Here is a 55306-nt window from a genome sequence, read left to right as displayed (position 1 = left end):
TCTGCTGAACTATTATCTGTCTTTGTCCAAAGGTATTTGAGAACCTTTGTCCATTTTTTACCACAATCAGGGATGACTGTGATGCACTACTTCTGGGGAATGCCTTAGCATACTCTTGTCCATTTGACATTACATTTAGATTGAAGTGTAACCTATTAGGGGTGTTAATTGGACTGGATTTGGTCCAATCCAATCCAGTCCAATGTGAGTCCATTTTAAATGGACAAGGTCCAATCTAATCCATTGAAAATTTTGGATCGGTTCAATTCAATGTCTGGATTATCCAATCTGTTTAAATTCATTTTAATTAGATTGGTTTCAATCCAAGTTTAGTTCATTGACACCTATATTCTTATCTTATATCAATGGACCAGATATTGACTTAATCCAATCCGATCTAACATAAATTTATTACGAACGAACCAAATCCAATCCAATCTAATAAATAATTTGAACTGAATTAATCCAATCTTAATCCATCCAATCCGTCTAAATTAATTTTGGACTGGATGGGGTCCAATCAAAAACCGGTCCAGTGACACCCTAATAGCCTATCACTTTTAAAGAATGCTATAACATAAACACAAAAGGCATTTAACATTGGGTTGTTGATCCTTTATATAAACGACAAGTGGCATGATATTGCCATCACACATCTTATTATGGTTGTTCTTGGAAAGGATGACCATTCTAATAGACTTCAGCCTGCTATATGACGTATATTAATACATAATTCTAACCTACCTATCTAGGCACACTTGAATATGTTATAGTTTATGACTTTATTCGAACACAATCTTAAAGTTTTATTCATTTGAAATTTGGGCTCAGTTTGGAAGGAGTGCAAATACAAATATGTAGAGTATAAAACTTTATTTTGTATGTATTTATACTGTATTCCTTTCAAACTGAGCCTTATGCCACGAATAAGGATTGGAGGAGAAACATGAGGAGCCCTTTTGGGATTAAAAAAACTTGCCACGTGGAAGAATATTTGGGCTTGTTCAATAAAATAACAAAACTAGCAGACCCAACAACTATCCGCTATGTTTTCCGCGTGTGCATAAGGCATTATGTAATTATTTCAAATTAGTTGTTTTATCAAAAAATATTACAAATATTAAATAATTAAGTATAAGATATTTTGTTTAAGTATTTTTTGTAATATAATGGGGAAACAATTCAAATGGCTGCTGCATAAACAAAAAATTGCTGGTCTTTGGGCCCTGGAAGCCGGGCTGAAGCTGGGCCTTGGCCCCAATCAGAACCCATTATTACTTAATTATGCAGAGCTTAGATCTTATTCTTATGTCATCTTGACTTGAATGGCGATTTGCGAATTAGAGGACTCCTGATCAGCTGCCCACACCTACTCACAAGACATTGCAGCCGTGCATCGATAACATTTTTGCGTTTTAAATCATGGGGAGATGTTTCCGATGTGTGGCTGCAATGTATTGTGGGTAGGTGTGGTTAGCAGATCTGAGCACTAATTAAAGTGTTTTTGTTTGTTCTAAACCCAACTCAATTGATTATGATGATGTATCTCAAGCCAAAACCAATTCAACCAGATTCATCCCAGCTCAATCTGATTTGTGTTGGGTTAACGAATTAGTAGCTTGAATTGCTGGTGTTGGGTTAAGATTAGATTGAGTTGACCCTAATGTCATGCACCGATGATCTTTCTTATCTTGGGCAAGTAATGAAACTAGTGGGGTTTGGATGCATCGAATTTGAGATGAGCTCAGACTCCAGACTCAAGATTTACTGAAAATGCTATGGCTTTGTTTATTTGCAGTGAAAATCTGAATTGGATACAAATTTTATATTTGGTTTAGTTTAATTTGCATCTATTTGCTTATTACAATGACTTGTGTTCTATAAAGGGCAGCCTAGTGTACGAGGCTCTGTCACGCAGACTTATTTCTGCACATATAGAGAAGCTAATTTCAAAATTTAAACCCTGATCACCTAGGTCACACTGGAACAATCCAACTATTGCACCAAAGCCCACCCTCATTTGCACTCCTATCTGATGCAAAATTTGCATTTTTTGTCTCATCTGCACTCATTAGTAGGGAAAATTGCATTCAATAAATTGATGAAAAGTTTGCACCCCTCTTATCTTGATTCCCTCCCATATAGGTGAGTACCACATAATTTTACTCTGCAATAAATAACATTTCTGCTAATAAAGTTGAGATCAAACCGGTTTACTTGCTATTTTTACTTCTGTCTGCGTTCCCTTGCATTTACACTAATGCAAATGAAAATTGCATTGTATACAAACTAATCATATTAGACAATGCAGGGTTGTTCCTGGCATATCTATCTTTAGTCAAACCTTCCCTTCCTGTCTGTCCTGACACCTCAGAGAATAAAAAACTGAACTGACTAGCAACCATTTGAGTTCATTAATTTTTTCAGCCTCTCCAAGGCTTCCTTTTTACCTTTAGCCTTCAACCTTTTACTTCATTTTTTCAGACAAGTGGTTACCTATCTTATTCTTAAGAATTTATCTAGAAAGTGCTTCTTTCTACTTTTAAACAAAAGCCTTCTAGACACATGTTTACAGTTTATAGGTCTTTTCACAAAGATGAACTTTTCTAATTGAATTTTACTAAAATACAAATATTTACAAATAAAACCTAATTTAATCTCTTGAATCAAATAAAACTAAGGTTTCCATATAAATAACAGGTATTAAGCAGAACATCAGAATTGTGGCCCCTTATTAGATTTGGGGTGGTCACTGTCTAGTTTGACTAATTAACAAAACACAAATTCAAGGGGATTGGTATATATTCTCTTCCCACCACAATCTCCTTATGTGACAAGAACAATCTTCAAAGGCTAAAACATGTAATTGTATACCTACTTTGCCATTTTGGGATAATCATTGATGCAAGTAGTAGCTAATATTTCTTTTTTTCAGTTTGGTTGTGAAGGGTGGTTTGAGGAAAAGTGCTTTATATATTATGAATATCACAACCCACTGTCTAATCAAACCTTTCAATGGGTATATATATCCATTAATTAATACATCAATACCTAAATTAGCTTAAAAGTTTAGAGGAGCGAGTGGAGCACATGATTCTAAATTTCTAATGGAAAATTCATCTTTTTCCCTTTTTTTTTTATTAACCAGGATTTGAGGAATGTGGTTTATTCTCTGATTTCCCTCTTCTGCATGTCTTTATCCCATTGATAAGTCACCATGGTCACAATCATTTATACTTAATGGAATGGAATGTGTTTTGTTAACTGAAAGACTTTTAGAAGGTTCAAATTAAATTTTAGGAAAGTGTCTTTAACCCTTATTATATGTGATCAGCCTATCATGTTTGAATTAAAAAGATGCCTATGTTCTATAGGGGAGTGATTACATTCAACTTGGTTGTGGGCGAGTTTAAATAACATCATGTTTGATTTTTTAATGTTTTATGAATTCAAAAGAAACCAGAAAATTGTAGGGGGGTTGAAAGCAATATGAAGAGATGTACAGAGTAAGCTGACATGGAGAAGTGCATTGCATTTTAAGTATATAGAATATACGCCATGCGTTAGAAATGGTAACTTATGAAAGCTATATATAATTGGAAATAAAATGGGTATAAAGAAGTTCAACTTGTAAATCAATAAATAAGAGAATTGGTGTTTTATATAAGAGCACTATAAATTGCTTTTCTTTGGAAAGATCTCCCACGCATGAGTTCCATTATATTTTTAAGTGGCAATTAGTTATTCTAGGATCCTTTGATGTATATCTGATCTCTATTCAAGCTCCACTTATTATTCTTGAGAGAGAGAGAGAGAGATATGATTATATGCTAATTAGGATTGTTTATCAGCACTTGGCAAATTACTTCATCAGATGGGTTAAAAAACTGCAATATTTTCAATAAGCTACATAGGGAATATGAGTGAGCATATTCTTCATTTTATTTTATTTATTTATGTTTGTTTTCTTTTTGGAGTGTTAAATTATTGTAATGGGGTTTAATATATTTCATTTTCCTGCTGGGGTTTAATATTTTAAAACTATATCTTAATCCACATTAAATCCTTTGCTTCTCTTTCAATCCGATTAATAATGTCTCCATTAGGCGCCCCAGAAAACCTGGTCTGCGTTGCTAATAATGCACACTTTATTTACAGCCTATAGGCTTTGCTTTCGCCACTTTTATTGAATCTTATTGTATGAATGGAGGCCAATTTGAAGAACACATCTGCCTTTTGGCTGCCAATAAGCCATTAGCAGTTGATTGATGGTTTTTCAAATAAAAATAATATGAAGAATGACAAGAATGTGATGGAACAGACCTAAATTTAAACCTCTACAGAATTTGCCAAAGACCCATTTCATATCTCCAATTGATCAAAATCTGCTAGAAGCAGTGATTAATATCTATTCTATTCTTGCATTTGACTCCATTGATAATTCTTGGTGGCCTTTACCTTAATTTGTGAATGTCTTATAAAGAAAAAGGTGGTCTATTCCTTTATTGGAGACTTAGGTTGCAGATCGATAGTCCTCCATTATTTCATCAGGGTTGGGGTTGCCACACTTACTTTGCATTCCGTGTAGCAAATGGTTAATTAAATACAAGATATCACGCCTGCTTTGTCTGAACAACAATTTTGGGTCCACTCCATCACCTTCCTTACAATAAAAATTAGTGGGATTTGTACAGGAAAGATAGATATTTTATGAATTCTAATCAACAAGTTAATATTTAAAATATCCCCCTTACTTCAAAGTCTGTATAAATACTTTAGACAAAGAATATGAAGAGAAGAGATATACATTACTCAAAATTTGGTATTATTTATTTGAAGTATTCACCAATCCACTCGTAGTCGAGTTGGCCGTAAGACATCCCTCATATTACGGAAGTATATATATATATATATAGGTTCAAACTTCAAACCTCGGAGGAAAGGTAAGATCTCTATGTTGTGTGCTAATGGTTCTTGTGTTCACACAGTCACTAACCCACTGATTAGGTCTAGCTTATAGAACTTGGCCCTTTTTAGGGTTAAAGTCGTGTCACTAATATTAAATAATAATAATAATAATAATAATAATAATAATAAAATACTCATAAATATACTTTTTTCTTTTTTAGATGGGATCAGACTAAGATATCATCTTTCTTATTATCACACTAAGGCTGTATTTGGAAACGATGCAAATAAGTGTGAATGCAAATATGTAGAGTGTAAAATAGTTCGTGTAAATTGCAAAGTTGGGTTAGTTTTGCACTAACAATTTTACTTTCTTACCAAATAGACTTTTAGTTGTAATGAATGCAAACATGAATTTCAATAAAGCATATGCCCTTTTTTTTTAATCAAAAGTCCATTTGAATTCAAATTACTTCTTTTTTATTGATGTACTTTTACATCTTATTATCAATGTAAATATGCATTGGAAAATGTATTTTTTCATTTGTCAATGCATAAATGTTGCCAAACATAAGCAAAAGTGAAGTAGAGTGCAAATTTATCCTGAACCGGGATTTACACTCCATTTGCATCATTTCCAAATGCAGCCTAAAATATTTCATCCTTTAGTGCCCAACATTTGTTAATTACTTCCCAAGAAAGGGTTCTCTACTTTCTCCTTTCTTCGTGTCTCGTTTCAATTAATTGGCTAGATGTTGTTGTTGTTGTTATACCTATTTGGTTGAAATTATGTGCCAAAAAAGGCACTGGATTTCCTGCCCACATGACTCTACACACGCTACCCATGACACCGATGAAATGTGTAGCTACAGTTTGTTGTTGATAGAGTTCAGTAGGAAATCCAGACTTGCCAAAAATTGCTATTTGAAGAATGAGTTCTAAGCCAAAAGATCATTCTTTTTTGAAGCTAAAATTTTAGGCTGTGTTTGATTGCAATGTAAATAAGTTTGTACTGATGCAAAGCTATGAGAGTGCAAATTTTGATTTATTTTTGTTTTAAAATTTATCTTGTTTTATTTGATTGCAGTACAAATGAAATAAAATAAGACCTAAACAGAATGAAATAAAACCCAACCAAAAATTAATTAAACCAGAATTTGCACTCCTATGCATTGTACTAGTGCAAATAAGATTGCACTACAACCAAACACAACCTTCAAACTCAAAGAGTCAAATTCAAAAGTGATTCTTAGAATACAAACTTCGTTAGAAGTAATTCTATGAAAGCATGCCAAATGCAGCTTAAATATCAACCAACTCATTAGTAAATTAATTTATTTTCCTCACAAGCATCTGATACAATTTTTCCCCAAAAATAATTATCATATTAATCTGGGCAATTTCTGCGATTTGTTTATCAAAGAAGAAATGCCGTGGTTCTGTGTTAATCTTGATGAGTAAGTATGAATTTGATGGAAAAAATTAGGTTCAGTATCATTAATTAGTTTGGAAAATATACAACAAACACTTCACCATATCTTTTGTGGGAACTCCAATTCCGAGTTAGTTTGCAGAGAATCAAAGGAAATTAATTTTGATTCAACAAGGTACTAGCCTGCCCACTGTTGGGGTTTAAGCTTTTCAACAAACAAATTCACTGTAATCCTCTTAACACATTAACACCCAGAAACTATCTTATATTGGCAATAATTCTCAAAGGCAACCAATCTGAGTATTGAAAAGCAGCAGCACTAATGCATGTTGGAACCTTATCCAGGTGGGTTAATGCAGCTTTCCATGTATAAATAGGAAACAAAAAGGAGCTAGAAACTTGCTCATAAACTTGTAATATGCCTGGAGGAGAATGAACACTGAATGAATTAAAACATTTTGAGATTAATTTCATCTTAATTCATAATATAGAGGTTCTACTACTGAAACCTCTCTGGGTCTACAAGTGAAATCAATTACATATGGATGCATTGCACCCTTAACGTGGGTATTTGGCATTTCGTAAATTGTGGTAGTTGCAGAAGCAAGGAACCCATTTGAGAGAGAGAGAGAGAGAGAGTACTGATTTAAGTACAATAAAAAAAAAAAAACACTTAAGGTGGGGATGGACGGTTAGGGTTTGATCTTTTAGAAAAGGAGAAGATGAAACAATCCAAATCCGTATTTGTATTGTATTGCTTTTCAGTGAACTGCAAAGCATTGCATGAGCGTTGAAAGCAGGTGCTGTGCGGAGGTCCCACACCCCTGGGCCTGACAGCGTCCCAATGGCTAAGAAAGGTGAGGCTTTGATTTAGGCTTTTTCTTCTTCCTTCTCTTCTTTTCTTTTCTTTTCTTCTGCTCAGTAGGTGTAAGTTGATTTAGGCTTTATTAAGACTTCCCTTTCATGGGCCCCGACCCAAGTTATGAACTTGTCTCCCCTCCTCTACTGGGAGGGACAGCCCTAGAAAATCTGCTTCTAAGTTCAGAAACTGCTGTTTTTAATCTCATTTATCAGTGTTTCATGCAGAATTCAAAGTACAAACTCCAAACTCCCATCTTGGAGGCTCACCATCTTCTGATCTATCCCAACTGGTTCACCTTTTCCCTTTTTCAGCCTCAGTTCCAAACTTCCAAAACTTTAAAGTTAGGGTCCATTTCAATATTGTCACTTATTGTTTGTCAAAGCGATTCCTCAGTACAGAAAGATGTTTGGTGTGGTACTGGTACCACAAAAGCATTTTAGATTACAAATCTTGTACATTTGATGCAAATCTCACACCCCAAGACCATTGTACACTTTGGCTGTAAATCTTGATGCATGGACAACATTTACAATCAATGTATATATAAAAAGAAGAATTACTTCTTCATAATTCAGTGTTCAACTTTATTGCTGCAGTGGTTGATTAATTCAGTCTTAATTCAAAAGTAATTAAGAAAGAAAATGTTGACAAAATTAATGGCTATTGAATTCAAGTTCAGGTGGTTTATGGGGAAAGGGCTACCCCTAGCTGTTACTCCTTCATACCAGATTTGATCTTTGAAGAATGGGATCAACAACCCCTCTTCCCCCTCTACATTAAAAATGGAGGAAAAAATGCCTAAGCACTTGAGTGCTTTTCCTCTTCTATTTTTGGTGCAACTTCTGGGAGGTAGATTGGGCCACTCCATGATCCATCGGAATTGCTTCCGAGACTTCATGGCTACTTACTCTTAGGTTGAAACATTCCATATTGAGACATCCAATGAGATCAAGGGTCTTATATCACATCAAATTCCAATGCATCAAATGCATTATAGAGATTTCACAAAACATATAAAGTATTTTCTCCCCCTACCCTATGATTCATCCTTAGGCTCAGTTTGGAAAGAGTATAAACACAAAAATATATAATACAAGGTTTCACACTCTACATATTTATATTTATACTCTTTCTAAATTGAGCCTTAGGGGCATGGTTCAAAGTATCGATACGATACGCCCTTGTATCGGGCGTATCGTATCATAACTTTTGAAAACAATACGGTCCAAAATGCCTGTTTTCAGGTGTATCGGACCCCCAATTTTTTTTAATAATAAAAAGCATGCTAAAAGCTCCCCAGAAAACCAAAATTAAAAAAAAAAACTAAAAAAAATAGAGTTTTGACCGTTTCTAAGTGCCAATACGATACGACCGAAATTTGAACCTTGCTTAGGGGGTAGGGGTAACACATTAGTGTCATTAGCCTATAAGGCTATAGCAGTTCCTTTCATCATTGAGAAATGTCTAGGCGCGCCTCTCTCATTCACTAAGGCGGTGTTTGGCATCGATGTCGTTGCCCTAGAAAATGGCGCCACATCAGTGCTACATCAGAAAAAGTAGTGCCCCAAAAAATGGCCTAATGTTTGGTTCTGTTTTTCCAGAAAAAAAAACGTTGCCCCAAACTATGCCTTAGAAATCGGGAAAAGCATGATTTGAAGACACATCAAATTCAACATTTTCAACGTTTTCTTAGGTTTCAGACCATTGCTGCCAATCGTACAATGTTGTAGCACCAATGTGGCATCATCTGAAGCATTGGATAATGTAAACTAATGCTCAAAAAGGTTATATAGCACTGGTACCAAATAAAACTAGTGTTATTTCCCATAAAACATCCTATGTGGCATCACCAATGCTAAACAAAAAAATGAGTTGTTTTCTGATAAAACAATGCAACAGACCCCATCCATACAACACCATTTTCTCAGAAAATGGCTCTAAAGAAACGACATCGATTCCAAACACCTACTAAATAGCCCAAGCTTTAGACACAGCTAATCCAAACCTGATCCTGTCTGGCCAGATAAAGAAGGGTATCAACCCAACCAGCTGGCCTGGCCCATATATGATATACCTAGACTTAATCAAGCCTCTGTATAAATACATAAATATTTCAATGTTGCGATATCAATGAGTAAGGTCCACTATGGGTTCACCTCAACTCAAACCCAAAACTCAATTATTTACCACTTAACCCAATCCATTGACATCCCTTAAACCAATGCTTAATCTATAGTTATTCATTAGAGTTACTTAGAAGTTTTTTTTTCCCTTTTTGAAGTGCTTAAACAGTACAAATTCATTCATTCAGTTCGATTTAGTACATCAACCAGAACAATACATGAAAGAACAAACCTAGGAATTCGATGAGCAGCTTCATTTGCTGCTCTCCTAGAATCAATAATAACATTGTTAATGCACCAAGGTGGATCAACAGTCTCCACCCACAGACTTAAGGAATAAGCAGGAGCGACGAAAGAAGAAAACATTTAAAATCTCTTTCATGCACGAGGTGGGTTGAAATTATTTGGAGGATTGGAGCCTTCGGAAAGGACAGATACTTTGATCGAAGGAATCAGGGATATTCTGTTAGTTATGTTTGATTTAGTTTTTTTTTTCCTAAAGAAAATCAGTGAAAAGAAAAGGTGATCTCTCGAGATTCGTGGCTTGGTGGGGAGTCACTTGGTCACTTAACATCATGCCCCAAGTGCCCTATCCAAGGACAACATAGTGGCAGGGAATGACAAGATAGGACTTTGCACTTCGAACTACCAAATTGTTCGTCATTAATGAGCAAATGGATCTCATCATCTCCATCAATTCTTATTATTAGATACCTGTAGCTCGGATTATGTCTCCCTGCCATTACCATTCATTTCTGAGTTCTAACCATGAGCTTAATAATTAATTTATGTTTTGTCTCAATGTGCAGAAATTTAATTAGTTGCAATTTTTTTCTCGGAAGCCATTAGGCTATTCCATTCATTCAATATTTTTATCATAAAGAAACCAAAAAGGTTTATATATAGTAATTTCCATTTCAACAGTCGATAAAATATTGTTTAACTAGACTCAAAGAGTCTTATATTAATTCTTTGCATTAGTGTTTGGTGGGTCCAAAAGCCTCCATATTTTCATGGGGTCTTAATTAAATTAAGAAAAGAAACCCTTGAAAGGACCTTCATGCCTTTCTTTTTAGACGAGACTGATTGGCTTTCTCTCCTGTCATTGAAGGATCAAAAGATGTTATTGAGTGGGTGAAGAGAAGGATCAGAAGCTGTTGTTTGGCTAATTGTAATTGTAGTTATTATTATATAGCCATGTCCCACTTGCATTGCTTACTAATGCCCACTTGGCCTTCCATATAAGATTGACTTCAATTCAATGCTCTCTCTCTCTCTCTCTCGTTGTCTCTTGGGTTGAGTTAATTAGTCCCCTAGCACCCTCCTCTTAGTTTTCTCCTCCAACAAAACAAATAGTACTACATTGAAAACCTACCCTTTCAAAGTGGTAAGACTCCTTATACCCAACTTATCAATTTGAAATCATCACTTGCCATGGTTCTCAATTTAGTCCTCCCTTAGAATCTTAGATAAGAGAGTAATATATCATTCAATCCAGACTGATCTCATTTTTAGAAACTCAGGGAATTCATGAGTTGTATTCCGTCTCAGCCAATTGTATATATGGCCTGTTTTGTTGCAGTACGTCCAACTACTAGGTTACAGAGGAAGCAAGTGAAGACAGTTTTATAACTGCTTAATTTTGTTTGTTTCATTTCATATATACTCCTCATGGATTTCATCAGAGAAATAGAAGGCAAGAGAGTTCATGATCACTTGGGCGAGAAGATGAATAAAGGTGCAAGGTGCGTCTGGGTGCCAGGTCCAGTCATTGTCGGTGCCGGCCCCTCCGGCCTTGCCGCAGCGGCGTGCCTCAAGGAAAGCGGAGTTCCCAGTTTGATCCTTGAGAGAGCTAACTGCGTAGCTTCTCTGTGGCAGCTCAAAACTTACGACCGTCTTTGCCTCCATCTCCCCAAGCAATTCTGCGAGCTGCCGCTGATGCCATTTCCCACCAGTTTTCCTACTTATCCCACTAAACAGCAATTTGTGAGCTACGTGGAGTCTTACGCTAGCCAGTTTGATTTACACCCAGTGTTCAACAAAACAGTAGAGAGCGCCGAGTATGAACCCAACCATGGGCTCTGGCGGGTGAGGACTGTGGGATTGAAGAAGGACGACAGGACTGAGTACGTGTCTCGGTGGTTGGTGGTGGCTACCGGGGAGAATGCGGAGGCCATTGTTCCGGAATTTGAAGGACTGAGCGAGTTTTCAGGGCCTATTGTTCACACCAGCTCCTACAAGAGCGGAGACGCTTTCCACGGCAAGAGAGTGTTGGTGGTTGGATGTGGAAATTCAGGAATGGAGGTCTGTCTGGACCTCTGCAACCATAACGCTACCCCATCTCTTGTGGTCAGAGATTCAGTAAGTATTTAAGCCAAACCCATTAAAAAGATTTTTCCTTCTTTCCTTTCGTCATGTTCTTCTGTATCCAAATTAATAACTAAAACACCTATCCAATTAAGAAATCTCCCGATTAAGATTTTTCACTTTTTAAAGCCCTTGTTCTTGTTCTTTCACTTTCTCGATCGGGTTGCTACTGCACGCCATCATCTCATCATCCCATATCTTTTGGTCACTGTCGTTAGTTTCTTTTCTGAGCTTTTGGGGGTTCCTTTATCTCGGGCTGCAGGTGCACGTCCTACCACGGGAGATGCTGGGGAGATCAACTTTTGGGCTGTCCATGTGGTTGCTCAAGTGGCTGCCCATACGCCTCGTCGATCGTTTCTTGCTGCTGGTGTCGCGTCTCATGCTCGGCGACACATCCCGTCTCGGCCTCCACCGCCCACACCTCGGTCCCCTTGAGCTCAAGAACTCGTCTGGCAAGACACCAGTACTGGATGCAGGGACACTTGCCAAGATAAAATCTGGAGAGATCAAGGTCTGCTGCTGCTCGCTGGGTGGCCTAGCTATTATATTCCATATGATATTACAAGCTTTTTGGTGTCTCGATCTCTGCTCCGTATGTCAAATCATTTTTGAGTTTGTTGCAGGTTCGCCGGGGCATAAAGCGACTAACAAAAGACGCAGTGGAGTTCGTTGATGGGTGCATCGAGGAGTTCGATGCCATCATCTTGGCAACTGGTTACAAAAGCAACGTACCTTCTTGGTTAAAGGTATCTCTTATTCTTATGCCCCATGTTTTTAAAACAGACCCGGATCCGGAACCGCTTTAATAACCCGTTTCTAGTCAAACTGCTCATCCGGTTCGAATGGATGGTCCGTTATAATTTAAAAAATAAAAACAGCCCAAAAAACATTATTCTGATCGAATGAGTCAATGGTTGGATCATCTAGATTGATAAATCGCTGATCGAGTCAACGGTTTTTTTTTTTACAAAAGAGAGATGAAATGGAACTAGTTGCTGTCTCCATTTTTTTAACATAATCTTTACCGATTAAACATCTCAGGGCCCCAATTACAAGGTCTAACTCTATCAAAATTTCTAATAGATTATTGTCTCAAGATTTCTATTAGAATGCGGATTAAATAGAACTGATTGAATCAAATTGAAATTGTTTTCAGGAAGGAGATTTGTTTTCCAAGCAAGATGGGTTGCCAAGGAGGCCATTCCCAAATGGGTGGAAAGGGGAGTTTGGGCTATACGCTGTGGGGTTCACCAAACGCGGCCTACTGGGTGCATCGATGGATGCCAGAAGGGTAGCACAAGATATCGAGCAGTGCTGGAAAGCTGAGGCCAGGCGTCATTTCCCTGCATTCAGTTGTTCACCACCAACATTGCCAAAACCACACTAAGCCAATCTCTTTACCAGCTCTATTTCAGAATTGAAACATCTACAGTCTACAGATCAATGACCAACGACATTAATGGGTATTAGAGGTTTTTGAAGTTTTAGAAGTGTAATGGTTCTTTCAGACCAGATGTTCCTCCATTTCAAGAAAACAGAAGAAAATGAAGAATTTGTGGTTGGATCTGATGTTCCAATAATACTCAAAACGGCAATGAAGTCTTGCTAAGGAGGAACCGCGACTGAATGAACTGTTTATTGTAGCCTCTTGGTGGGTGCACCCCCCCCCCCTCTACCATCTTTGTACGTCCTGTACATTGTCATTCTCTAATTAGGGTTAGGGATGACTTTTTTAGTATGAGACATAGAGACAGACAGACAAAAACGAGGGAGAAAGGTTGTCTGGGTTTTGGCGTTTATTTCAAAGATGGTAGCATTAGTGATTACTGTGCTTAACCTTTACAATCTCCAAAGGATTTGGGGATGAAATTTAGAATATTTCAGTGTTTTGCTTACCACAAACCCTGTACTCATTAATTCTCCATTTTAAATTAAGTTGTGTTACTTGAATGGATCAACCAGTTAAGTAGTTAATTAAGTAGTCCAATCAGTAGAAAAACAGTCAAATCAAATCACACTCATAGAGGTGCCCCAAACCCTAAAAAGTCTGGATTAGTGGGTGCATGCCCACTAACACTTTATACTTGACTATGCTAGAGACTATCACACAAGATGTAATTACTAGAAGCAAGAAGAGAAAGAAAAGGAAATATACAAGAATCCTTCTCTCATGGTAAGCCATATAGAGAGCCAAGCTAGAGAGTTCCTTTCAAGGGTCACTGGTATTATTATTGATGTGGCTATAGAAATATCACTAGATAGCCATTCGCATTCACTATCCCCTTTGCTATATGACTTGTGTTTATCATCCTCATCTCCAAAGGTCAAGTTGGTATCATCAGAATGAAGCACGGACCACAGCTACCATATTTCGAAAGTCGATATGATTTCTACAGCAAATTGAAAGATTGTAAAAACAGAACCATATTAGCCATCAGTTCCTGAATCAAATAGCTCAATCATCCGATCCAATCCTGGGTCGAATTACTTCGGGCCCTCCATTATATATATGATGTGATATTTACAATAAGATAGATGCATGAATGTATTACACACAAGGTTTATATGAGCATAGGAGGGCTTAGCTAGGGTTTTAATATGCGTAGGTGGTGGGATTTATTCCAACCGAATAGGGTTGATGAGTACATCAAATATGGAATCCTTGGCTTGAGAATAAGGACACTAGCTCGATTCATAGATAAATAGACAGAGAGAGAAGGATTAATTTAGTAGATAAGACTGTCAACATCAAAGAGGGTTTTTTTTCTTATGAATCCTATTTAGGGCAAGCAAGGTGGGGCTACAAATTATTATTAGGTCCCTTAGCATTTACTACCATCAACTGCTGGCTTTTCTCTTCTTTGCTTTGGCAATTAATTAGTATATAAAAATTAAGTTACAGGGAAAATTATGATTTTTTTTTTTTTGCGAAGGAGAAAAGTTAAGTTTGTTTACACTTTTAATTAACTTAGGAATATTTACAAAGTACTTTTCATGCATAGTTATTTTACAAAGTACTTTCCATGAATCACTGAGAGGATGACTTCTCAAAGGTCCAAGCTGATGATAGCCATTGGGTCATTATACACGTTATCACCTCACATGAATTGGTGCACTCTCCACATGCTTAAAGATGAATTTGGGACTCTTGACCAATTCAGTGATGGGTCTTACTGCTTTTATTGTATGTGGTCCAAAATTAATGATTCTAACCGTTTGATTAGTATACTTTAATTTTTCTTGGACCATTTTCAAAGGTTTAATTGATTGGTAAAGGTCAGCATGTCATCAAATGGTGAGGGGCACTCAGTCCAAATTAAATTATTTATCAATGATTTTGCCACAGCCAAGGACAGTCCAAACCATCGCCTTCTTTAAGTATGTAATGTCTTCTGTTGTGATCTCTTTTCTAAGATTTAGACACATTTGTGTAAATGCTATTTCAGACAAGTTGGTTTTGTGATTTTCTGTTCTGTTGTTTGGATCATGGAAATGGATTACGAGGGAATTGGGGACCAACTGTGCAATTCTGTAGTTGAGTGAATTTGCCTAGGAGAAAATTAACCATATATTTTGTTCTTGTGGGGATATTGAGCTAAAGTATGCCACATAAGCAGAGGTCATGTACAGAAGATGTGAAATCTTCTACACCATTCTGCTACGTGTAAGACACCCCGGCCATTCAAACACCATTATTGATGCAAAAACCAGTCCCCATATCATTAATGGGTCTGCCATATCTATATACAACTTTGGATGTACTTGGTACTGTGGTGTGTTCTTTGTTATTGGGCCTCATTGTGTTAATTGGACTGGATTTGGTGCAATCCGATCCAGTCCAATGTGAGTTTATTATAAATGGATCAGGTCTAATTTAATCCAATCCCATGAATATTTTGGACTATTATATATGGACCAATCCAATTTAATGTCTGGACCATCCAATCTGTTCAAATTTATTTTCATTTAAATTGGTTTTTACCTAAACTAGGTCCATTGACACCTACATTCTTATCTTCTATCAATGGACCAGATACTGTCTCAATCCAACCTAATTCAATAAATACTTTGGACCATTATGTCTGGACTGGTCCAATTCAATATGTCTTGTTGGTCCATTCAAATTGATTTTGGTTTGGATGGAGTCCAATCCAAAACCGGTCCACTAACACCCCTATTTGAAGTTGTAAGTTTTGAAACACACTACACCCCTTGTGATGTTATATACGGCACATGGTGGTGTAGTGTGTTCGGATTTAAAAATTAGTTTTTATTACTAAATAAGTGTTTTACCAAAGTACGCCACGGTCACCAAGAACATGTGGCCTCAATAAGAAATCAGATTTACTCCTCACAGAACACGCCTCACACCATCCTCACAGCATATCGCAGCCCTGCATTGAAAACATCTTCCCATGATAAAATCAAGCACAGGAGATGTTCTCAATGCATGAATGGAAGCACTGTGAGATTGATGTGAGGCGGCGCTCGGTGAGAAGCAAATTTGAACTCCCTAAGTAATACATTTTGAAACTAGCTGGAATGAGCTTTAAAGAACCAAACACACTTAGGCTGACTTTGGCATTCCTTATATTAAGGACTTATCTACTTTTTGAAATTAAAAAAATTTAGTATTAATTAAAACATTTTAACTGCAAAAAAAGATAAGTCCTTAAAATAAGAAATGCTAAGCCTAAATGTAGATTTCCAGGAACCAAGAATCGTAATGAGTAGATGAAGTATGGATTATGGAGAGCTTTGAACAAATACAAAGTAAAGTATATATGGGTCTGAAATAGACTCCAATCTATCAAAGGAAAAAATCACATACTCAATATATTGGAGGTTTGTGATGGAACCCAAAAGTTCCAAAGTAAACTAGTAAGAAATCAAAATGGTGGAGCATGCTCTCCCAATATATCAAATTTTCGGGCTTAGAGGGGAACAATTAAGTGAGGTTCCAGAGAACACTCTTATCACAATATTTCCACATGAACCTACAATAAAATTGGTCCTAGTACTCAACAGTTGAGATTTCCCAAATTGATACAAACGATATCTTTTCTTCCTAGACTGACAACCCTGAGTGCATCTTTCAGTTTGGCTTCTCCTCATCAGGCTTATCAACTCTCAAAGCCTAGACTTCTACTACTGATTGTGAGATTTGATTCAGACGCAGGTCCCCGCTCCCACTAAGCTGCTGCTTTCCTCACCAGCACAACAATCCCCACATCCCCTCTTGAGCTATCTCTGTTATCTAGATGAAAAGGGCAACACATACAGAGAGAGAGAGAGAGAGTATACAATCCAATCCATCAGAAGCTTAATTTGGAGGTCAATAGAGAGTCTGAAGACGGAATGTGTAGATGGGCAACTCCATCATCAACTCTCCCTCTGTTAGGGACCACCACTCACGACTCACCACCTTTCTTTGATCATTCGTCCTTCATTCAATCATTCCACATGGTATAAGGCTTTAAAGCAGCCAAGTTGCGTTTTCTCCTCTGGTGAAAACAAGGGAAAAGGGTCTTTTTTCTCTCCCTTTCCCTTTATTAGTTACACCCAAATCGTCTAGTGTATGAACATCAAGCTAGCTTATCGATTAATGACCAGCTGCCAGTTTCCACTTTCTCCTGTTTAGTCTTGAAACATGAGAGAAACATATCAAACATCTTTTCTTCTCTCTCTCTCTTTATGCTTATACCGATGCACAGTATATAATTATCTTAACACATTAATTTATTGCAATCAACCCACAATATTCCCTCACAATAATTTCAGTGTCTGACCATTCTTGTTCATCATGGAATTTGAATGCAGAAACACCCACATCTTGATTTGAATGCTATCTCTTTATGGTTCTGATTCCTTTTTTTTTCTCTTCTTTTCTTCCCAATCCAGCAGTTTTAGAATATTTTCATCTAAGCATGTCTTTATTGAATTACTTCCTTTGAGAGAGACAGCAGACAAAGACAGCTTTTTATCTCTTTATCTTTTTTTACCTTCACAAGAGAACACATGTATAGACAAAAGACTATATGCTTCTTAAAGGAGAGCACCGACCCACTTGATCACTTTTTTAAGGGGGGCTTTGTTGCCTTCTTTCTCTAGAGATTTCAGGGATTACCAGTATGGAATCCTCAATATCTGGGATGACAATTTAGCACAAAAGCTTACAGATAAGACCCTATTTTGGAGCTTGCATTGGAAAGGGAAAGCCTCAACACATTAGCTTGAGGCATCTCCTCGATTCCCTTTTATATTTCTTTCTCAATGACTGATGAACGCTATGTGAGAAACATGACAGTTAAACATGTAGTGATCACCAGTTTATGGATTACTTGGCGTTTGTTTGGCATTGATGCCGTTGCTCTAGAAAACGGTGATATATAAGCGTCGCGTTGGAAAAAATGGTGCTCCAGGAAATGTCAATATGTTTGAAACCATTTTTTCATAAAAATGGTACTCCAAGCCATGCCTTGAAAATCAAGAAGGCATGGTTTGGAGCAATGCCGAATTTGACGTTTTCTCATATTAGAGCTTGTTGCTACCAACGAGGACATAATGTGGTAGTAACGTGAACTTCCTATAATGGGTACCAGTGCTGAAAATAGATATGAAACACAAGTACCAAACATAAGGTATTGTTGTTGCTCCAAGAAATGTCCTATCTCACAGCAATATTTCCAAACACAAAAAAAAAGACATCAATGCCAAATATATACTTGAGGTGTGTTCTCCAATATCAACATTTGTTTTAGCTTGTTGCTAAAACAAATTACTTTTTGTTAATTTTTATTTTTTTTTATAGACTTCTATCTATCTATCTATCTAATTGGGTCCGAACCTATAATTGCCTATTACAATAACAACATTATTTGTTATATGAATAAAAATGACAGTAAAATGGTAAAACTGTTTATATGTTGAAGGTGCCAGCTAGCCTGGGGTCTAGGGTTTTGAGGGAGGGATACCCCTGTTGTGTAGCCCATCCTCAAAATAAAACCAAAAAGAAAAAAGAAAACAAATACTGTTTATACGTTGATAAAGCAAGTTTTTTTAATAAAATAATCTTACATACTATTTATGACATTTATCCATTTGCATATAAATTATGACAAAATTTATAAGAAAATGAAATTATCTTTATGTATTATTAACTATATAATTGGTTTGGATTCGAATTATTTCATAACAGCAATAATCCATTCTACAATTATTAATCAAAGACAAAACCACGGAACCATCAACATAATCCATTCAGTAGATTTGGCTCTATCGGATAGACCCAACCCATTAACAAGCTTATGTATATATGTCGGTGTGCATAAAGAAATTATTATTATTATTATTATTATTATTATTATTATTATTATTATTATTGTTATCCTTTTTCTTTCTTTGATTCATGGGGGTAGCCCATTCTCATGGTGCCTTCCTCTAGTTAAAACTGCACATGGTGGGGAGTAAAAAGTAAAATTGGAAAGTGACTTCTCTCCTCCATGGTGGGGAAATAGTTCATGATGATCACAGCAAACAGTAGCCTTAATTACTAGGACAACCTCCAGTACCTATTGACCACCAAATTTTATTCTTGAGCGTGTCGCATCCTGACTGACCCACAGATCGCAACGTCCCAACCACCTTGCATGGCACTAGAGGTAATGGACCAGTTTTGGATTGGATACTCTCTACAATGAAATTAATAAGGATTAATAAGACATTGCATTGGACAAGTTCAGACTTAATGCTCCAAAGTATTTATTAGAATGAATTAAATATGGTTTATCTGTATTGGATTGGGTCATATTAACTGATATCCAATCTATTGATAGAAGATAAGAATACAAGTATCAATAGATTAGGTTTGAATTGAAACTAATTTAAATTAAAACCAATTTAAGCAGATTGGGATGATTTAAACATTAAATTGGACCAGAAAATGGTCAAAATATTTACTGGATTGGATTGGACCCGATCCATTTAATAAATTCATATTGAATTGTATTGGATTGGATCAAATCCTGACGCTCCTACATGGCATGAAATGAGTCCATGGCAAAGCCACGCATCCAGGAGATACTGAACACAGCCCCTACTCCTTCTATACTGGACGCATCCCCTCTTGGGCTCAAGTTGGCTATCACCTATCACTCTATCGGCCCAAAAATGTGGCCATTACTCCACTTAGGGCTTACTTCCTTGTTAGAATGGCTTAAGGCAAATTAATCAATGGATCAATCGGGTCAATCTTTCTTTATCTTTGATTACTTCACCTTCTTCGGAGACTAAAACATGGCTGGCCCAATTAATCTCTTTCTTGTGACTGGACAACTTGAGTATTTCATCCATACTCTATGGATCGATAATTGTAAAGAGCATGAAAGAAAGCCAAGTGTATTTGATGTACAAACTACGGCCAAAAAGTAGAGGTAAGGTGGATTGTTGATTGGACCAGATTTGATCCAATCCAATCCGGATCAATATGAATCCATTACAGATGGATCAGATCCAATCTAATCCAATAAATGCTTTGAACCATTTTTTATTGTACCAATTCAATGTCTGGACCGTATTCAGTCAGTTCGAATTGGTTTTAATTTAGATTGTTTCCAACTCAGACCTAATTCGTTGACATCTGTATTCTTATCTTCTATCAACCAAATATCAGTTCAATCAGATTGAATCCAATATAAATCCATTAAGGATGGATCAGGTCCAATCCAATCAAATAAATAATACTTTAAACCATTAAGTCTGGACTGGCCCATTCAATATTTCTTATTAATCCGTCTATTCCATCCAAAATAATTTTGATTTAGACAGTCCAAAACTTGTCCATTGACAACCCTAGAGGTAAGGACGAACAAGTGACACGTTTTTTTTTTTTTAATTGTATTAATTGTTAGAAAAACATGGTAATGCTTATTTACTGGCCATCATTAAACTAGAATCCAAATGAACAAAAGTGAAATTAGAAATTTTCTATTGAGGAACGCTTAATAGGGTTTTCTCGTATGATTTGATTTTTCAAAACAAAAAGAATTGCCACATCAGCAAAATACTCCTTGAATAAGTAATAATTAATAGCCATTAATTACAGGCGGCAAATTTACGAATTGGGTCGAGCACATAATATTAATTCTTAGGCTAGGGCCCAGCCCAGCACAGTTTATGGGCTGCAAACATTCGCCGGGCTAAACCAAATTTTGGTGGTTCAACCAAAGCAGTTAGCTCAGTGTAATGGTAACCATTAAAATCTTGAAACCTTTTTTTGCTTGAAATCATGTCCTCCCAGAGTCCCAGGTGCAAACATTCGCCGGGGTAAACCAAATTTTGGTGGTTCAACCAAGAACAGTTAGCCTAGTGCAATGTTAATGTAAAAGCAGCACAATATTTATATCTATGGACGTGATTTCAAGCAAAGAGAGGGGGGGAATAAGGGGATTTTGATGTTAAATAACCTGTTCTTAAATAATAATCTATTGTTAAATAATCCATTAGTTATTTAAATTATTAAAGAATTCTGAAAAATATTCTACCAAAAATTATGAAATAACTATTTCAGAAATAATCAATTATTTAAAAAATATTAAATAATTTAATTATCTACCAAAAATTAATAAATAATCCATTATTTAATACTTTTTGTTGTTAATAAATGTTTAAAATTTCAACATTTAGTGTAACTTACATTAATCATTGTAATTTAATAAATTTTCATTAAATTTTTACAATAATAATTTATTAATAAAAAATAATACTAATTAGCGTAACTTACTAATTTCTATAAAATCAATAATTATAGTTAACAATTATCAAATAATTTAGGCAAACTCTTTAACTAATAATTCATAATTATTTTTTAAATAAGTAATTAAAACTAAGAAATTAATCTATGAAAAAAATAGTCTCCAAAACTATTTAAATAATCATCCATTTATTATTGTTCAACTAAATAATTATTAAAAAATTAGGAAAATTAAATTAATAAATTAATCTCAGAAATTGTCTCATAATTATTAAATAATTTAGGAAAATTATTAAATATATCAACACCGATCTAGACCACTTGTTGAGTTTGATCATACCTGGTTTTACATTAATTAACAGCAAATGGTTTACTTTTAATTAAAAATAATGTAATTTATCATAATTACATTAATTTATTGTTATTATAAATAATTAATTTATTATACATTACTACTAATCAATAGCAATTTCAATAACTTTTAGAAATTATCATAAAGTATTGTTATTTATTATTATTTATTTTACCGTAAGTTAATTAGTTATAAAAACTTATTATAATTGTAGGGATGGTGATTTTCCCTATAAAACTAGGGCCCTACCCTGTCCCGCCCCAATTAGGGCTTGTTTTCTCCAATCTTAAATGGAGACGAAACTGAGACGGGGTGGGGATTACCCACAAATTCTTCCAACATCCCTGCCCACACAACATTACAGGATCACATTGGAAATATTCTCTTTACCATTCATGGGGGATGTTGCCAATTCACGATAGTAGTGTCATTTGGGTGGGGATGTAGGAAGAATTTGTGGGTAGGACATTCAGAGTGACATTTAACATCCGGAATCCAGCTTCAACGTCCAAGGTGGAGTGTGGGCAAGTTTGCAAAGCCCAACATGGTTACCAAAGCCTATAACGTTCCCATGCGAAGCCCAGTATTAACCCACTACATGTGCAAAGGTCTTAAGACTCTTAGGCCCTATTTGGTTTGTGGGAATAGAGGTTTGGAATTGGAATCAGAATGGATTATTCCAATTTCAATTATTTCGTTGAGCGGAATCAAAGTTTTATTCTCATTCTTGCTGGAATGGCCATTCCCTACTCTTTCTCCCTTAGGAATAAAATCTTATTCCTGCTGATCTCAATTCCCATTTCCATTTCTGTCTAAATCAAATAGACTATGAAAATAGACCATTCTAATTCCAATTTTGACTTTATAAACCAAACGGACCCTTAGTCGTAACCGATGAACCCAGTATATGCTTTGGGCCTTGGGTAGATATATCTTCTGGGCCAAAATTGGGCCTAAATAGATTAAAAGCATCTCAACTTTATAACTAGGAATCAGGATGGGCCAGGTATGAGGGACGCAAGGGCGGCTCAACCCGGGTATAGCGAAGCCTTGATGACGTGGATGGTACGGTATAACGAACTTTCTGTTAGAGAGGGTATTTACGTCATTTAATTGAGATTTCTCCCGCCCTCCTGAGCTTGCTTAAATGCACTCACTCTATCGTCGATTTACGATTATCAGGCCAGCAGCGTTCCCCCTGCAACTCAATCGAGAAAGAAGCAAGAAACAGGAGAGTAGAGAGGAGAGGAGAGAGAAAAATGTGGGAGTTAGCGAAGAATTTGAGCGTCTTCTTGCTCGCAGTGTCTGTTTTGCTCTCGCTTGGCTACCAGATTGGTGAACCCAAGAATGGTCTCACATCCAGTTCAGTGACTTCGACGCCGATGTCACACTCCTCTTTGCACGCATTCTGGTATCACCCTCGAGTCTTTAATCCCAAGGAATTTCCCTTCATCGATCAACCTTTCCTCGAATATGATTTCTACCGGAATAGCTGCCCACAGGCGGAGTATATCATCCGATCCACCGTTCACCAGCTGTACAAAACCCGATCCGATGTTGCACCCGCTCTGTTACGTCTCGTCTTTCACGATTGTTTCGTTCAAGTAAAACATTCTTGTTCTTTCTTTCAACCTGCATTCTGGATTTCATTCTTTGTACTGGTTTTGATTTGTTTTTCTTTTATTCTCGCGGACTTTTTCAGGGATGCGATGCCTCCATTCTTTTAGACGCCAGCAATGGAGTTGAGTCCGAGAAAGACGCTCCTCCCAATGAAACACTGAAGGGTTTTGATCTCATCGACGTTATCAAGTCCAAGCTTGAAGAAGAATGCCCGGCAACAGTGTCTTGCGCAGATATTCTCGTTTTGGCTGCAAGAGATGGCGTTGCTCTGGTCTCTCTCTCTCTCTATCTATATATATATATATATATATATTGTTTCATCATCTGACATTTCGCCGGATTTTGGACTTAAGGCCGGCGGTCCTTTCTATCCACTGCGTACGGGAAGGAGAGACAGCATATTATCTTTCCGTCAGATTGCTGCCTCCGAGCTTCCTTCACCCCATGACGAACTCGCCCAAACCCTTACGACCTTCGCAACAAGGGGATTCGACGAAAGAGAGACCGTCACTCTTTTAGGTAATCGTTTACGTGTTTTTTGTTCTTGTGAAGAAATCTCTGCCGTCGATCTTAGACTCTTGATATTTTTAACCGTTCTTGAGTTCTCGTTGAAACAAGAATATCCAATTACATACTTAGATCTAAATGGTTACTATCTGTATTCTGCATATAAATGAATTTAAACAGTTCTCCGATTCTGTTCTTGCTCAGTTCTTGTCTCTGATTAATTCTTTTCCACGGCAAGCAGGTGCTCATAGCATTGGTATGATCCACTGCAAGTTCTTCAGAAACCGTCTGTTCAGCTACAAAGGCACCAACGGCCCTGACCCAACTCTGGAACCGGAATTCCTCAACCTCATGAGGTCGAGATGCAACAGGACCGGCAGCTCAGAACCGCCTTCTTCCACCACGTCATCAGAAGAGGAACCAGGCATGGATATGGACTACGAAGGAACGGGACAAGGATTCGGAACAATATACTACAAGAGCCTGGTGCAGAGGAGGGGGATCCTTCACGCCGACCAGCAACTGATGACCGGTGATGGAACCAGATGGTGGGTCCATGCCTACGCGGCCGATAGCGCCTTGTTCCGCCGGGATTTCGCCATGGCGATGATGAAGCTCTCCAGCCTTCAGGTTCTCACAGCCCCATTTGGGCAGGTCCGACTCAACTGTTCGAAGATCGTATAAGAGAAAAGGGTGGAAAACGATGTGATACTGAAGTTGATATTTTGATCTGTTGAGTTTCTGTTATTGTTTTTGGATTTTTGGTTCATAGATGCTTGGTGATGGTGCTCTTCCAGCAATAAGATTGATTCATATCCATCGATTTTAAGTTTTTAACCGTAGTTCGTTGTTCATTTCTTTACACCTGTGACCTGTCTACTGCTACTTTCGTCCCTCCGTTGGTGTGTCGTTTAGACACCTCATATTTGTTTGGACGGGGCTATCCTTGCGTAGTTATATATTCACTTGTATTACATGCCTCCAAATCAAGCCCAAGCCCAGGCCTAATCAACATCTCTCATTTACCAATTTTTTTGGGTAAATTGCTGAAAATCTCCCCTCAAGTTTTGGATCATTGCAAAAACCTTTCTTGAAGTTTGATAATTGCAATCAACTTTTCTAAATTGTCTGATGCAATTGCAAGTCTCGGTTAGAATCCTCTACAAAGAGGCATAAAAATGTCTAAAATAAATATCCATACAGTTACTATTGAGGCTGGTTAGTGGTTTCTCCAGAAAAAGCAATACAAATTTTATGAAAATAAATAAATAAAAAAAAGGAGAGAGATAATTTAAAGTTGCAACTTTAAGGGAAAATTTGGAAAAGGAAGCAATTTCAGAAAAGAAATTAGAAGGATTTGGGGTAGTGATTTTATATGTAGAGAAAACTTAGAAAATATACATTTTGGTCAAAGTAATTGCACCAGTATTTTGGATATTTTGGCACCTCTTTTTAAAAGATTCTAATAGAGTGAGTCCACTTGCAACTATGTCAAAAAGCTTAGAGAAGATGATTGTAATTACCAAACTTTAAGGAAGAATTTTGCAATGGTCCAAACTTTAGGGGAGGTTTCAACAATTTACCCCTTTTTTTGAGAGCAAATATTTTAAAAGTAATTCTAAATATCCCGAATATCATAAATTGTCAAAAGTACTTTGTGTTGCTGATTTTTCTCGAGACTACACACCGTCTGTTGAGCTTAAGACAGGATTAGCTGATTTATTCTATTTGTCTTAACACAAACTTCCAAAGGACTAATACCCATCCGTGCATCCAGTGTTTTTTTTTCACCAGTTTTTCTTGTGGGTTGTCGCTTCTCAACATTTATGTGGTTTCAAATAGTATGCAGGTTGCAAACCTGAGATACCAAGTACGTACGGTGTATTCAGTGAGCTGTCTAAGCTACAATTCAACTCTAAACTCTAAACGGCCATGGACTTAAGTATAGATATATTGGGGTAAATTATGGATGGATGAATAAGATGGATAGACATAGACCCCACGCCCGGGCAGTCGGGCGCAACAACCGGGGGGCTGGTGGACTTTGTATTTCAGTCCTTATGACTTGGAGAAAATAATGGTGAACCAGATCCTTCCTTTTTTTTATATTCATTCTACAGAGTTGGGTCTTAACTCTTTAAGGGCCCCACGTCCCTATACCATTAATAAGTCACATCGGATTGACCATGCCTGTTTACAATTTTGGGTTGCTCAAAGGCAAACCAGAGCCCACATACTACTACCCTTTATATAGAGGACCACCCCAACACAGGGAACCCACAAAATTTACAAAGTCCCCTTTCTTCAATACTACTGTAGAAATTTATGGGAGTAATTTAATGCATTCATCCATGAATAGTAGAACAAATGGTTGATATTACGTACCTAAGCCTATCAGATTTGGCATCCAACACAACAGAGATCATAACTATGATCAGGGATGTTTGGTTCAATGCATGCTAGGATTTTACAATGCCTTGAAAGTCACCACGACACCATCAATATAGGGTCTCCTATTAAGAACAGAATCTGTTTTTTTTTTATTTATTTAAACAAAAAGAAAGGAAAGAAGAAAAAAGAAAAACAAAGACAAAAGAGAAAGAGAAAAAGAAGCTTGTACACAACAAAAGTAGAAGAATGGTGCAAAGAACAAATAACTGGAGGGAAGCCTTCCTTCCAATTTATATCCATTTTGCTCTGCTCTCCAGGAATTGAACCCTACTCTTGCATCCACATCTGAAAACAAATTAAGATCTCCACAGACTTGCATTTTCTCCCTTTCAGAGTAAAATGCAGTAATCAATTATATTATGTATTAATTCTAAAATGAGATCTAGACAAGTAAGCCCAGATTGATTCACGATCCGAGTAATAAACTAACAAATGAATTTCAGAAAGTTCACCAACCGAAGACCACAACACAAGCGATATGTAGAAATTAAACAGAGAGCAGATTTGAAATCACAAGTAAAAGGGAAGAAATTAAAACAGATGGAAAGAATCTACCAATTAACTCGGTCTCACTCATCGGATTCTTGATCGCAATTCATTGCCGGAGAAGGTCTGCGGTGTGAGAATTTCCGAGTACATATCCATGAAGAACTTGTCTACAATGTCGAGGTAGGCCGGGCATGTAAGACGGGAGTAGTAATGGATTACCTCTTCCATGTCCAACACATGATCTACATTGTTTCTGTCCATCATCTCTAACTCCCTCAGCTTCTGCGCCACCAAATAACTCCTACCCTTCCCCAGAGTAGCAGTACATGGCTTCGTCCCTTGCTTCTGTCCTTCCTGGGCTCTTCTGAATTTCGTCTGCTCTTCTCTCCTCTCCTCTTTCTTGCTTTTATCCGGACTTAGATTCGCCAATTTCATGAAGCTTCGTCCACTGCAGACATCTTCTTCCTTCACGGCGGGCTCATTTGTTGTCGCCATCGTTTCCTTGCTGCTTTTCTTCATTGTTCCCTTCTCTTGTCCGGAGTCCGCCCATTGGTAATGGTTGGTGAGGTCTGCGTAGAATTTATCAAAGTCTCTAGAGCTTTGATGGAGTAATCTGGAGTCGATACTACTATTGCAGGAGAAGGGGTTGAAAGGAGGCGTCTTGGACAGCCTTTGGTATTGATAGCCTCCAGACAGGAAGGACTTAAAGCTTTTGATGGTATTCCGAAAGAACTTCTTTGTCTTGGAAATGGGATTCCCTGGTAGCACCATCTGTGGCTCAAGTGGAGTGGGGTTTAAGAGACAGGCCTTTTCTTTATCTGTTCTCCCTTTACCAGTCTTATCTACCTGTCTAGCTATCGTCTCTTCTCTCTGCACAAATGGGTATGGATCTCGTTGTCTCTTCGGTCTCTCCACCACCTTTTGGCTTTTGGGCTGCTTTGAATGCACAGAGAAGAGATGTGAATTGAAGATTATTTTGCGACAAAAGGGACCAATCCATAGGCGAAGGACGATGAGTTTTCGCTTTATTTGTTTCTACAAATTAATTTGCTTTTGCATGGTCCCCTCTTCTCTCTCTCTCTCTCTCTCCACAGCATGTCATATATAGAAGATGCCAGAAGGGAAGCCTCAGAAGCGTTACAATTTACAAGGAGCATTATTAGAGTTTCTTTTAATCATCAGAAGCTTTAGTTACTTTGTCTTTTACTCTCAATGGTGTAGTTTCTCTCTCTCTCTCTATACCAGGGAAAATTAATTAATTGCCTGCTTCAGGAATTGTCATCCTCTCTGTGAGAAAGCAGTAACAGTTATATTCCTATAAGCTACATTATTTCATGCATGAAAAGAAAAAATTAAAGAAAGAATTAAAAGCTCTTAATCCACTAGAATATGAGCATTTGGTCTCAGCCCTTTCAATATATAACCAGACTATTAATTAAAGTGTTTGCATTATAATTTTCAAGGGAGGAAAACCAGAAATCCCTTGCTTAATTATTTAAAAAAAAAATCCTAGAAATTTGTTAATTTGGGTTGTTCTATATGGCAATTTTCCTCTCATAAATTAATGCAAAGCCCATGAAATTCTTGATTGAATATTATTATTCATCAAATTGGGTTATAAAAAATAATTTCACACTCATCAAGAGACTAAGGAATCCTATGTTATTGTGTAGTAAATTTATTTCAGACCTTAATTATATATGAAAACAAAAGTAGCAAGTAGTAGTAATTAATCCAAGTATCCAAAGCTAAAATGACCACCACCCCAAGTGTGATGGTTAGCAGCTGGGATTTATGTAATTAAAAGCCAAAGTACATCGCAGATGATGGAATGGACCACCAGTCCCGTTTCCTTTTCTGTGAAGTGACAGAACGCTGATTCAATGGACCCCTCACACGAGTTGTGACTTTAAGCGTGTCACGGGTATGAGACATGGGATGGTTCCATTGTGCTAGGCTACAGATCCAACTGGTCCAAAATTAGAAGCATTGAAACCACAGAAATTAAAATCCTACATCTGTAATTAGCTAGCGCTCTCTCTTGGATGTATGAAGTGATTCGTCAATGATAAAAGGGGAATAATGGAGGTGGTGTGATGAATAATACAGTTTTGAGTTGAGACTTGGAGACGCATCCATATATTAATTTGGTTGGAATGAGTTGAAATCAGCCCCCCCACAAGATATATAGTTTCCCACAGTATATCCTCACAAGATATTATTGGTAGTTGTTTCCAATACCCGGCGGGGATGTGCTGTGGGATGTTGTGGGAAATTATCTTGTAGGGGTTGATTTGAACTTGGTTGAAATTAGTCTCCAATGTGACAAGAAGCAAAGATGTTTCACGTTTGGCATCATGGCGTTTCATTTCATAAGTGTTTGGTTTAAGGCCAGGTTTAACATGGATTCATTCAACCCAAACCCGATTAAGACCAACTCGACCCCCAATAAGGTTAAGTCACTTAACCTGGCCCATTGACCCCGCCAGAGTTCTCTCCATTGCAGAAGCGCCCTCTGCTGTTAATTACTCTCGTCCTCTCTGTGTTCAATTCAGAGCATTTGGTGCAATCGAGTACAAGGGTTTGTTGAGTTCATGTATCCATTATCCATTTCTTATGGTATACCAGATCCTATTTGGGTCACAGTTGCCATGTTGAAAATCAGGCAAGGCTCCATCTCCAATTTCATAGAGGTTGTTTAGGTTTCATTGTCTTTTTGTGCCTTTCTTTCAAACAACTGAATCATATTTGACTTTACTTCATAAATGTACAAGTCTTGGTTTTAGCAATATTATACTAGTAAGTGCCCAATGTAACTTTTAGGTCTAATTGCGACCGTTTGGCTCACCATATTTTGTGGGTGCCAATAGGGCATTGATTAAAAAAAAAAGATAAATCAACAACAATCCATATCAATTTGATGAAATCGTATTGACTCTTCACAGAGGGCCTCTTAAAGCACATACCAATCATACAATGAGAACATTTCTCCATCGTCATGATAAGTATAGGAGATATTCCCAATACATACTGAGATGTACTGTAGAGCATGTGTGGAGTGTATTTAGGAATGATAATGGGGCGGGTTTGGGGCGGGCCACCCCCTCCTTATCCCTACCATGTCCCCAGTGGCGGGGTGGAGCATCCACTCCCTGTCGGAAATGGGTAATCCCGAATTTTCTCTGTTTCAAGACAATTTCTTAAAAATTATTTATTTTGTGGACAATTTGCATATATAATATAGGAACTTGGGGGTATTTTAGGAACTGAATTGTAATACTTTGGGAGTACTTCAAAAATAGAATTATGGGATTCTAGGATTTTAAGAATTTAAGAAAAACTTAGAGATATTTTAAATATCAATATTAAACCTAGAGATATTTTATTAATTTTACCTTTGAATTCGGGGCGGGTTCGGGAAATTATATACAAAACCCATCCCCACCCCGTCCCCGGTTCGGGGAAAAAATATTTTCCCCATCTCCGTTTAGGGTTGGGGAAAACCAGCCCCATTTGGGATGGGGCGGGACCCTGGTTCTATAAGAAAAATTGCCATTCCTAGATGTATTCTATGGGGAGCCAATCCGAGCTCCAATTACCAACTGGTTGGTGGCCCAGATGATAGGATTGTTGTTTCGTTGTGGCGGATACCTGAGATCAAATCCCGTTGCCACCTGGGTTAGCCCTTTCAACAAGAAAAAAAAAATCCAAACTTCAATTGCACCAAGCAGAAAATTATCATATTTTAAACAAATTAACAACAACTACTAATAATAATTATTAATTCTAATCCTTCTTACCACATGTATTTTGTTCTTGTTCTTAAGGCTGTATTTATTTGGTTGCAGTGTAATTTTATGCAGTAGTACGAATGAATGGGAGTGTAAAATAAAAAAAAAAATGTAAATTCTGGTTTAATTTTGTATTGAGATTTACTTTATTTTGCTTCAGATCTATTTTACTTCATTTGTAATTTTGTACTGCAGTCAAACAAAATTTAAAAGAAAAAGTAGCTTAGAATTTACATCCAAATCATTTCCACTACCATAGTTTTGCATCAGCATGTTGAAAAATTTTTTATCAAAAAGAAATATATTAATAGGAAAATAATGAACCGAGGTTAGCATAGGGTAATAGGGGTTTTGGGGCTGAAATATAGGCCCAAGCTCAGAACTAAGCAGAGCTAGGCTGGGCCATTACAGTAGGCCTATAAGACTTAGGGGTGTTCATTTTTTGGATTTTTAGAGATGAGAAAGTTGGTTAATGAAAAAATTATTTTTAGATTTATGTGGGGTTTATAGAAAATTTATTTTCTTTGGATAAGTGCATTTACCTAGATAAATAACTTCCCGAAAAGAAAATATGGCCTTAAAAGTATATATTTCTATCACAAGTATATAAATTAGTAGGAGACCTCAGACCCAAGATTCAAAGTATCAATACGTATCGACTCGTATCGCGCCGGGAGCTTCCTGATACACCCCTACAGGGATTGTATCGGGTCAGACCATAGTTCATAGGGTAGCCGGGACTTAAATCAATTCCTCTGAACCGGTTTTGAAAAAAAAAAGTACCAACACGTATCGGCCTCTGTCGATACCTTGAACCTTGAACCTTGCTCAGACCTATGCGCATTGGCATGAGTGAAAAATAAGAGAAAAAAAAATGTGATAGGTTCAACCACTGGGATTTGGGTGAACATAAAAGAAAGAAAACAAATTATGGGAAAAAATTGGCTCCATTGACAACCTCTACAGTGCCCACATGGTTCTCCTGCCTAACATGTTTATTTATAGAAAAAATCTATAATGTCGAAAAGACATAATATTAGAAAAATTGTGATCAATCAAAAACCCACACGTTTATGATACCAATTGATTGGTCATAACTTTTCCCTAAACTATATGAGCTTGATATAACAGTAGGGGGTGCAACACAGATTGACCTGAGTCGCATTTGACACTACTTCGGACTCGAGCCCTCAGGTTGGGCCCAATAACAGTGCTGAAGGTAGGTATTACTCTATAGACTAACGTGTTACATGAAGAGAGCCCTGTAGAAGACAGAGACTGTCAATGTGGAAAGCTAATGTTTTCTCGGCCAAGGAATTTGGAGTAGGTTAGGAGAGATTTGTAGCATGGAAATAGGTCGTTTTGGTTGAAAAATTTAAAGAAAATGAAAATAACAAGAAAAAAAGACAGAAGCATAAGCCTTGTTTCACATTTAAATTAAATTTTATGAAATTTTGATAAAAGTTTAACAAAAAGAAAGTTTTAAGAAATAAAAAAAAAAAAGAGAGAATAAAACAGAATTGTCTCTCCCCTAGCTTATAGAGTATGATGATGTGTTGAATTTTTTCCTAAGCAGATATAAACAAATTCAGTTTTTGTCTGTTTTGTTGATAAGCCAACTTATTTTTTACTAAAGTTTTTTTCCCCTTCGTTTACTTGCCTTTGCATTTAAAGGGTTGTCGTGTCAGTATTTTTTAAAGAAAAGACAAAAATTATGTTTGTTTGTACATTCTTTTCTTTGGGGGGGCAAAAGCACTAAGACTATGTTCATGAAATTCCTGGTTTATGTTTCTTTATTATCTTGTTTCAAACCAACACAGTCTAATGAAATCTCATACTCCAGAATTTTGGAGGGCCAATTATAATAATGTGTTATTTGAGTAATGAAACTAAGGCTGTGTTTTTACATAAATTTGCACTGATGCAAAATCATGACAGTGCAAATGATTTAAGTGTAAATTCTAGTCTATTTTTATTTTAAATTTTATCTTATTTTGTTTGATTATAACACAAATGAAGTAAATTAAGATACAAAATAGAATAAAGTAAAATCCAAAACAAAATTAAATGAGAATTTGCATTTTTTTTTTCATTTGCACTCCCATATGTATGTACTAGTGCAAATAAAATTGTGCCGAAATAGTTATACTAAGAAGTGAATTAAATAGTTATTAGTAATTTCCATCTCATTTAAGTATGATCTGTGAGCCTAAAAAAGTTTAGGAAAAATTCTTAATCAGTACCTTTAACTTAGGGGGTTGTGTCTAGTTAGTCCCCAAATTTTCAAACGTGTCTATGCAGTACTCCGAACTTTTAGAATGTGTCTAATAGGTCATTGTCGTTAGCAGTCCATCAGTTATCACGTAACGACATGTGCCACTTGAAATTTTTAAAATATCAAAACTACCCTTCGAAAGAGATACTATTCATTGTCTTCTACCTTGAGACTGAATCGGTTATTGCTATGATGATGGTGATGATACTCTCCCACTACACAGTATCATGCATTCGCCATCACCCAATGAATCACTAAGTGCGCCAACAGCATACAATACAAAATTACAAATTGTCTGTCACGTTCGGAGGGTCTGCACGTATCATATACATTGGGTCTATGTACTTACCCCTGCGTGATCTCTTACCCACCATCACTTCAGTTTCTGATTTGAACCACCCCCAACATCCAACAACATTGTGTTGCTAGATTCATCCTTCCCCTCTTTTTGTGCGTCACTTTTGGTATCAAATCCTGCCTCGCCCCCTCCGCAACCACAACCATGGCATGCCCATTTTCCAAATCGTCTTTTGGTTTATACTTATTGATCTATTGTTCGACTGAGACGGAAAAGATCCTCTTTTTTCCTTTTTTTTTCCTTTCAATCTAAGAAACGATAATTCAAACGGACCAGACCAGTCCCTCACTTGCCCACCACACTAAAAAACCTACATCCATCCAAACTTGACAATCTTAGCCGCCACCCATCAGTCATCAGATAGTTGAAGTCATGTGCCTTATTGCCTGCAGGAACTAGACGATACCGGGCTTAATTAGCCTAATCCCAGTCTTAGGAGTAGAACTAGAGTGGATTCTAATTTTAATTGGGACTGCAGATATGATGCAGAACATGAGAAGGCCAATAAGTTCTATACAAGTTGGGACCATTCCAAGATACATAAGAAACAGAAATGACACTGCCGGCCCCTCTTAGTAAATATTTACTGATATAGCATCACCACAAGAATTCTATCTTAGTATGTTTTTACCAAGTTGGTGCCATCTCAGAGTTTCCATCTTAGTTTGTTTTTACCAATATAGCATTATTTCGAATTTATATTCAAATAGGACTTTCCTTTTGAAGGATTTTAGTAGGATTCTATTTTGGAGTGTTTTCTTAGATTAGGTTTTTAAAGAGTTTTAATAGGATTTTATTATGGAGTGTTTTCAGATTAGGATTAGGAGACACAAGGGTGTATGCCAATATAAAGAATAGATAGGGGAATGCTAAGGCAATTCTCTTGTTATCAATTTTCTCTTAATTGTTTAGTGAAAAATTATTCTTCCTAAAATTCGACTTCTACTCTTTTCTTTGAAGCTTTTCTCACGTGTTTCATTTCCATTCTGCGTCAGTTGGTATCAAAGTTCAAGTTGATCCTTCTTCAGATTATGGCTCCTAAGAAGAAACCAGTAACTCATATCATGGAGCAGCAACTCAACAACAAAACACAAGAGGAAATGGCGGAGTTGAGAAGACGAGTCGAGGCACTTGTTGAGGAGGTGAAGTCACTACGTTCTCGGTCAGAAACAAGGGACAACAACTCCGGCGTGAGTATCTCCACGTGTTCCCTTTCATCATCAAGGCAAGCAACCAAATCGGTTGTAGTTGCGGGTGGTGATAAGAGAAGGTGGGAAGCAGGTCTCAAGGTTGAGATCTCGGAATTCCAAGGAGGCATGACTCCAGAAGAAATCATGGATTGACTCTTCGTAGTAAAAGAAATCCTTGAATTCAAGGAAGTTCTGGAAAATAAGATTGTGTCCTTAATAACCACTCGGTTTAGAGGATGAGCAACAACATGGTGGCATCAATTGAAGTCATGTGACATAGAAGAGGCAAAGAAAAGATTAAGACATGGGAGAAACTCAAGGCAAAAATGAGGTCAGAATTTCTACCCCATAATTATATTCGTTTACTTTATCAAAAATTGCAAAATCTAAAGCAAGGAACTGATACAATAGATGAATATACAAAAAAGTTTCATCTATTAGTGGCCTGTAATGAATTAGCTGAAATTGAAGACCAATTGGTGGCTATGTATATAGGTGGGTTGAGACCAAATATTCGGGATATATTAGACCTATTTGATTGCTATGATATTTCTATGGCACATCAACATGCTCTAACCATAGAAAAACAAAGCAACCAACCTAACCAATTGGGTTGAACCCAAACTAATGTGGCAAAACCACCCCATGTAATAATCCTAATGCGCCTTCAAATTAGCTGTAGTCCCATGGGCTGAACCAAAACCAAGGATGTGGACCTAATCCAAGCAAGGTGGGTCCACCTAGACTAAAGTGTTTTAAGTGTGGTGAATCAGGCCATAAATTTGTTGAATGTGTGAGGGGTGATAAAAGAAAAGGGGCGATGTTTGTAGAAGATGAGATTAAAACCCAATTAGAAGCATTTAACTATTCAACCCCTCCTGTGTTTGACTCCTATAATGATGAAACCTTAGAAGGAGAAATGGTGTATGAGGATGTGGGAGAGGCCTTAATGATGCAGCGGTCATTCCTAACTCCTAGAGATGAATCATCGGATTGGCTAAGAAATAATATTTTTCACACCACGTGTACTATGGGTGGGAAAGTTGCAAGCCTTGTAATTGATAGCGGGAGTTGTGAGAATGTTATAGCGGAAGTAGTCGTCCGCAAGCTGAACCTAAAAACTCAACAACACCCTCAGTCCTATAAGCTTGCATGGCTAAAAAGAAAGAATAAGATTTCAGTTACACAATGGAAACGGTGTCTAATGAGCTTTTCTATTGGCAACAATTATAGTGATCGTGTGGTGTGATGTTGTATGCGTGGATGCCTGCCATTTGCTACTTGGGCGCCCGTAGCAATTTGACCGCTATGTAGTCCATGACGGATGAAAGAACACCTATTCTCTTGAGTTTAAAGGGAAAATGCTGACCTTATGTCCATCACGGGAGACTAAACCGAAACCCGGGGAGGGTTCTACCCTTTTTGCCATGACTGAATTCATTAGTACCCTAAAAGAAATCGATGTTGTGTATGCTTCAATTAACAAAGGGTTTGACCTGAAAGGTGTGGAGGCTCCAAAGGAGGTGAGGCCTTTGCTTGATAAATTTAGTGATGTGTTTCCTAAGGACTTACCAACAGGATTACCACTAGTAAGGGATACCCAACAGTGCATAGATTTAACGTCGGGTGCTAGTCTCCCCAACAAAACCCATTACAAAATGAGTCCTACTGAACATGAGGAGTTGCAAAGGAAAGTAGATGAACTAATTGCTGAAGGATTCATACGAGACAGTATGATTCCATGCGCGGTTCTCGCTTTATTAGTAACAAAAAAAGATGATACTTGGAGGATGAGTGCTGATAGCCAAGTAATTAATAAGATAACCATCAAATATCGATCTCCCATTCCACGTTTGGGTGACATGTTGGATCAGCTTTTTGGGGCCAAGGTGCTCACTAAGTTGGACTTGAAGTCAGGTTACCATCAAATTAGAATTTGTCTTGGTGATGAATGGAAGGCAGCATTCAAGATGCGGGATGGTTTGTATGAATGGTTAGTGATGCCATTCAGTTTGTCCAATGCACTAAGCACATTCATGAGGGTCATGAACCAGGTTCTCAAGCCTTTTATTGGTCAGTGTGTTGTGGTATACTTTGATGATATTCTCATATATAGCACTGATATGAATTCTCATTTGTTGCAACTTCGAGATATACTTATAACTTTGCACAAGAAGCAACTTTATGCAACAATGAAGAAGTGTATTATTGCCACAGATCGGGTTTTATTCCTTGGGTATACCATCTCAAGAGAAGGAGTTTCTATAGACCTAGAGAAGGTTCATGCCATTGTTGAGTGGCCCATCCCCAAAACACTTACTCAAACACGAAATTTTCATAGTCTTGCAAGCTTCTATCGACGATTCATTAGCAACTTCAGCACTGTTATGGCACCATATGCAGATTGTATGAAGGTTACAACCAATTTTGTGTTCACCACTAAAGCAAAGAGAGCCTTCATTGAGATCAAGGCACGGTTGATAGCTGCACCCGTGCTAGCCCTTCCCAACTTCAAGCAACCCTTTGAGGTTGATTGTGATGCCTCTAAGGTTGGAATCGGTGTTGTTCTCAGCCAAGGTAGTCGGCTTATAGCCTACTATAGTGAAAAATTGAATGGATCACACCTCAACTACTCAACTTATGATGTAAAATTCTATGCTATGGTACAAAAGCTTAAGAATCTCCAAGGAAAAGTTCACAACCAGCTAGAAGTAGCCAATGCTAAGTACAAACAATATGTTGATGGAAAAAGGAGGAAAATAGTATTTGATACGGGAGACTATGTTTGGGAAATTTTAACAGAGGACCACCTATCGGTTGGGCAACGAGAAAAGTTGCGCCAAGGAAGGTTGGACCATGCGAGATCGTCGAAGTCATCAATGAAAATGCTCACAGAGTAAAACTACCCAACCATTTACATACCCATGATGTTTTCAATGTCAAACACTTGATACCTTATGTTGGCGATCAGTTAGATGATGATTTGAATCCGATGACGGATTCTCCCCAACCCGAGGAAGATGATGCAGTACACGAGAAGGCCAATAAGTTCTATGCAAGTTAGGACCATTCCAAAACACATAAGAAGCAGATATGTCGCCACCGATCCATCTTAGTAAATATTTACCGATATAACATCATCACAGGAATTCTATCTTAGTACGTTTTTACCAAGTTGGCGCCATTTCAGAGTTTCCATCTTATTCTGTTTTTACCAAAATAGTATTATTTCGAATTTATATTCAATTAGGACTTTCCTTTTGAAGGATTTTAGTAGGATTCTATTTTTGAGTGTTTTCTTAGATTATGATTTTATTTTTGAATGAGTTTTAATAGGATTTTATTATGAAGTGTTTTCATATTAGGATTAGGAGATATAAGGGTGCCTATATAAAGAATAACTAGGGGAAGGCTAAGACAGTTCTCTTATTATCAATTTTCTCTTAATTATTTAGTGAAGAATTCTTATTCCTAAAATTCGACTTTTGCTATTTTCTTTATAGCTTTTCTCACGTGTTTCGTTTCCGTTCTGCATTAAGATAAGTCAATCTTACAATAAACTACTCTACTGGTCTGAAACTGGTAAATCAGCCCTAGTGGAATGATAGAATTAATATTCAGTTTCACCAAATTGCATAGAGATGATAGACATCAAACCAAGAAAATAGTGAGAAGAGAGAAAGAAAGAGAAGACTGACTGACCTTGTGACCAAGAGGAAATTCTCCTTGGACAGGCCAAAGCTCCAAACGGACATAGCTATCAGCCGGCAGCCAAGATCCTTCTAAGGACATCGAGCAACAGCCCAACAGCATAATCGATGACGTCCACCGAGAATGTACTCCCGGCATTGGCGACGGCTATACCCCTTCGATGGCATTCCCCCAAGCTTGAGAAGTTCAATCCGAGTCTCTTGGGAGTGCCTAATTGATTGACTGAATAGGGGATTCGTTGCCTGTCATGTTTAATTGATATTGTTTATATGCAGTTTGGGTTAGAAAGACATTTTTTTTCTCAGTCTCATGGTAGAAGATGATGAACAATTTTTCTATCAAAGGGTAATTTTGACATTTTGTAAATTAACTGATGAACTGTCGACGGCAGGGACTGTTAGATATATTCTAAAAGTTCGGGGTACCGCATACACACGATTGAAAGTTGGGGGACTAACTACTTTCTGCATTGACTCAACCGCTTCTGAGCTTTACCGGAAAGTCGATTTTTCGGCTCATGCAAAGCTTATTTTCAGCTTTCCAGTTACACGACCTTAGAGACACACAGCGACGCGAGTGCATCATGAGCGGGAGGCACAACTACGTGAGCCGCGGGCTTTGCTTCATCAATCTCTTTTCTAAAACCCCCAGGTGAAAGCTAAACCCCTCGCATTGCATACTCGCGGTTGCTCATTTTCTCCTCTCTTCCATGACTCCTAATTCTCTTTTCTCTTCCATGGCTCCTAATTCAAGGCGGCTTATTGGCCTGTTTTCTCCTCTCTCCTCTTGCTGTCGAGGAGAAATTGCGAGTCGTTTCTCCGTTTCCGAATCATTGTGTGGGAGTGAGAGCTTCTTGGATGCCGGACCATGGTGGAGATCGATGGCCACATTCACGCGGACGTAAGTTGAAAGCAGTTTTCACACAGTAGGCTTTCTTTCGTTCCCTGAGCATTTCAGAGGTCCGATCTGGTTTCTCACTTTTGTATACAGGATATGCTCTCAGCCGCTTTCCTGTTTCCATTCTCTAGTTTTTTGTTGAATTTCTAAAGCTATGGGAAATCTGAATGACGAGTAGTATGCCTAGTGAATTTGGTATTCGTCTCCGATCACCTCCTTGTAATTCATAGCATATCGTTTTCATAAAAGAAAAAAAAGAAAAAGAATTATTAGTTTGTAAAAGAAAAACATTCGCAAATTCTACATTGTGTTTAATCTGGAACTAATAATAACATATTTTGGAGATGAATTGAAATCTACCTTACTGGTTCTATCTATTTGTGAGGATATTTTTGGTGCCTCCGTTGGCTTTTGGGTCATGGGCATTTGTTCCATATGCTCAGTTTGGAAAGAGTACAAATGCAAGTATGTAAAGTACAAATACATACAAAATATAAGGTTTTGCACTCTACATATTTTCATTTGTACTCCTTCCAAACAAAGGCTCAGTTTGTAAGGAATACAAATACAAATATGTACAGTACAAATACATACAAAATACAAGGTTTTGCACTCTAGATATTTGTATTTGTACTCCTTCCAAACTGAGCCATATGGGTGCTGGAACATTCCCTGAATTCAGTTTTGGTGATGCATTTCAGTGCTTATGTTCGCCTATAAAGTTAGTGGTTTTATATGCATACTTAGGTAGAGTTTTAACCCTTTAATTGGACAGATGTGCGTTTTACATGCATCCTGGGATAATGAAATTTCCTGCTGCTGATCACATCTGTTATTTGTAATAAGTTGTTTTCTTTTTTACATGATTCTTTCGAAAAGTTAAAAGTAAAAAAAAAAAAAATATGTGTTGATGCTATACAAGTGACTCTGTAGTAGAATCAACAAATATAGAAGTGACAGGAAAGTATAGGCTAATATCTATCATTCTTATACAATGATCCCAAGTCAAAAAGGCTGAAGTAGGTACTTCCATTCCATGAATTTCCTGTTGGTTGCTATCTAAGAGCATACCCAGCCCAAGAGGCCTCTGATCACCTCCTCTTCCTGTTGTAGTCAACTTTTCAAATATTCTGCATTGTATCTGATAAAAGAATCCAAATAACAGCCACCGAAATGGTGTTCCATAACACTTTCCCTCTTGGTCCTATTTTATCTATGTGGAAAATGATTGTGTTATGTTCATTTAGATACTTAGTGGGGAAAGGAACTAAGTAAGTTCAGCCAGATATAATATAACTATTATCTAAGGTTTCCTTGACACAGGAAACCTCACGTAAATGTTGGGACCATTGGACATGTTGATCATGGGAAAACTACACTTACTGCTGCCATTACAAAGGTCAGTTCATTTTCCTCTCTATTCTTTGGCATCCTTCCTGTTACTCTTTTTCATGCTCTAGGGTAGTTTGTTATTTCCTTGTTTTTATTAAAAGACAACAAGAAAAGGTATGTTCACTGTGTATTTATTTAACCACTTCAATGGACAGATTTTTGTTGTTGACTTCTAGATTTATGTATAATTTTGAAATTATCATGCTTTGAGACTTAACATGGTTATAATTGCTTTAAAGGTATGAACTCTTTCAATTGAGTATAATGGATGTTTTCTCTCCCAGGTGCTAGCAGAAGAAGGTAAGGCTAAAGCTGTTGCATTTGATGAGATTGACAAAGCTCCTGAGGAGAAGAAAATACCATTGCAACGGTTAGAATATTATTTGCTTTGTTGACAATCACATAGTGTAGTGATAAAAAAAATGCCATACAACAATAACTTTCTTTCGCCAAGCATATTAATATTATAACTACTTATAACCTTCATGTTTTTGTATCATTTTGCAGGCACATGTGGAATATGAGACTGCTAAGCGGCATTATGCACACGTAGATTGTCCAGGGCATGCAAACTATGTCAAGGTAAGCTGCCAAATGTTTCAGTGTTGTTTTAATGGGTCAGATTTGTCAATCCTTTCCCTTCCCTTTGCCAGCGAAATGTTTTATTACAGCGCAATGAACCAATATAAATAATCCATAAAATAATCCCACTAACATTTACAACAAAACTGCAGATAAAAGAACTAGAAAAAAAGAAGAGGGTAAACCTATGATGCGAGAAATAAGTTTTTCTGGCATCATGCCTTTCCAGTATCATAGTCGAACCTAAAAGAAGAGGTTTAGTTCCTATGTGGTAAAAAAAGAAAAGAAATATAATAAAGGAAATTAATAAAAATAAAATCATCAGCCCTAAATGATGGCTTCCTCTTGTCAAAAACAAACAAAAAGAATTCTTACAAATTGTCATAAGGGGGGACAAAAACACAGATGTCTTAGCTTTACTTAGAATAGCAGCACATACATGTCTTGCATTTGTTCTCAGATAGTTTCTTTTCCAGATGCTCCAGGCCATTAGAGAGGTCATGCTCGATATATCTTTCAGTTCTTGCTTAGCCCTTAGATTTCCGGGTCGCTTCTTAACATAACCTATGGGCACTAACGGAGCAAAAACAATAGCATAGGTCCATAACTGGTTAGGTGACTGTTGTTGAGGTTTTATCCAAGGACACCATCCATATCAGCATGTCACCTTTGTTGGAAATTGGAATGTTGAACCTTACACTGAATCTGTGGGAAAAGAGGGGAATAGCTAACCCTTAATCAATAAAATGTAAAGACACATGGCTCCATTTGCAAACTTGTTTTTCTTCAGCATTAAGCTTGACTTCCTTGAATTGGTCTGGTCCATCATATCATAAATTTAACTGTTTTTTCTAATTATCCAGAATTTGGCAGTTGAGAGTTCCAATTTCCAAAGGCCCTGTTGCAATTGTTTCAAAGAAAAATGGCTTTATGAACAGTTGAACACTAATCTAAGAGAATAACAGGGTAATGTACTGAGCTTCTTCCAAATTCGAATTATTGCCATCTTCCTCCTCAAAGGCCTTCATTAAAATCAGCAGAAAGCGTGGAAACAGTCTTGTCAGTATCAACTCTCCTTGGCACATTATTTGACTCTTATGTGGATCTCCTTTGCCATTACAAGAGGACCTTTGCTCAGACCATTAAATAGCTGAATATTTTCTACCTCTGTCTCCTTTGGAAAGAAATCACCCTTCTTAGTTCTTAGTCCACCAGGAGATGTTTTTCTTTTTGCATGCCCTTACCATTTCCTCTGCAATCCAATGCAAGACGGTCCCAAAATAGAATGGGAATGCTGCAATAACTTGTGATGGTGGTTTTGACAAAAATGGAAAGAGAATAAAACATGAGGGAGAGAGAAAGAAGAAAATGAAAGGATATAGCTAGAGTTCCAATACCTTGATCTGTCTCTTAGTTTAGACTCAGCAACGTCACAGAAGGACTCAATAGTGGAATCTCACATCCACTGCAGGAGTGTGATGTTTCATAGGCAAATAAGTTGTAGGGAAGAACCTATAATAATCTTTCATTCGTTAATTTGGAAGAACGAGAATAAAGGACTATTTCATGGAAAAGGTATAGTATTTATTATGAAAAGAAACATCAACTCATAGTTGTCAAGATGTCTAGTACTCTAGTCTTCATTTTGGATAGTTCCCTAGTTTTAAGCATGCATATTAATTGAAAAATAGCAATTCTCTTTATTAAGGACATTAATTTTCCTCTCAAAACGTTGCAAATCATCATGTCTAAAAGATAATAATATTTAAATATTAATTTCAATGTTTTCAAAAACAATACTAATATAATAAGTATTTGAAAGAGAAATTTCATAGCACTTAGCAACTAAAGAAGGCTATAACTTTACTTTGCCATTTTCAAAAAAATAAAAACAAAATAAGGCTATAACTTTATATGATAAACATTCAAGATGGGAAGTAAAAGAGAAAATGAACAAGGATGGATTTTCTGCTTTATTTAACATAGAGATTGAGAGAGAATAGGAAAAAAAAAAGCAAAAAAGAAATGAGAAAGAAACCTTTTTATACTTCTATTCCTTCTTTTTCTCTTCTCAAAACCCTGTGATCTTTTAAATTTCAATAGTAAAATTTTAAAACAAAGTATAAATTCTATATATATATTACATAATAGAATGTATTAACACATTAGTAAGATGTACCAATATGAATGATATTATAGAAAGTCACCCACCTTGTCATTTTTTCTGCCTAGATGCCTTGACAACTATGCCTTAACTTAAGCAACAATTGACCTCAAAAAGAAAATAGCAAAAGAAAAAAGATATTAAATATCTAGAATTCATTTTTGTAATTCCCATGCTCACTATCACCATCAGTACTATTGAGCTTCTCCTCTCCCATATGTGGCCACTTGGGCCAGCCTTAGTCATAAGAAGGACATTGTGGAGGTTGCATTTCAGCCTCTTTCCAACATTAAAAAAAAAAATTGCTTTCTACTAACAGGATGTGGACTTAGAATATACTCATATAGAGAGAAAATAAATTAAGAGGCTTAAAAGACAGTTCAAAGGAGAATTAGTTATCCTCTTCAGAGAGTTTTTGTCCTCCAAGCTGTTATTCTTTTCTTAAAATTCCATACAGATTTAGAATGATTATGATTCAACAAATGTAATGGGGTTGGTTACATGAGTCCTCTTTTGCCTTATAACTCTATTTCATACCCTTTGTTAAATAGTGATCGTTTAGTTCACATTTTTTTACCACCACTCTGTTCTTTTCAGCCTTTGCTTGGCACTTCTACAATCATCAACTTGCATCAGTGCAGTATGTAATCTTATATACGCATGCCATGACCATCTTAGTCTACTTCCCCTTAAATGTCAGGAAAAGTCAACTTTGTGTTTTTATCCACATCAATGATATGTTTTATGAGTGGGTGCAGGAGCATCTTTCTTTGAATAATGCTCTATCCTGACATTTTGATTGAGTTCTAGAACATGATTACTGGAGCTGCTCAAATGGATGAAGGCATTCTAGTAGTTTCTGCCCCAGATGGGCCCATGCCACAGACAAAGGAACAACATATTCTGCTCCCACGCAAGGTGAGTAGTATATTATTGTCATGATGTCATCTTGCAGTTGCAATGCATTTCAAGCATTTGATCTCCATCACCATGTCTCGAAAAATTTTAGAGCCTTTCATATGTTCTTTTAGTTCTTCTGAGTAGTTTTTTAATAAATTCTATGCATGATTCAGGTTGGTGTGCCATCACTAGTGGGATTTCTAAATAAGGTTGATGCTGTTGATGATCCAGAGCTACTTGAACTTGTAAAAATGGAGCTCCGTGGCATGTTCAAATTTGGGGTTGTTTGTTTTTGATGCATCCACTGGTTAAGCTATACCATGGCTTGATTTCACAGGCACACTAAGCAGAGGAGTAACAAGGGGTGACCTGATTAACTAATATATTAAGCTTCCTCATTGGATCTTTTAACCTGATTTGCTTCTTTGGCAGAGCTGCTTAGTTTCTACAAGTTCCCTGGTGATGAAATTCTAATTATCCGGGGTTCAGCTCTGTCTGCCTTGAATGGGACAAATGAAGAAATAGGCAAGAAGGCTATACTAAAATTAATGGATGCTGTGGATGAGTACATACCTGATCCCATTCGCCAACTTGACAAGCCTTTCCTAATGCCAATTGAAGATGTTTTCTCAATTCAGGTAATTGCAAATATAATTTCCAGAGTTGAAATGTATGCTATGATTTTTTTATCATAAATTCTGTTTCCTTGATTTCTGAAGTTAACTTAAGAATAGGCAAGCAATTGCTGGTGGTTAGTACTGCAGATTTGTTATTTTACCGCATCAGTCAACAGTTATATCACCTTTTCCCATTGAGTTACCTTAAGTAGAAATGTTATTGTAGTTGTTGTTGTTGCTGCTGCTACTGCTGTTATTTTGAATCTAAGTTTTTTAGGCTTTTAGTATTGTTTTCCCATAATACCATATTTGTTGCTTGGAAAATATTAGACAATACTGGAGGCTTCATGGGATTTATTGTGCTGCTTTCAGTTTTGATATTTTCTACCATTGTTCTTAAAGGGACGTGGAACTGTTGTCACGGGCCGTGTGGAACAAGGAACTATTAAGGTTGGAGAGGATGTAGAGGTTTTGGGATTAACTCAGGTACTAATGAGGTTGAACCTTTTGATGGATACTGCAAAATGTGAACTGATCTCATTCAATTAAGCAGCTGATGACAACGAGTTCTGGTATACCTAATATTAATGATTGTATTTGTCTTGTGCAGGGTGGCCCTCTGAAAACTACAGTCACAGGTGTAGAAATGTTCAAGAAGATTTTGGATCATGGACAAGCAAGTGACTGGTTTCTTATTGTAATCCATGCTACTATGATTTCTATACTGTATTGTTAAATTGATAATGTGTTTCACATTGTTTACGCTGGAGACAATGTAGGTCTTCTTCTACGTGGTTTAAAACGTGAAGATGTACAAAGAGGACAGGCAAGTGACACAAAAAAAAAATCCTCCACACAATCATAAAATTCTGTGGTCAACTGTATCATCAAACAAAATTGTAGGACATAAAACCATTCTCATAGAGTAACATTATCTGAACTTGATTCTATTTCCTACTGTTCTTTTCTAGACCTATGTAACATGGATCAACATGTATAATTTTTTTTAACAGTAGATTTAGGAGAATCTGAGTAGATTGGCTATTCTGGAATTATCAACAGGTGTCTGGAAATGAACAAGAGACTGTCTTGCATGGCCATCTTTTAGAAAATGGAGTTCCTTTGTTGCATAGGATTGTACTTGGTTGTGCTAGTAAGTAGCAAAAAATTGCATTTCAATATTTCTATAGGAAAATCTAGGTGTCCTTTTCTTCCTTTTCACTGTTGTAATGGTTCATTGTTTCTAGGGGTGGATTCGAGCTGGGCCGAGCAGAATAGCTAGCTATTCGAGCTCGGCTCGCCAAGGCAGTACGATGCTCGAGCTCGGTTCGAGCTAGAACCTTGAGCTTGAGCTCGGCTCGAGTCAAAAGCTCGTAAGCTTGAGCTCGGCTTGGCTCAAGCTCGACTTGAGAAAAAAATGTTTTATAAAAATAAAAAAGTTATATATAAAAAATATTTTTTATTTGATATTTAAAAATTAAGAATTATAATAATTAGTTATTATTATATATATTAATTTCTATAGTTTTATTATATATTATATATTATTATTTTCTATGTAGCTATTCGAGCTCGACCGAATAGCTTGTAAAGAGCTTGGCTCATGGCCACCCCTAATTGTTTCCAGGGCCACATGGCCCACACCTTAAAAATGTTTTCTTAATGGTAAGAGTAGTTTTGGACCTTTGGTTCAGGTGCTTAACAGTTCATAAAAGGTTACAGCCTTGATTGGCTTATACTGTCTTGTTGGACATTTTAATGGTAGGTGGTTGCCAAGCCTGGCACTGTGAAAATATATAAGAGGTTTGAGGCAGAGATCTATGTCCTTTCAAAGGATGAAGGTGGCCACCATACAGCCTTGTTTTCAAATTATAGACCTCAGTTTTATATGAGAACTGCAGATATTACTGGAAAAGTGGAATTGCCTGAAAATGTTAAGATGGTGATACCCGGTGATAATGTGACCGCAGTTTTTGAGCTGATATCTTCTGTTCCACTTGAAGCAGGTAGAATTTGACTCATAACTTCCATCCTCTGGAACTATACAAACTTCTGAAGACTCATGAAATGGCTAGATAAAGCTTACATATTTCTGATCTTCTAAACATGATAAAACTTTTTTTTAAGACAATAATATTAGTATATTATATTTTCATTTCTTCATGTTATGAGAATCATGCCTCCAATATGCCTTCATGATTTTATATTTTTTATAGTCTAAATTCATATTGATAAAGTTATATGGGCTGTTTACAAGAATTATTATTGGTAAGTTGTTGCTTCAAATCAAGGTTACTAGGACAGAGTTTCCATATTTGCAACATGGACAATGTAGAAATGTATAGCCATGTTGCATGTTGTGCCATTGTAGAAAGGTGCTAATACTATAATGCATACGTATTAATGTTGTTAGATACCAATTTGATTGATTCAGTTTGTGATAGATTCATATTCAAATTTTTAAAATACTGTTAAAAGTCAAATTTTGACTGCTTTAATCTAATCAGATTTTTAAATTTTAATACAAATTTGGAAAAATGGATATGGTTCGCGGCCCTATGGGGACTCTTTTTGGGCCCCTTGAGTTTCTGTGGATAGTTAAATGATTGGACTAGCCAGCCTATATGAACCTCAGGCCACTTTGTGCAATATATATGTGTAATGCCCGTGTTTTATATGTATGTATATTGTTTGGCAAACATGTTGCATAAACTGTTTTGTGTTGTAATTTTTTTTGTGGAATTTTTTATGTAATATATTTTCTTTTTCATTGACTTTTCCATGGATTATCACTTGAAATCATTATCACTAGCATAATCAACTTTTTGATGCTTCTATTATGAAATATGAACCATTACTGCCAAATGTCCTCAATCAATGTGCATGTCTTATTTTTAGTTGCAGTGAATTTTTTCTCATTTTATTTGCATTTTCAAAAATACGTGGTGAGGTTTGAAATAAAGCAGTTCCTTCTCTTTCCCTTCAATTGATCTTAACAGGACAAAGATTTGCTCTGAGGGAGGTAGGACAGTCGGTGCAGGTGTAGTTTCAAAAGTTATCAGCTGAGATGTTTTAAAGGTCCATTTGATTACTATTTTTTTCTTAACTGCTCATTTTACAAAAGATGGAGTATTGGGTTACCAGGGAGCCACTTGCCCTAATATGTCATGAGACAATAGCATTCATGTAGTTAACATTTAATTGACATTTATTGTAAGCATTTTTGGAGTAGTTTCTTTATTTTTTCATTTTTTTAGAAGTGAAATTTTAACATAGTCCTTTGGCAAAACTTTTACCTGTAAACTGAATGAATAATGTCCATCATCAAAGATATGAAGGATTTGTAACTACATGAAATTCTGTGTCATGCAGAGCTAGCCATTCCAGCAGAGAAATATATCCTATTTATTGAATAGCATTAATAAATTAAACAAGCAAATTATCAAAAGATGACTTGGTACTATCATGAACAAAATATATTAAAAATGATTTGTATGAAACTTGAACCAATGATTCTAATTAAAAACAAAACATTCAAACCAACTTTACTAGTAGGCATAATATTGATTTTAAAAGTATATATAAATATCTATAGTTAACTGAATCCAAGGGGATTATATCAGATCAAATGGGGGTGGATTCATATTCAATTCAATCATAAATGAATCAAATTTGAATCACCCATAATGGGATCAAATTCAACTTTGTATAAATGTACAACGTTTGCAGACTTATCCTCAACAATGGGTCGGATCCAACCCGACCGACCCTATGAGTCGGTTCTAGTTCCTGATATATCATTCCGATTATTGTTGGTTCAGAAATGGTTCTATCCGGTCCCAAACCAACTCAGAGCCTACCCAAACCATTAAATGTATAATATTTTCAACAGGTTATTACAATCAGGTCCATCGGGTCAGACCCGGTTGTCTCAAGAACCAATTGATTCAATTTTGAATCTAAAATTACAGTCCCTATAGGGTCTGGTTCGATTATGGTTCCTTAATATGTCTTGTTGGGTCAGTTCCAGTTCTATCCAAATATCCAACCCGCTGGCAGCCCTACCTGATCCTACTGGATGGGTTTTCATCAACCTTAATCTGTTTGAGTTGGGTTTGGATGCCAATCCCCATCCATTGATATACTAGCATTAGCATTCCACAAACTCTAAGGCTGTGTTTGGTTTGAAGGAAAAGGCTATGTTTGACTTCCCTATCTTTTCCTTAAAACCAAATACAGCCTAAGTGACAGATCAGTGATATTCATAACTAGGTGAAATGTTTTTACCTCTATGAATTATGTTTGCATGGACGTGGCTATGACTTTGTCCTTATTTCTATACTGCACCAATTATGATATACCACGTAAGCTTTGTACGCATGGGCTACATATGTCAGGCTGACATGGGGCCTCATGATTGGCATTGGCCCAGTGCTCTCTCACACCTTTCTTTTAGGCGGATGAGATTTAGAGGGACAGTTAGTATTGACTGGATTCCAGTTGGACTTTTATAAAGCTCCCCGTTTCCCTTCACATCAACCCACACTTTGTATATAGGGCTGTGTTTGGTTGCTATACAATTTTATTTGCATTAATACATATGCATATGCATGGGAGTGCAAATAAAAAGAATAAAAATTTTAGTTTAATTTTGTTTTTGATTTTACATTATTCTGCTTTAGGTCTTATTTTACTTCATTTGTGATGCAATCAAACAAAATAAAGTAAATTTTGAAACAAAAATAAATTATAATTTGCACCAAAATTATTTACACTATCATTATTTTGTATCAATATAAATAAATTCGTGTTGCAACCAAACACAGCCTACAGAGCATTGGCGATTTGGCGTATTCACTCGTGACATATTGCCCAGTCCACTGTATGATTTTGTTTTCAGCCAATTCAAACTCCCTTAAAACATGGAACCAGAGTTGCGACTTGGGTTGGACCAAGTGGAACCCATTCAGCCCAGAAAAGGAATTTCTTTATACAAAATAAATGTATTTCGGGTTGGGTTGAGGTATTTCGGGTTCATTTTGGTTTGGGTTGTCAAATGCTAGACCCTAACCCTAAATGTTCGGGTTAGGGTTGACCCATGGGTCAACTCGGGTCATCCCAAAAAATAATTGAAATTTAAAAAAATAAAGAAAAATTATATGAAAAATGTCAAAATTAAAAGAATTAACCTTAAATTTCCAAATATAAAATAAAAACTTGAACATTTAACAATTTAAAGAATAAACAATAAAAAGTAAAGACTAGATAGAAAAAATTGAAGAGTGGAAATTTCTAACAATGCATAAATAATCCAAATTAGACTTAACAATCGGGTCAGCGGGTTGACCCATGACCAAACCCAACCCAGTTTTTTTCGAGATGGGTCAGGTTGGGTCATTTTCACATTTGGATTGCTAAATATGAGACCCTAACCCTATTTTTTCGGGTTGGGTTGGATCAGGTTCGCGGGTTGATCAACTTTTTGCCAGGTCTACTTATGGGGTTGGGTTGATGTATTGGGCCACTTGATCCAATCCAAAACCTACTGTTTTATGATTTTTTTTTATAGATAAACAAATCATAAATTTTTAGAATAAACGTCAGCAGCAGCAGAAGGATCACATCTGGGTGTATTTGAGTCTTTGGCTCACTAAATCCATGGAGTTCACATCCCAGCCCCACAGCACATCCCCCACCGTGTATTGAGAGCATCTTCTGATGATAATATTATCGGTTCTGATACTATCATCAGGAGATGTTCCCAATATACGATGGGGATGTGGTGTGGGGCTTTGTAGGGTGGAGATGTGAACTCAAATCGATGATTCAACCGTGTTTTTATGATTAGTATAGAGTTCAGATCTCCTACCCACACATTATTACAACAGCCGCACATTGAGAAGATCTTCGGTATTTGCAAATTATCATTTATGGGAATTCACATCTGTGCTCTACTAACGCCCTCACAGTACATCCCAACCGTGTATTGAGAACATCTCAATACATGCTGAGATGTGCATGTGGGGCGCAAATATGATCTCCATTTATGGAAAGACACAGATTCATTAGTATACGCAGGCGTCAAGTGTAGGAGATCCGGAGGGACAAATGGTTGAACACTTGAGCAGAGTAGCAGAGCTTGGTTTGAAATGGGGCATTAATGAGAAGAAGGTTATCCTCATGAACAAAACAACCATCTCTTACCTACCCAACAAACATCACTGCCCTCGTTAAGAAAACATTCCTCCTTTGCAGTATCAGGCTGGAACCCAGATGGCATTCTTTTTTAGTAACGTCGCGCTCTCTCTCTCTCTGAGACAGTGAAACATAGCTATCAGAAAAGAGACAGGATAGTAAAAGCTTGTCCCATGCTTTCTCATTCAATTGGCTTTTCCATTTCTTCTACATTAGGTAGAGATAGGGGCCTTAGCTACACCAAGTCTATCACCAATAAAGCTTTTTTTCTTCTTTTACTTCAAACAATCTAGATAGAGAGAGAACACTGATCAGTGCATTGTTGTTATTGCGCCATAATTAAACGTAGCTTAGCTCCTGGGCGACGCTAAAAGGCAAAAGCCAATGAAGTCTGCACTCTGCTGTGGATTGTCTATCTAGGTAGCGGCTGCGGTTGGTTCCTACTTCCTTCTGCCTCTCTTCTCGTGTAAATGAAACAAAACGGCTCTTAATTTATTAATACGGTAATACCCATTATATTACCACGTTTAGATTAGACAATACATTTACAGAACTTCCAATTCTGATTACTAGCTGTGTTTCTTTTGTCTTTTACACTCAATTTTTTCACAAATTTCTAAGTCATAAGCTTTTTTGTCGGCAAAGAGATACAGACCACACAAAATGCTTGATCCAATTCAAATCATCTGTGAATCATGAACCCCTTTTGATCCTTTGTTTCTCTGAGTTTATGGGTAGGTGTAGCATCCGAAGCAGCAGCAGCATCAGGAATCAAACTACAGATTTGATGTGATTGATGCTTGGGTTGTACCAGTTTTGGATAAAGGGCCACCAAGTTCCACTACATGAGGTTAGATTTAGAGGAATTGAGTAATTGATGAGTCACAAGTATCAGAGCTTTTGATGAAAGACAAGACAACAACAGAGAGGACTACCGACCAGAAATAAACAAAAACTTAATTAGAACGCAACTAATTACTAACACCATTAAAAAAGGATCTGAGCTTGAAACAAAAAAAAAAAAGAGCATCTTGATGAGAGAAAAGGAGAATTAACACTGTGGCTGTCATTGTTTTCCATCTCTTTTGTGTGGAGTGTGGAGTTATTGTGTAAACTGTAAAGGTAATCAGAATCCAATCACACAAGCAACTGAAGCAGCTAGAAACACTTTCTCTGGATCAATTCGTCGCTTCTGTACTTCTTTTCCGATGGTACATCCATCCATGGAAAGCCCTTCTCAATTCTCAAACAAAAGGATCCAAAAATAACTGTTGTCGATTCTTCTCTCAACTATTTCTATCAAAACTGCAACAAAATATCATTTCAGTCTTTAGAAGCAAAACAGCTAGCTCCTCGTCTGCTTTGTCTTTTTTTTTTTAACTGATCCCCATCAGATCGAAGGAGGAACAGAAAGCAAAGAAACAAACAATGAAAATGAAGTAAGAAAAAGAACCCATCAAAGGTTTGAGACGAAAAACCAGAAAGAGTACCATTAACATAGTCAATAACAGTTAGAGTTTCAAGAGTTAACAGCAGAAACGAGAAAAGCTAGCTACTTTCTCAGATATCTAAATATAACAAGACGAAATAGCATATTTCTTCAAGATAAGTTAGAGAACAGAGCTTCCCATATATCTGAGAAGACCTCGACGATCACTTTGTGATGATGAATGGAGTTCAACGACAGAAAGCACTGCAGAAGCTGCTCGAGATCCTTGGCTGCAAATATCTGCTTTTCGATGATCATCTCCACCATTGATGTCCTGAAATCACTGTAAGGATCGCTGGAGCGCTTCACTACTGCGAAACTTTCCTGCACTTTCCCCCTAGTGGAAAACGTACAGTATCCCATATCGGAATTCTTGCTCACTGCTCTTCTCCGTTCAGCTCTGGCTTCTGATCTCCGGCGAGAACTCTTCTTGTTTAGGTGACGAGACTCTGAGGAATCAGAAGAGAAGCTCCTCGAGGAGAAAAACGTCTCTGTCTCGTCGTCTAGTTCGTCTTCACTGCTGAACCACCCACCACCATTAGTTTCTGCAGACGAGGAGCTGAGATGGTAGAAACTCTCTTTCTTCTTGTACTTCCCGTGGGTCTTCCTAGTCTTCTTCGATCTTTTCTTTCTCGCCTTTGGTTGAAATTCCTCAAAACTGTAGAACGAATTCAGAGGCAAAGTGGGTGACGCAGGAGGACATGTTCTTCCTCCCATATCACCCGACACGAAACATGGGCCATGTTCCGATACCTTCGACCTCTGTAACACCTCCTTTGGAGAGACTGCGACACTCTCGTTCCACGCCACCTCCATTGTTTCCGACCATCTGGGTCTGCACATAGATGGAAAAATTCGAACCTTAGGAGACGAAGGCTCAAGCAGATGAAAGTCTCGGCTGTTTTGAGCTACGAAAATCGGCCTTTCGATAACATCCGATATGTTTCGAGGCTTACAAGATCCAAATGAAGAACGAAACATGCGAGAAATCCGCATCTTGAGTCGAGCCTCCATCGGAGAGACAGACAGTTTGTTTGAGAGAGTAGAAGGCTAGTCTTCTTCGAATGAAAATATATGCAGGAAAGGAGCGCGCGGGAGATTGAACTCGACTGTAGGAGCTCTCCTTTGAGATTTTAAAAAGTCTGATACCTTTTTTCTATTTTCGTCTCTTTTCAGTTTTTACTGCTGAAATCTGACTACGAGACGATGGGGATTAAAAGAGAGGATGTTTAAACATTAAACGTAAATTTTTATTAAAAATAGCAGAAAGATCAAATGGGCAGGCCATCAAAACAGAAACCATTGTTCTAGTTATGGTTTGCTCTGTTTGGCTATCCAGTATATATCATCCACCATAATAATAAGGTAGTAGGGGACCAGGTACTGGAATGAACCACTGTGATAAATTTTAAATTCAAAAACTAAGAAAGAAGTAGAGATTGATATCTCAAGGATGAGACATGATGAATTTGCACCCTATGATACTTCCGGTAAGCATGCTCTCAGCCATGCAACTCTTGCATCACAGTCAACTCAAATGTACCTCCTACCAAAAAGAAAAAACTCAATTGCCACCAATTTGTAGGACCCATGTAGAAAATCTGCCACCCCATCAAAATTGAGGTTAGTCTAGGCTTATTTAGGGCCTGTTTGGCAAATTTTTTTGAAAGATCTTTCGATTTTTCAAAAACCATTAGTCAAAAAACGGTTTCTTTTGTTTGGCAAGAAAAGATGGGACTTGGAGGTCAGTAAGTTCATGAAATCCCAAAACGGCTGAAAATCTCCCTCGTTTCGCACTTAAAATCTTTCATTTAATAGACTAGCATAGACCACGATATTTACCAATGGTCTATATCTTATCTTTAAAGATAAAATCCCAAAAGCTTAATTCATCTTTTGGTCATCTGGGTTGTCAGGAAGATCTTTAAAAAAATCTTATCAAAGGGCAATAGTCTATTATTTTGTGTATTTAGATTCTTAATAAACAAATAAATAGAGAAAGAAGAAATACTACTGTAGATACCCTTTCATTCAAGCAATTGATTGAGAGGCCATAGGGCATATAGCATTCTAAAAGACAAGACATTTGTTAAATGTTTGGGGCTTTGGATTCAACCTTTTGATGTGATTTTGAGCTAGAATCCATCAGACAGGTAGGCCATGTTCATGGGGGACAAGAGATTTTATTTTTCCTCACACCAGAAAAAAGAAAAAAAAAGGAAGCATCAGAATATAATGATTTTGTTTCTATATCAAGACAGTATTCTGTACATATTTGTTCCAAATTCCATCACCAAACCAACCTCTTTGTTCAGTCAGTTGTTTTGGGAATGAATTACTATGTCAAATTCAAACCATTCATTTACAATAAGGTGGGGCCCTACCATTCATTTATAATTCAAACTATGCTTTTCTTGTTTGTTTTGGGGCTGGGTTGAAATGGTGAGGCCGATTTAGGGGTGAAAAAAGGTATGACTCTGTTTGGAAGCTATGCAAATATATAGAGTGTAAAATGGTCTATAAATTGTAAAGTTGGGTTAATTTTGCATTGACAAATTTACTTTCTTATATAAATTCCAATAAAATATATGTCTTTTTTTATCAAAAGTGCACTTGAATACAAATTTATTGATGTACTTTTACATCTTATTATCAATGTAAATATGTATTACTCTACCATTTGTCAATACATAAATATAATATTGCCAAACACAGACAAAAGTGAACTAAAGTACAAATTTACCCTGAATCAGGATTTACACTTTATTTATATCGTTTCCAAACATAACCTAAGGAAATGATAATTACTGAAATTTTATTTGCCAAGTGGCAAACAGTGGAAAATAGGTGATGAGATGAACAAGTGGAACTCTATTGGGTGGG

General features: G+C 36.9%; 3 protein-coding genes and 1 pseudogene across 4 annotated transcripts; 3 read left to right on the top strand and 1 right to left on the bottom strand.

Moving 5' to 3' along the window:
* The first annotated feature begins 10614 nt into the window (after positions 1 to 10614).
* LOC104595205 (indole-3-pyruvate monooxygenase YUCCA2-like) lies at positions 10615 to 13597 on the top strand. The gene is made up of 4 exons (XM_010255822.3): positions 10615 to 11686; positions 11955 to 12203; positions 12316 to 12438; positions 12849 to 13597. The coding sequence occupies exons 1-4, from the start codon at positions 10997 to 10999 to the stop codon at positions 13077 to 13079; spliced, it is 1293 nt and encodes a 430-aa protein (XP_010254124.1). The 5' UTR covers positions 10615 to 10996; the 3' UTR covers positions 13080 to 13597.
* A 9394-nt stretch (positions 13598 to 22991) lies between these two features.
* Positions 22992 to 24635, top strand: LOC104595436 (putative Peroxidase 48). The gene is made up of 4 exons (XM_010256165.2): positions 22992 to 23399; positions 23498 to 23686; positions 23769 to 23934; positions 24164 to 24635. The coding sequence occupies exons 1-4, from the start codon at positions 23055 to 23057 to the stop codon at positions 24604 to 24606; spliced, it is 1143 nt and encodes a 380-aa protein (XP_010254467.2). The 5' UTR covers positions 22992 to 23054; the 3' UTR covers positions 24607 to 24635.
* Positions 24636 to 38846: 14211 nt separating this feature from the next.
* On the top strand, positions 38847 to 47968 carry LOC104595203 (elongation factor Tu, mitochondrial-like; annotated as a pseudogene). Its single transcript, XR_016082729.1, has 12 exons — positions 38847 to 39087; positions 40408 to 40483; positions 40761 to 40846; positions 40984 to 41058; positions 44033 to 44140; positions 44296 to 44386; positions 44555 to 44760; positions 45142 to 45225; positions 45350 to 45415; positions 45503 to 45565; positions 46505 to 46745; positions 47739 to 47968. The product of XR_016082729.1 is annotated as an elongation factor Tu, mitochondrial-like (transcript).
* Positions 47969 to 51790: 3822 nt separating this feature from the next.
* LOC104595202 (uncharacterized) lies at positions 51791 to 53727 on the bottom strand. The gene has a single exon (XM_019197403.2). It carries the CDS (start codon positions 53435 to 53437, stop codon positions 52535 to 52537), a length of 903 nt encoding a protein of 300 aa, XP_019052948.2. The 5' UTR covers positions 53438 to 53727; the 3' UTR covers positions 51791 to 52534.
* Positions 53728 to 55306: the final 1579 nt, after the last annotated feature.

The sequence above is a fragment of the Nelumbo nucifera genome, chromosome 2, assembly GCF_055504915.1.
Source record: "Nelumbo nucifera cultivar China Antique chromosome 2, China Antique-T2T, whole genome shotgun sequence".
Lineage (NCBI taxonomy): Eukaryota > Viridiplantae > Streptophyta > Magnoliopsida > Proteales > Nelumbonaceae > Nelumbo > Nelumbo nucifera.
This window is presented reverse-complemented; position numbering and strand designations above follow the sequence as displayed.

Excerpts from the sequence above, each read along its gene's own strand:
- LOC104595202 (XM_019197403.2), bottom strand. The coding sequence starts at position 53,437 with ATGGAGGCTCGACTCAAGATGCGGATTTCTCGCATGTTTCGTTCTTCA.
- LOC104595436 (XM_010256165.2), top strand. The coding sequence starts at position 23,055 with ATGTGGGAGTTAGCGAAGAATTTGAGCGTCTTCTTGCTCGCAGTGTCT. Across the intron at positions 23,400-23,497 it reads TTCACGATTGTTTCGTTCAA|GGATGCGATGCCTCCATTCT; the intron begins GTAAAACATTCT and ends GGACTTTTTCAG. Across the intron at positions 23,687-23,768 it reads CAAGAGATGGCGTTGCTCTG|GCCGGCGGTCCTTTCTATCC; the intron begins GTCTCTCTCTCT and ends TTTGGACTTAAG.
- LOC104595205 (XM_010255822.3), top strand. The coding sequence starts at position 10,997 with ATGGATTTCATCAGAGAAATAGAAGGCAAGAGAGTTCATGATCACTTG. Across the intron at positions 11,687-11,954 it reads CTCTTGTGGTCAGAGATTCA|GTGCACGTCCTACCACGGGA; the intron begins GTAAGTATTTAA and ends CTCGGGCTGCAG. Across the intron at positions 12,439-12,848 it reads ACGTACCTTCTTGGTTAAAG|GAAGGAGATTTGTTTTCCAA; the intron begins GTATCTCTTATT and ends AATTGTTTTCAG.